Source organism: Vulpes lagopus, chromosome 5 (genome assembly GCF_018345385.1).
Source record: "Vulpes lagopus strain Blue_001 chromosome 5, ASM1834538v1, whole genome shotgun sequence".
In the NCBI taxonomy this organism is placed as follows: domain Eukaryota; kingdom Metazoa; phylum Chordata; class Mammalia; order Carnivora; family Canidae; genus Vulpes; species Vulpes lagopus.
In genome coordinates this window covers 76,808,279-76,880,367 of record NC_054828.1, presented here as the reverse complement: position 1 = coordinate 76,880,367, position 72,089 = coordinate 76,808,279, and the positions used below count along the sequence as shown (strand labels likewise).

At 39.6% G+C, this 72,089-nt stretch overlaps 1 protein-coding gene and 1 pseudogene across 1 annotated transcript; one reads left to right on the top strand and one right to left on the bottom strand.

Moving 5' to 3' along the window:
• The first annotated feature begins 24,161 nt into the window (after window positions 1–24,161).
• SEC22B (SEC22 homolog B, vesicle trafficking protein) lies at window positions 24,162–45,821 on the top strand. The gene is made up of 5 exons (XM_041756658.1): window positions 24,162–24,379; window positions 33,099–33,208; window positions 36,132–36,292; window positions 38,209–38,355; window positions 43,870–45,821. The coding sequence occupies exons 1-5, from the start codon at window positions 24,305–24,307 to the stop codon at window positions 44,022–44,024; spliced, it is 648 nt and encodes a 215-aa protein (XP_041612592.1). The 5' UTR covers window positions 24,162–24,304; the 3' UTR covers window positions 44,025–45,821.
• Window positions 45,822–50,921: 5,100 nt separating this feature from the next.
• On the bottom strand, window positions 50,922–52,087 carry LOC121490489 (annotated as a pseudogene).
• Window positions 52,088–72,089: the final 20,002 nt, after the last annotated feature.

Genomic DNA, 72,089 nt, shown 5'->3' with positions numbered 1-72,089 from the left:
CTGCAAGTACTATAGATAAGACAGGTATGTTTTTGAAAGTAAAGGGGTGCGCCTATGGCTCAGTGGGTAGAACATGAAACTCTTGATCTCAAGCCCCACTCTCAGTTGGTGTGGAGCCTATTTAAAAATAAATACATAAATAAATAAATGAGTGCTACACATTCCTAGAGAACTGATTTTTTTTTTTTTAAAATAGAGAATGCATGTGTGCATGAGCATGCAAGCAGGGAGGGGCAGACGTAGAAAGAGAGAATCCCAAGCAGGTTCGACACTCATTGCAGAGCCAACATGTGAGGCTCAAACTCACAACCCTGGGATGATGACCTGAGCTGAAATCATAAGTTGGAGGCTTAACCGACTGAGCCACTCAGGCACTCAAGAACTGATTTTTAAATGAGGGGCAGAGTAGCAGCGACCTCAGTGAAGTTCCTGACACTGCTTCATTTGGGAATTCCTGAAATGTTTAAAAACGTTTCAAGGCTCATCCTTACATCAACTAAGATGTAGAGATTTGCCAGATGAATAACCATTAGGGAAATAATGAAAGTGTGCTATCTATTTTAACAATTAAAACACAACTAGAGAACCCTATAAACTTTTTGTTACCAAAGACAGTATGAAAAGTCACATTTTTATAAAAGGAGTCTTGATCTATTTTAAATTTTGCAATAGCAATGCTCCTTTTGATGAAAATAATTCACTCCAGTATGTATAAAACAGTTAAGAAGACTTTAAATTATAAATACATATTCAGATGATTTTTTAAAATTTCAACCTTTAAAAAAATCCAAAGTAGTCTGTGAAAAATACTCAACACCACAGAGATAGATTTAAGAAAAAGTAATTGTTTAGACTAAAATTCCACATTCTAAAAAATCAAATAATGAGTGCTTCTTGCCTCTTTCCTTCTTTTTTAAAGTTATACTTTAAGGATTTTATTTATTTGAGAGAGAGAGAGAGAGAGAGAATGAGTATGGGGGAATGGAAGAGGGAGAGGAAGAAGAAGATTCAGCCCTATGTGGGGCTCCATCCCAGGACCCCGGGATCATGACCTGACCCTCCTAGGTGCTCCCTCTTTTTTAAGTTTTTATTTTAATTCCAGTTAATTAATAGTGTTATATTAGTTTTAGGTGCTGCCTCATTCCTTCTTAAAAGCAGTCATTTTTTAATGGGTTTCTTAATAGAAATGTGATTCCTTTAAGCACTGTTAACTAAATGTCTTTGACTCCTTTTTCTCACAGTGGACAGTATGATGAATAAATACAATTAAGTGTGAATAAACTAGTTTCTCAGTTCACAAATAAAGCCTAGTCCTAAACACAGAAAGTAGTTTCCATTAATATCTAGTTCTGCAGTTAATCCTCAAAAGATCTAAACTGTGATTTTTTAAGCATAGGAAACGAGGCCTAGGGAAATCAAGCTCCTTTTTTTCACATCCTAGTTAGTTAACGGTAGCTTAGAGACTGAAGACACTCTTGCCTTGTAGTATGATTTATGAGTACTGGGTTCCCATAAAAGAGTAAGCTAAAAATGCCAAGACAAAGAAACGCTTATTTCAAAAATGGCCAATAGCACAATCTGTCTCTCCTCCAAAAAATCATATGCATGGCAGATTCTTGTGCTGCTGATGCTACATGAAGAAAATGTAGGCCTAATCTGTCCAGTGTTCCATCTCAGTGCAAAGGAAGGGGCTGAATTTAAGTGGAGCTTGTCCTGTACGGCCTCATCCGGCCAACAGGCAGAGCTCCAGCTCCCTCGGGCTCCGCAGGGGAAGGGAGCCCAGAAAGAAAGAACCATCACCAAACCCCACCCTGCTATATCTTAGATATCTTAGGTAAATAAAAACTACGTAAATTAAATGGGTGCTCCTTCAACGGCACACCCGTGCACATTTCCTGATCCTCTATCTCCTTTCGCTGGGTGTCCCTAATGCTTCCACCCTGGCATGGCTTCTGCATCATGCGTTGATCTCTCCTTTGACTCGACCCAATAGGTATGGCCTTCAACTTCATCTGCACCGACAGAGCGGGTGTCAAGACCTGGGAGAGAGATGCGTTTCCCAAGCCTTAGTCCAGGACAATCCAGCACCACATCTTTATTTCTAGGCAACTTCCCCACTGCTCTTCCCCTCTCTCCCCCGCCACCAGCCGCATCGGCCCCCCAAGACCTTGTCCTGGGTGTCCTCCGACCCCGTCCAAGCTAATGTGAGCCGGCGCCCATCCCTCCCGGGCGCGGGGGCAGCCGCCCCTGGGCCCCCTGCCCCGCGCCCCGCGCCCCGCGCCCCGCGCCCCGCGCCCCGCGCCCCGCGCGCCGCCACTCCCCGGCTCCCGCAGCGCTCTCACCTCATCCAGGGTGCGGCGGCCGCCGCTGCCTCTTCCTCCTCGGCCGCCGCCGCCCAGCTGCCGGCCGCCTCGGGATGCCGTCGCTCCCGGCCCGGAGACTGCCGAGAGGGCTGCGGGGCTCGCGCCGCGTCCCCGGACCGGTAAGGCGCGAGGTGCGCCGGGCGGTGGCGGCGACAGCAGGACCCACTGTCGGCCCTCTTCATGGATTTCCTGGGCCCGACCGCGGTTTTCCTGGCCTCGGTTTTCCTACGGTCTTCCCGCGCCGCCGGGGAGCATCCTCCAGACGTGGATGGTGGCGGAAACCTGCAAGGACCAGGCCTCTGCCGCGGCTGCCTCTGCCACCTGCTCCGCCCAGACTGCTTCGGTGCCTCGCGCACAGACACCGCCGCAGCCTCTTCGCCCTCTCTCATCAACCCATTCTCTCTCCACCCACTACCTCAATCTGCAAACCTTTTCATCCCCGATAGCACTCCTTTTTGTCTTCCTATCTCCTCCATGGTCACTGTCCTCAATTTCCAACCTTAAACGTTTCTCTTTTTCTCACGCCCTCTCCCTGTGTTTTCCTGGGTTTTGCCTTCCTTCTCCCTCCAACTCAGTCATCTCTCTTTGCTCAGAATCACTATTTTTCCAGGCCCTTGGCTAACCCCATTTCTCCTGCTTTCCCTCTTTTTCCCTCTTAAAATCATTTTTTCCTCTCAATTTTCCCTTTTGTTGTTGTAAAAACAAACAAACAAAAAACCTTTCCCCCAGAAAAAACAGTTTTTCTTTCTTTCCCTTGAGACTCTGATTTCCATTTTTCATAAAGAACTCAAAGTATAGATCACTTGATCTCCAATATCAAGTCAAGGGGATGCATTCATGCTTTTAAAAAAGTTCGTAGGTCAAATAAATCCTCCACTTAATGTTCTTTCTGAAAAGGCTTTTCTTAGATCCCAGTGTCCTCTGAGAACAGAAGCTATTCAGAATCTAGCAGAGCAGAATGCTTCTGCTACACTATATACTCAAGGCTTGCAACAGAGGTTCATCTTGGTAGTGGGCACTATGGATCTCAAAGTTTACAGGCAAAAGTCAATATGGACTGTTGATGGATTCAGTGTAAACAAAGAAACTCATTCTTAACATGTTTTCCTCCCAAACCTGCTGTTCAGTCCTCTCCCCCCGCCTTTTTTTTTTAACCCAATACTATCATTCACCTGGGCATGGTCAGAGACCTATCTCTCTCACTCATTCACCTCATCCAGTCTTTAATTCTACTTCTTTACTATTTCTTTGAGTGTTCCCTTCAATCAGGATTCCAAATGCCTCCAGAAAATGGCACTATCAGGTATCTCACCATTCTTTCTTTCAAACCTCCCAGCTTAATCTGTCTTTACCTCTGTTTTCCCTTCAACCTATCTTACCTGGGCAATTTACCCTACCATTCCCATCTCTACTAGAGACTCTTAATTATCTTCTGTTGTCTTTATATCTTTGGCATCACTTTCTCCATTAAGTCCACCCCTCTGCTATAAACATCCTCAAGTCTCCTCATGCCTAAAATAGAGTCCTCCCACCTCAACCTCTAACCACCATTATCTCTGGCTTCCCTTCATAACCAACTTGCTTAAATACACTGTATTCATTTGATAACTATACTTCCTGATTTCTTTTTTTTCCCCTCCCCCTACTTCCTGATTTCCATTCATTCTTTACCACATCATTCTTTGCAACCCAGCTTCTTATTACTTAGACAAAGCTGTTCTCCTAGCCAACTGACTTTGGCTTTGCCCACAGAAAGGCAGTAGGTTTGATATAATATACAAAATAAAAGGAATGAGTTTCCTTAATTTTTTGAGATTCTTTTATTTATTTATTCATGAGAGACACAAAGAGAGAGGCAGAGACATAGGCAGAGGGAGAAGCAGGCTCCTCAAGGGGATCCCAATGTGGACTCAATCCTGGGACTCCAGGATAATGCTCTGAGATGAAGGCTGGGGCTCAACCACTGAGCCACCCAGGTGTCCCTTGAGATTTCTTGATTTAAAGAGAATATGCTGTCTTAGTTTGTTCAGGCAGATAAGTAGTTGAGTGGAATAACTGTAAACTTAAAAGGTAAGAATTGCTAAAGCTCCCAGTTCCAGCCAGGATGGAGCAACATGCATTAGACTAACTCTTCCCCCTTGAGAGGGGAGTGGGATAGAATAGAAAATATAAATGTTTATAAATACAGAAATATAGAAAAACATAAAAATAACTCTTTGAAGAAACTGAAGGATAATCAAAGCAGGCAGGGCTTGAAAATCTATGATTCTTTTTTTTTTTTGTATATTTTTTTTATTGGAGTTCAATTTGCCAACATATGGCATAACACCCAGTGCTCACCCGTCAAGTGCCCCCCTCAGTGCCCATCACCCAGTCACCCCCACCCCCTGCCCACCTAACCTTTCCATCACCCCTTGTTCGTTTCCCAGAGTTGGGAGGCTCTCATGTTCTGCCACTGTCTCTGATATTTCCTACTCATTTTCTCTCCTTTCCCCTTTATTCCCTTTCACTATTTTTTTATATTCCCCAAATGAATGACACCATATAATGTTTGTCCTTCTCCGATTGACTTACTTCACTCAGCATAATAGTTCCATCCACATTGAAGCAAATGGTGGGTATTTGTCATTTCTAATCGCTGTGTAATATTCCATTGTATACATAGACCACATCTTCTTTATCCATTCTTCTTTCGATGGGCACCGAGGCTCCTTCCACAGTTTGGCTATTGTGGACATTGCTGCTATAAACATTGGGGTGCAGGTGTCCTGCCATTTCACTTCATCTGTATCTTTGGGGTAAGTCCCCAGCAGTGCAGTTGTTGGGTCAGAGGGTAGTTCTATTTTTAACTCTTTGAAGAACCTCCACACAATTTTCCAGAGTGGCTGTACCAGTTGAATCTATATGATTCTGAGAGAGAAGAACATGAAGTGAGACATCTGGGTGGCTCAGCGGTTAAGCATCTGCCTTCTGCTCAGGGAGTGATCCTGGAGTCATGGGATTGAGTCCCACATCAGGCTCCCTGTATGGAACCTGCTTCTCCCTCTGCCTGTGTGTCTGCCTCCCCCCTCTCTCTGTGTCTTTCATGGATAAATAAATGAATTTTTTTTTTTTTAAAGGGATGCCTGTGTGGCTCAGTGTGGTTGAGTGTCTGCATTTGGCTCAAGGTGTGATCCTGGAGTTCTGGGATAAAGTCACACATCACGCTCCCTGCGAGGAGCCTGCTTCTCCCTCTGCTTGTGTCTCTGCCTCTCTATGTGTCTCTCATGAATGAATAAATAAATAAAATCTGAGAGAGAGAGAGAGAGAGAGAGAAAAACATGAAGTGAGCTCCATATTCACCCTAAAATTTTTCTCCTGAGCGGATTTTCCAAACTAGATACTAGAAAACAAAAGCCAAGTAAAAGCTGGTAGTACTACTGGGCTGAATAGTCAAAGGCCAAAGTTTGGGCTGTTAAAGTGGCTGGGACTTGAGGGAGAACTCCCAGAGAAAGAAGAATGGCAGAGAAGTAGTTCAATTGTCCAGTGCAATTCCCCTCAGGTAGTGGCCAGTTGTAAAGCCCAACATGCACAAAACATATGCCAGAACCAAACCAAACAGAACAAAACCTACACCAGAAAACAGCAGTTTATTTATTTTTTAAAAAAATGTTATTTATTTATTAGAGAGAGAGAGAGAGAGAGAAAGGCAGAGACACAGGCAGAGGGAGAAGCAGGCTCCATGCAAGGAGCCCGACGTGGGACTCGATCCCAGGTCTCCAGGATCACACCCTGGGCTGCAAGTGGCACTAAACCGCTGTGCCACCAGGGTTGCCCAGAAAATAACAGTTTAGAGGCTAATGAGCAAACTAGAGATTTCAGCACCCAGTGATGAAGGATAGTTGGAAGGCAGACAGGGAGGGACAAGGGACCCCATGCCCTAAGAGGAAACCACTCTTTTATTTGACAGACAGAACAAGCAAGGGGGAGGAGAGAGAAAGAGGGAGAAGCCAACTCCCCATTGAACAGAGGGTCCAACTCGAGGCTCTATCCCAAGATCCTGGGATCATGACCTAAGCCAAAGGCAGATGCTTAACCACTGAGCCACCCAGGCACCCCTAGAAGGAATCACTCTTAAAAGGATTTTACACTGCTAGAAGAAGCTCTTCCCCTCCCCACCTGATAGATAGATGACAAAAACCTGATTGGATGACAGGCATTGCCTGGAGGGCTAATCAGATTAAAATGGCCCACCAATAAACCCACAAAACCCCCTATACTTAGAAATTCTGGTGGCAACCCTCTCAGGTCCCCTCCCTCCTCAGGATCTTTGTACTATCATTTTGCTACAGTACTGAGATAGAATAGATCTAACAAAGCTGAAAGCCAAGTATTTACAAGAGCAAAGTGATCCACTGGTATTCCTTATGCCTATCAGAACATAACTCTATGGAGGTAGATAACATTATCCACAACCTCTGAAATTTTTTCCTCCACAATGTCAAAGATACAATATAAAATTATGAGGCATGTGAAAAAACAAATCCGAATGGCTAAATATGAGGAGAAAAGTTAACAGAAGCAGACCCAGACATTAGAATTGACATGAGCTTAAATAACTATGACTAAATAGGTTTTTTTTTTTACTAAATAGGTTTAATAAAAAAGAGGAAAATATGTGCAAAGATTAAAAGATAAATAATTTATTTCAATATAGAATTGGAACTTATTAAAAAACAGATGGAATTCTAAATGTAAAAATACAATAACTGGAAATAACCCATTGGTGTGTTCAACAGCAGTCTGAATGCAGCAGAAATCAGCATTTGTGAAGTGGAAGATAGGACAACAGAAAATTTCAAAATGAGGGACAGAAAAAGGGGAGGAAAAAGCAGAGCATAACAGGCACTTGGTGTACAGTCAAAAGGTATATGTGTAATTGTAGTCCCTGGATTAGAGGAGAGAGAGAATGGGCTAGAAGCAATACTTGAAGCAGTAAAGACCAAGAATTTTCTAAAACTGATGAAAGACATTGACTTCTCAGGTTCCAGAAGTTTAACAAACCCCAAGTAGAATAAATCACCAACATATCTCAGAAATATTAGAAGCAGTTGCAATTTAGAAATTTGATGAAGGCAAATCTGCCATTGAAACAAAGAGGAGGGATCCCTGGGTGGCTCAGTGATTGAGCACCTCCCTTCAGTCCAGGGCACGATCCTAGAGTCCCAGGATCAAGTCCCACATTGGGCTCCTTGCATGGAGCCTGCTTCTCTCTCTGCCTGTATCTCTGCCCCTCTCTCTGTGTGTCTCTCATGGATAAATAAGTAAAATCTTTTTAAAAAGAAAGAAAGAAAGAAAGAAAGAAAGAAAGAAAGAAAGAAAGAAAGAAAGAAAGAAAGAAAGAAAGAAAGAAAGAAAGAAAGAAAGAAAGAAAAAGAAAGAAAAAGAAAGAAAGAGGAAAATCCTGACCAGGAGGCAGGTCTCATAGACCAAATCAATTCCTTAGCTTTTATGCAGTGGCAGGAGTCATTGCGCAAGGGTTGAAAAGGAATACACACAAGAAAGGATGGAAATTATGTCACTAAACAGAGCCTACCCTCAAATCAGCCCTTGGGTGTCAGAAAAAGAGGGAGTCCGAAGGGAGAAATGAGAATGAATAGGTTGGATTTGCTGGTGGAAAATAAAAATCAATAAGCTCATTAAGCCATAGTTAGTAACTAAACTGAGACTACCAACCTGTAAATTTCAAAGTTTTGTATAACAAGGCAGGAAGATCTCAAGTGTCCTACCCAGAAAGAGGAAATTATCTCTATAGGGGATTTCCACCTCCACCTGTCACATATTAAACATAGTACCATAAACCACTGAAACTATATTTACAAATCACAGGTTCAGATAACTGGCTTAACATGATTGGTAAGCCAGAGAGGCTAAAGCTGAAAAGGTTTTCTCTTCTTTCTCAACATTGAATTTCTGCTATGATGTTTGGAAACAGCTATGTGGTTCTGAGTTGTCCCAAGAATTAAATTGGGTTCTGGTAACATAATTTTGTTTGGGTAGCCCTATGGCCTTGGAATTGACTTAAAATTTTTTTTGGTTTGTTAATATTAAGTGTCCTATTACATTTTGGATTGTTTTAAAGTTAGAGACACCAGAAATTTTGATTGAATCAATTCAATCTAACGGTATTATAGAAAATATGCGGTAAAACAGCTAAAGCTATAGCTGGTGAAAGAATCCTGATTCTACACAGGCACCTGATTGAAAATTCTGCAGGCTGACAAAATGTGGAAGCAACCCAAGTGTCCATTGATAGATGAATGAATAAAGAAGATGTGGTGAATGTATACAATGGAACATTACTCAGCCATAAAAAAGAATGAAATCTTGCCATTTACAATAACATAGATGGATCTAGAGCATATAATGTAAGTGGTATAAGTCAGTCAAAGAAAGATAAATACCATATAATTTCACTCATTTATAAAATTTAAGAAACAAAACAAACACAGGGTACCTGGGTGGCTCAGTCAGTTAAGCATCCGTCTCTTGGTTTTGGCTCAGTGCATGATCTCATAGGACATATCATGGAGCCCATGTCAGGCTTGTGTTCAGTAGGGAGTCAGCTTGAGATTCTCGCCTTCTGCCCCTTCCCCACTCATGAGCACGTACGCTCTCTCTCTCTCAAATAAATCTTAAAAAAAAAAGAAGAAGAAGAAAAAAGAGAGAAACAAAAAACAAGAGTCTTAAATATAGAGAAAAAACTGGTGGTTACCAGAGGGAAACTGGGTGGAGGATGTGGTTGAAATAGGTGAAGGGAATTAAGAGTACACTTACCCTGATGAGCACTGGGTTATGTAAAGAATTGTTGAATCACTATTTTGCACACCTGAAACTAATATAACATTGTATGTTGAGTATACTGGAATTGAATAAATTAAAAAATAATAAAACAAATTAAAATAAATAAAAATTTAAAAAGAGAATTCTGAGGGTACCTGACTGACTAAGTCAAAAAGTATGCAACTCTTGATTTCAGGGTCATGAGTTCAAGCCCCGTAGCATTTATAAATAAATGCACTTAAAAAAATAAAAAATATTCTTCTGAGACCGAGTAGAATAAGTAATTGCAAAATAACATTTTTATTTATTTTTATTTTTATTTTATTTTTTCAGAATAACATTTTTATATTTTAATTTCTGTGAGCTTTAAGGATTCTGGATTTTCTATGGGGTCTAATTTATAAATGGGAGGAGATTTAATCTCTTAATTTTTCTTCTGGAAACCTGATAATGAAAAAAAGTTAATATTCAAATTTGAAATATCTTTTGATATTGTATAATTTTAGTGTGTCTCTCTTGACATTTATTTCATTACATGATTTGTAGTATACTATGTTAGATAACAACAGGTTAATAGTTTAACTTGGTAAAAAGAATTTCTTATTTTCATTATTCATATTTCATTGAATATGAACATTTCATATTTCATTATATTTGGTAATTATCTAATGACATATTATGTTGAATACATGCTTGTTTAGTATCTGTAGTTCTTCTTTAATTAGATGTTTGCTCAGATCTTCTGCTCACTTAAGTGGGTTGTTTTATTCTTTTATTGTTGAGTTCTTTTTTTTCTTTTTTTTAAATTTTTATTTATTTATGATAGTCACACAGAGAGAGAGAGAGAGGCAGAGACACAGGCAGAGGGAGAAGCAGGCTCCATGCAGGGAGCCCGACGTGGGACTCGATCCCGGGTCTCCAGGATCGCGCCCTGGGCCAAAGGCAGGCGCCAAACCGCTGCACCACCCAGGGATCCCGTTATTGTTGAGTTCTAAGTGTTCTTTATTTTAGAAAAGAATTATTTGTTAGCAAATGTACTTAGCAAATATTTTCTCCCAGTCAGTAGTTTGTCTTTTCATTCTCTTGGCAGGGTCTTTCACAGAGCAGAAGTATTTAATTAAAATTAAATGTAGTTCAATTTATCAATTCTTTCGTTCATGGCTCATATCTGTGTTGTAACTAAGAAACTGTCACCACAGCTAACGTCACCTAGATTTTCTCCTATGTTATATTTTAGGCATTTTCTAGTTTTGCTTTTATATTTAGATCTATGATATATTTTAACTTAATTTTTGTGAAAGGTATAAGTTCTGTATTTAGATAATTTTGCATGTGATGTCCAGTTTTTCCTGCACACAATTTGTTGAAATGCTTATCTTCTCATCATGATTTGCCATGCTCCTTTGTAAAAAGTCAGTTGTCCAGGTTTGGTTGGTCTACTTTTCTGTTCTATTCTGTTCCACTGATCTATTTGTCTATTGTTTTGTCCATGTCACACTGTCTTGATACTCAGGTAGTGTTAGTTCTCCGACTTTGTTCTTCTCTTTCAATATTGTCTTGGTCTTTTGCCTCTCTCTATAAACTTTAGAATCAGTTTGTGGATATCCACAAAATAACCCATGGCATTTTGATTGGGATTGCATTGAATCTTTAAATCAAGTTGGGAAGAAATGGCATCCTGACAATATTGAGTTTTCCTATCCATGAATATGGAATATCTTTCCATTTATTTGGTTCTTCTTTTAATCCTTTCATCAGTTTTTTAGTGGATTCCCAGAATCATGCAACCATCACTGCTATCTTATTTTAGAACATTTTGATCATCCCAGAAAGAAATCTTGTAGCTTGGTTGCCTGGGTGGTTCAGTCAGTTAAGTGTCTGCCTTCAGCTCGGGTCCAGGGTCCTGGGATCGAGCCCTATGTTGGCTCCTTGCTCAGCAGGGCTTTCCCTCTCCCTGTGCTGTGCTTCCCCCTCTCCCTCTGCCTGCCACTCCCCCTGCTTGTTCTCTCTCTCTCTCTCTCTCTCTCTCTCTCTCACCATTTCCTTTTTTTTTTTAAATTAATTTTTATTGGTGTTCAATTTACCAACATACAGAAAAACACCCAGCGCTCATCCCGTCAAGTATCCGCCTCAGTGCCCGTCACCCATTCCCCTCCAACACCCGCTCTCCTCCCCTTCCACCACCCCTAGTTCGTTTCCCAGAGTTAGGAGTCTTTATGTTCTGTCTCCCTTCCTGATATTTCCCAACATTTCTTTTCCCTTCCTTTATATTCCCTTTCACTATTATTTATATTCCCCAAATGAATGAGAACATACACTGTTTGTCCTTCTCCGATTGACTTATTTCACTCAGCATAATACCCTCCAGTTCCATCCACGTTGAAGCAAATGGTGGGTATTTGTCGTTTCTAATTGCTGAGTAATATTCCATTGTATACATAAACCACATCTTCTTTATCCATTCATCTTTCGATGGACACCGAAGCTCGTTCCACAGTTTGGCTATTGTGGCCATTGCTGCTAGAAACATTGGGGTGCAGGTGTCCCGACGTTTCATTGCATCTGAATCTTTGGGGTAAATCCCCAACAGTGCAATTGCTGGGTCGTAGGGCAGGTCTATTTTTAACTCTTTGAGGAACCTCCACACAGTTTTCCAGAGTGGCTGCACCAGTTCACATTCCCACCAACAGTGTAAGAGGTTTCCCCTTTCTCCGCATCCTCTCCAACATTTGTTGTTTCCTGCCTTGTTAATTTTCCCCATTCTCACTGGTGTGAGGTGGTATCTCATTGTGGTTTTGATTTGTATTTCCCTGATGGCAAGTGATGCAGAGCATTTTCTCATGTGCGTGTTGGCCATGTCCATGTCTTCCTCTGTGAGATTTCTGTTCATGTCTTTTGCCCATTTCATGATTGGATTGTTTGTTTCTTTGGTGTTGAGTTTAATAAGTTCTTTATAGATTTTGGAAACTAGCCCTTTATCTGATATGTCATTTGCAAATATCTTCTCCCATTCTGTAGGTTGTCTTTTAGTTTTGTTGACTGTATCCTTTGCTGTGCAAAAGCTTCTTATCTTGATGAAGTCCCAATAGTTCAGTTTTGCTTTTGTTTCTTTTGCCTTTGTGGATGTATCTTGCAAGAAGTTACTGTGGCCAAGTTCAAAAAGGGTGTTGCCTGTGTTCTCTTCTATGATTTTTTTTTCTTCTTCTATGATTTTGATGGACTCTTGTCTCACATTTAGATCTCTCATCCATTTTGAGTTTATCTTTGTGTATGGTGAAAGAGAGTGGTCCAGTTTCATTCTTCTGCATGTGGATGTCCAATTTTCCCAACACCATTTATTGAAGAGACTGACTGTCTTTCTTCCAATGGATAGTCTTTCCTCCTTTATCGAATATTAGATGACCATACATTTCAGGGTCCACTTCTGGGTTCTCTATTCTGTTCCATTGATCTATGTGTCTGTTTTTGTGCCAGTACCACACTGTCTTGATGACCACAGCTTTGTAGTACAACCTGAAATCTGGCATTGTGATGCCCCCAGCTATGGTTTTCTTTTGTAAAATTCCCCTGGCTATTCGGGGTCTTTTCTGATTCCACACAAATCTTAAAATAATTTGTTCTAACTCTCTGAAGAAAGTCCATGGTATTTTGATAGGGATTGCATTAAACGTGTAAATTGCTCTGGGTAACATTGACATTTTTACAATATTAATTCTGCCAATCCATGAGCATGGAATATTTTTCCATCTCTTTGTGTCTTCCTCAATTTCTTTCAGAAGTGTTCTATAGTTTTTAGGGTATAGATCTTTTACCTCTTTGGTTAGGTTTATTCCTAGGTATCTTATGCTTTTGGGTGCAATTGTAAATGGGATTGACTCCTTAATTTCTCTTCCTTCAGGCTCATTCTTAGTGTATAGAAATGCCATTGATTTCTGGGCATTGATTTTTGTATCCTGCCACGCTACCAAATTGCTGTATGAGTTCTAGCAATCTTGGGGTGGAGGCTTTTGGGTTTTCTATGTAGAGTATCATGTCATCGGCGAAGAGGGAGAGTTTGACTTCTTCTTTGCCAATTTGAATGCCTTTAATGTCTTTTTGCTGTCTGATTGCTGAGGCGAGGACTTCCAGAACTATGTTGAACAGCAGTGGTGAGAGTGGACATCCCTGTCTTGTTCCTGATCTTAGGGGAAAGGCTCCCAGTGCTTCCCCATTGAGAATGATATTTGCTGTGGGCTTTTCGTAGATGGCTTTTAAGATGTCGAGGAAAGTTCCCTCTATCCCAACACTCTGAAGGGTTTTGATCAGGAATGGATGCTGTATTTTGTCAAATGCTTTCTCTGCATCTAATGAGAGTATCATATGGTTCTTGGTTTTTCTCTTGCTGATATGATGAATCCCATTGATGGTTTTACGAGTGTTGAACCAGCCTTGTGTCCCAGGGATAAATCCTACTTGGTCATGGTGAATAATTTTCTTAATGTGTTGTTGGATCCTATTGGCTAGTATCTTGTTGAGAATTTTTGCATCCATGTTCATCAGGGATATTGGTCTGCAATTTTCCTTTTTGGTGGGATCTTTGTCTGGTTTTGGAATTAAGGTGATGCTGGCCTCATAGAACGAATTTGAAAGTACTCCATCTCTTTCTATCTTTCCAAACAGCTTTAGTAGAATAGGTATGATTTCTTCTTTAAACGTTTGATAGAATTCCCCTGGGAAGCCATCTGGCCCTGGACTCTTGTGTCTTGGGAGGTTTTTGATGACTCCTTCAATTTCCTCCCTGGTTATTGGCCTGTTCAGGTTTTCTATTTCTTCCTGCTCCAGTTTTGGTAGTTTGTGGCTTTCCAGGAATGCGTCCATTTCTTCTAGATTTCCTAATTTATTGGCGTACAGCTGTTCATAATATGTTTTTAAAATCGTTTGTATTTCCTTGGTGTTGGTAGTGATCTCTCCTTTCTCATTTATGATTTTATTAATTTGAGTCTTCTCTCTCTTCTTTTTAATAAGGTTGGCTAATGGTTTATCTATCTTATTAATTCTTTCAAAGAACCAACCCCTGGTTCTGTTGATCTGTTCCACAGTTCTTTTGGTCTCGATTTCATTTAGTTCTGCTCGAATTTTAATTAACTGTCTTCTTCTGCTGGGGGTGGGGTCCATTTGTTGCTTTTTCTCTAGTTCCTTTCTGTCTCTCACCATTTCCATACTCATCACCTGCTCTCCCTCCTTTCAGTCCTTGGCAAGCACTAATCTACTTTTTGTATTTATATATTTGTTCATTCTGGGGATTTTACATAAATGGAAGCATGTAATATGTAGTCTTGTTTTAATGATTTAATCATTTGGAGAGAAAGAGAGCACAAGTGTGAGGAGCAAGGGGAGAAGAGAGAATCTTAAGCAGACTCCATGCTGAGCATGGAGCCTGACAGGGGGTTCAATTCCATGACCATTACATCACAACCTGACCTGAAACCAATAGTCAGATGCTTAACCAACTGTGCCACCCACACACCCCAATATGTAATCTTGCATATTTGTTTTTTCTCACTTAGTGTAATTTTTTCAAGGTTTTATTTTTTTCATTTTGTAGCATGTGCCAGTATTTCCTTCATTTTTACTGCCAAAAATATGTCACATTGTATGGAAATGCCATATTTTGCTTATTCATCAGTTGATGGACATTTGGGTTATTTCCACTTGTTGGCTATTTTGAATAATGCTGCTATGAACATTCACTTACACACTTTTGAGTGGACATGTTTTCAATTATTTTGGGTAGATATTTAAGAGTGGAATTGCTGGGTTGTATGGTAACCCTATGCCTAACTTTTTGAGAAAATGTCAAACTATCTTCAAAAGTGATTGCATGATTTTACATTCCCACCAGCAGTGCATGAGAGTTCCAGTCCCTGTATATTCTCACCAACATTTGTTATTACATGTCTTTTTGATTATAGCCATCCTGGTGGACATGAAGTGGTATCTCATGATGGTTTTGATTTGCATTTCCCTAATGGCTAGTGATGTGCTTATTAGATATTTGTATATCTTCTTTAAAAAAAAACAATTTTATTGATTTATTTTAGAGGGAGAGAGAGAGAGAGAGCACAACTGGAAGGAGGGACAGAAGGAGAGGGAGAGAGAGTCTCAAGCAGACTCCATTCTCAGTGTAGAGTCCAACATAGAGCTCAATCCCAGGACTCTGAGATTATGACCTGAGAGAAAATCCAGTTTGACACTTAACTGCACTCCCAGGCACTCCTATATGTCCTCTTCGAAGAAATGTGTATTCAAATCCAGTACCTGAGGTACCTGACTGGCTTAGCTGGTAAAGCATGTGACTCTTGATCTTGGGATTGTGAATTCTACACGTTAGGTATAGAACTTGCTAAAAAAAAAATCCACTACCCATTCTTTAGTTGGATTTTTTGTCCTTTTGTTGTTGAGTTGTTAATAAGATATAAATATAGGTATCTATATATCTATATAATATCTATTATAATATACACAATGGATACAATTCTTTGACCTTATATATGATTTGCATATATTTTGTGGTTTGTCTTTTCACTTTCTTGATTATGTCCTTTGAAGCAAAAAAAGCTCTTACCTTTTGGTAAAATCCAACTTACCTATTTTGTCCCCCACCATGCTTTTGGTGTCACACTTAAAAACTAATGCTGAGGGGGCAATTGGGTGGTCCAGTAGTTGAGCCTCTGCCTTTGGCTCAGGTCGTGGTCCTGAGGTCTTGGGATTGAGACCCGCATCAGGCTCCCTGCAGGGATTCCCTTGCCTATGTCTCTGCCCCTCTCTCTGTGTCTCCTATGGGTAAATAAAATCTTAAAAAACAAACAAACTACTGTTGAGTCCAAGGTCACAGAGATTCATTCCTATATTTTATTCTAAGAGATATATACTTTGAGGTCATATGTTTAGGTTGATGATCATTTTGAGGCAATTTTTATATATGGTGTGAGTTGGGGGGTCCATCTTCAATCTTTTACATGTGGCTATCTAGTTGTACCAACATCATTTGTTGAGAAGACTATCCTTTCCCTCATAGAACTACCTAAGCACCCTTGTTAAAAATCAGTTGATAATAGATATACGGGTTTATTTTGTATTGTCAATTCTATTCCATTGATCTATATATCTATCCTTATTCCAGTACCACACTGTTTGATTACTGTTACTTGTAGTAAGTTTTGAGGTTGGAAAGTGTGAGTTCTTCAACTTTGTTATTTTTTTCAAGATTGTTTGACTCTTCTGGGTCCTGTGCATTTCTAGATGAATTCTAGGATGAGCTCCCAATTTTTGAAGAAAACAAAACAAAACAAAACTGGGGCACCTGGGTGGTTCAGTTAATTAACTGTCCAACTCTTGACTTCAGCTCAGGTCCTGATCCCACGGTAATGAGATCAAGCCCCATGTCAGACTTTGCACTGAGCATGGAGCCTGATTAAGATTCTCTCTGTCCCTCTGCCCTAACCCTTCTCTCTTTCCCCTTCTCTTTAAAAAAAAAAAAACCCAGCTGGGATCATGATATGGATTGTAATGAACATGTAATTATTGTTATTTTAACAGTTACTTGGCAATTATTGTTATTTTAACCCCATTAAATCTTTCAATTCATGAACATGGGATGTCTTTCCACTTACTTAGATTTTCTTTAATTTCTTTCAACAATATTTTATAGTTCTAGGTCTATAAATCTTATACCTCTCTTATTAGAATTACCTAAATATTTCATTTATTTTATGTTGCTTTAAATGGAATCATAGTCCTAATTTTATTTTTGGATTGCTCATTTCTAGTGCAATGAAATATAATTGATTTTTGCATATTGATCTTGTAGCCTACAACTTTGATGAATTCACTTATTCTATTTTTTTGTTGATTCTTTAGAATTTTTTTAAATTTTTATTATTTCTTAATGGGAGACACACACACAGAGAGGCAGGGACATAGGCAGAGGGAGAAGAAGGCTCCCTGAAAGGAGCCTGATGTGGGACTCAAACCTAGGACCCCGGGATCATGACCTGAACCAAAGGCAGATGCTCAATCACTGAGCCAACCAGGTGCCTCTAAAATGTTCTTTTTTTTTTTTCAAAAGATTTATTAATTTTTTTAGAGAGAGAGAAAGCACGAGTGTTGGGGGTGGAGAGGAGCAAAGAGAGAGAGAAGCAGACTCTTCACTGAGCAGGGAGCTTGACTATGGGCTCGATACCAGTACCCTGGGATCATAACTGAGCGGAGGGCAGATGCTTAACCAGCTGCATCACCCAGGCACCCCAGCATTAGTGTTCTTTAAACATTTTCTGGAGTTCACAAGTTAAGGTGTCTGGATGTGGACTTTTCCTTGTGGGAGATATTACTATTACTATTACCATTATAATTAATTCAATCTTTGTACTTGTTATAGGTTTAGTTAGGTTTTCTATTTCTTCTTGAATCAATTCAGGTAGCTTGTATCTTTCTCAGAATTTGTCCATTTCATCTAGTTTATCTAATTGGTTGGCATACAATTATTCGTTGTATTCCCTTATAGTCCTTTTCATTTCTATAATTTACTCGTGATATCCCCTCTCTTATTTGTAATTTGACCCATGTTAAATAAAAGTTTGTCTCCCCATCAGCATCCCCAAGCCCCAAAACCTATATAAATTTCCATTTGAGACAAATTTCAATTACAAAGTTATAACAGTTACAAAGATCAACTTAAACAAACAAACAAATCATAAAATGCCTCTGTTGCAATTTGTGGTAAATAGTATTTGTATCCAGTTTAACCTGGATATAAACTATCTTCTTGACCCTTTTCCTTTATTCTTCCAAAAAGTGGTTTAAAGGTATACAAATTTTACTAGAGCTTCTGATAGCACCTACTACATAATATCTGTTTATCAGAGTCTTGAAGCATTTTAGAGGTTCAGTTAGGGCTTTTTATCTTATTGGTATTTTCAGATTTTCTCAGCAGCATTTTCCACCTTTTTTCATTAAGTATATTGAAGAAAAATAAGTAGTAATGTAAAACTTGCTCAAAATCAAATATATTCAGTAATGTGAGCTGAGGTTTTGCTACTTGTGGTGACAGAAATGATGGATGCCAACATAAATATCCATCCTATCTCCAGAGTAATATAAAAATCTAAAAAGTTTACTTTTGCAGCGATATTTTGCCATAAACTGAAGTACAACACAATCACAATGATGAGACTAAGAAGAAAGGCATTATATCATACAAAATTCTCAAAAGTCACATCTTGAACAAAATGCATATTGCAACACAACTTCTTCCCAGCTAAAGGCTGGCAGAAAGCCAACAGTTGGCAGTCTATGAGATCATCACAGCCACTTAACTAGGAGGAAGCAAAGGTGCTAAGATCATTGTAGGGTCTTGCACGGCCTAGTTCTCTCTTGGTGTAGGGCTGTACCCAGAGATAAGTGAATATTTTTGAGAGAATTCTGGTCTCAGTACAGGTACACCCCGGTTTGTTCTCTGCATGTGATAAGGAGCCTGCTGCCTCTTTGGGGGAAGGTCTGCTGTTTCCTAGCTAGTTGGGTAAGTCTGCCTAATTCTGGGGTAGAATGTTAGCAAGATATTTGGGTCATTACAGATCTCATGTTCCCCAACTAGTTTGATCAGTAATAAAAAATAGTAGTATTATTTCTCTACTTCCCAGTTTGATCTCAATTTAGAAGAGGAAGAAAGAATTGTTGTCTAAAGCCCCAATTCAAAGCCATCATTGTAATATTCTCAAGAAGCAACAGGCTGCATAAATAGTGAATAAAAAAGGACATTGCTTCTGGGATTTTGGTTCTTATTCACCTAAGGGCTTTGAGGTAGGCCTCCTTAGAGAAATGGCACATTGAACTCTGAGTTTGACTATCAGAGTTCCAGAACCGGAGGATCATACTCCCTAACAAAGTGGAGAGGAAAAGGTCCCACATCAGATAGTAATGGAGTGAAAGAGTGAGCTAGAGAGCAGAGAAAGGACAATCACATGGGACTAATTAACAAAAAATTTCATCTTTGTAAGATGTAGAATTCATCACAAAAAAGAATCAACAGCAAGTTTTTGTGCCCCATTTCATCACATTTAATGTCACATTGGATTCAGTTTTCAGGCAGATAGGGCTGAATGAGTCAGGCTGATAATTTCTTTTTCTTTTTTAATATTTTATTTATTCATGAGAGACACACAGAGAGAGGCAGAGTGTCAGGCAGAGGCAGAAGCAGGCTCCCTCAAGGAGCCCGATGTGGGACTTGATCCCAGACCCCAGGATCATGCCCTGAGCTGAAGGCAGATGCTCAACCACTGAGCAACCCAGGCATCCCAGGCTAATAATTTCTTAAAAAAAAAAAATAAGGAAGGATAACAGACACTAACAATAACTGAAATATCTGACCTTTATGATTGAAAAGAAAAATCACTTGGTGAGATAGTTGTTCACTAATTTCTGGAACACCGGTATGAATAGACAACAGAGGGTCCAATAAAGAAAAAGGAGCTGGAGGAGTATGAGGGGGAAGCCAAGCCACAGTGGCAGTTGTTGAGACAACAAGTAGCTAAGATTGCAATGGCTGCTAGAAAGACTCAACCCACTTGGACTCCATAGAAATGGAGTAGGGCTGCAGTTCTGAGAGGAAATCTAAGTGGACACATGGGATTTTAGAAAACAATCATCATCCAAGGCTTTTATCATTCTAGACTGAGGAGTGAGAAGCAATGGGGGTAGAGCTGAGTTGGGAGTAATGGGAGAGAGACCGAGCCAAGTAGAATATAACCTCTACCAACAAACTTCATGTTTCTCTTGTTTACCTTTGTATAAACCAGTACCTGCTATTCCTAGCCCATAGTGATTGAACAATAAATAATTTTGAAACTGATTGGATAAATGAAGGGAATGGTTGACAGATATGCCTTCACTTAGTAGAGCACAAACCATGAATTGTACTGTGTATAACCAAGGTTTCCTTGCCCCAATCTATGAACATGTCATCCATTTGGTCATTTATTCAATAAATATTAATTGAGCATTTGCTAGGTTCCAGGTACAGGATACTAGACCCTGGGGAATAACATATGACTATTTTTTCTGCCCTGAAAGGATATGATTTAGAGGCTAGTAGGGGAAGAAATCTGTTAAAAACTTTTTTTTTTTTTTTTAAATTGGGACCACCTGGATGGCTCACTGATTGAGCATCTGCCTTTGGCTCACGTTGTGATCCCAGGGTTCTGGGATCAAGTCCTGCATCAGGCTCCCCGCAGGAGGCCTACTTCTCCCTCTGCCTATGTCTCCACCTCTCTCTGTGTGTTTCTCATGAATAAATAAATAAAATTCAAAAAAAATTTTAATTGAATAAAATGTTTTAGATGCTGTGGAAACTACTCTAACTATCCTTCTCATCCTCCCTCCTCCCTTCATCCCAACCTCATCAATCCCAAATTCCAACGGATGGACCACCTGGGTCTGCTCTCTGCCTGGCTTTCCTGACCAAGTGGGGAAACCAGACAGATGACGATGAGAAAAGTCATTTCATGAGGTAGCTTCCAGAAGGCAGGGCAAATTTTGCTAAGGCTTCATATGCGAAACAGGCTATCTAAAGCAGTCATTATTTTAAATAGGGGACTTCACAGGACTTATGATGCATACTTTGTTCTTTTCTCCACCTCCCCCAAATCTTTGCTTTCACTTTCAGTGTCTGGACCATCTGTGAGGATGACACCGATAAGGTCTGTGAACACTCTCAAGATTAAGAAGACAAATTCCTGCTTCCACGGAGCTCACACTGCAAGGTTTAGTCAGGGGTGATAACTGTAAATAACCACCAGCACAGACTGTAGGCACGGGAGGCTCCTAGCCGGAGGTAGAGCTCCTAGCTGGAGGGAGAGCTGTAAATTCTGGTGCTGCGGCATAGGAGTTGCGGATGAGAGAGGGGGTTGCCTCAGGGCAGGAGTTATTTACTAATCTGTAGGAAAGCATTTCAATTTTTTAAATCACCAGTTCATCTATACTAGTGCATATGATTGGATATCAGTCCAGATATAGTGGCTTTTTATTCTTCTGTCTGCCAAGAGCATCACCTCCTGAGAAATGCTTTTTTTCACGTATGCAATCATTCAATTCAAACAAGAGCTGGTATTTACTTGCAGACCTTTTCTAAGCAGCATAGTTTGGTTTCTGGGTAAATGTGGACACAGGTTGTGAAGACTGTTTTAACTCACCTTCCTTACCTAACTCGTATTTGGCGTCTAATTAGGCACTCAGTAATAAGAATAAATGGACACAAGCCCCTGTTATTGCTTCCTCTGATCTCACTTGTAAAACCTCTGCAAACTTCAGACCCAATGGTGGAAAATCTCATCCTTTTTTTAGCAGCGTTATTTAAGTTTAGATATGTGGCTTACTTGGTTTCCTCAATAAGTTTTAAGAACTTGCTGGCAACTCTGGCTATAATATTCAAACTTCTGTTTATTTTCCTTTTACTATAACGTTTACAGGCTTCAAGATTCTTGTACTTTTACCATTTCATAGGTTCACAAAGAACAAGCTTTATAAATTCTAAAGTTCTAAACAAATGTTTCTTGATACCCTTTTTCCATTCATTGTGAAAGAGTCGACTACCTTCCATGTACTGATCACAGTGTTCACCATTATTACACAGTCTAGTATTGCTCAAAGGGCCAAAGGGCAGGAGCTCACAGGCAACACCTGTGTGTGAATGACATGATGCTGATCAAATTAGAAGCAAAAGTCACTCAGATTCCAGAGTTCCTGAGGCCTAAGTGTTGGGTAGTTTCATAAAGAGACAAACTCTGCCCTTCTCCTAATAGCTCATCAGTGACCTAAGAAGACCACTGTCCTCTCCCTGGAATTATAATTTTAGTGCATCTAAGAAGAAAAAAATAAAAGGTGTGAGTATGAATGTTGTTTCAAGAACAGGTTGCCCCAGGATGATCTGTATTAGTTAATCGGTTTGTTGTTTTTGGTTATAAGTGACAGAAACTAAGCAAAAAAAAAAAAAAAAAAAAAAAAAGGATGGGGGATTTATTATAAAGAAATAATGGTGACTTATAGAATCCATAAGCAGGAATGGTTATCAGCTTTGGCAAGAGCTAGACGTTTACTCCAAATCTGCTTCCCTCTGCATGCGTGCTATATTCTTTACTTTCTGCTTCTCTCATGCACATAGTACCTTTGGTTAAGATATTTGCACTATTAATTATTCATTGCTAGAATTGTTCCAGCAGAGGCTGAATAACCTTTTGAGATTATGGCAGAAAGTATGTCCTTGTTGAGTGGAAGTTGTTAGATTAAGTTATATATGTATGGGCTATTCTAAATGTAAGATACTATGGTTTCACCAGTTTAGGCTCCCATATACACAAAGGATTGCCTTTCACTTTCTGTCACTGTTAATAGTAACTATATCCCAGTCCTTCATCTTTCATGTGGAGTCAATTAGTAGGTCTTATTGGGTCTACCTCTCAAAAGCCTCTCAAGAAATAATACTAGTTTTCAGGCATCTGGGTGGCTCAGTTGGTTAAGCATCTACTTTTAACTCAGGTCATGATCCTAGAGTCCTAGGATGGAGTCCTGAATCAGGCTCCTTGCTTAGAGAGGAGCCTGCTTCTCCCTCTCCCCCTCCCCCCTGCTTGGTATCTCTCTCTCAAATAGATAAATAAAATCTCTTTAAAAAAAAAAGAAAGAAAAAAATACTATCTTTTCCCTAATAGTTGTAGAGCTGTAGAAAAGGTAATGAAAGCATGAGCTCTTTAACCTATGGATAAATATTAAGATAGAGTTGCATCACAATTAAAAGTAGAGGCTTTGGAGTTCAACCTCAGCTAAAATCTTGTTCCCAATTTTACTAGCTGTGTCACCTTGGAAAAATTGCTCTCTGAGGCTTTTTCTCCAACTATAAAGTGGAACCAAATATTAAAAAACCTTACTGGCTTGTTTGGTTAAATAACTGGTATCCATAAAGCACTTTCTGTTAATTCAAATGCCAATTATAAATGCTTAATAAACAGTAGTTACTAATATAAGTAATAATAAATACATTTGTATAACTTACTTTTTAAAAAGATTTTATTTATTTATTCATGAGAGACACAGAGAGAGGCAGAGACACAGGCAGAGGGAGAAGCAGGCTCCCTGTGGGGAATCCCACGCAGAACTGGATCCCAGGACCCCGGGATCACAACGTAAGCGAAGGCAGACGCTCAACCACTGAGCTACTCAGGTGCCAAACCGGTGCACCTCACATTTCTCACATGTTCACAAAAATCCAGAGAGGTGGATAATATCCCCAATTTAGAGACAGGGACACCAAGATAAGAGAGATGATAACGCTTCCTCAGGTAGGATTGCGTAGAGGTCTTCCCAGTAGGGAGTTAATGCCCAGTTACTGGAAGTTCTAGCAAGGCTACCCTGCTACCTATGATAACAGATGTAGCAGAGATCCCAGCTTTTGGAAAGGTGCTTGATTTGGTGATTTCTGAGGTCCCTACTTGGTAAATTTTTTTTTTTTTTTTTACACAAAGAAGAGATATTTTCTACCGGAAACTGTTCAAGGATCTGGGGATACAGCCTACACAACAAAGCAAAAACCAATCATACACATAAAAAAAAAAAAAAAACAAGCCGACAAAAATTCCTGCCTAGAAATATATGAACATAGAAAGTATTTTGTATAAAATATATAATATATATAGTAGAAAACTATATGCAAATATGTGCCACCCTTCCTAGTCCTCCCCCTACAGTTAAAGCATCGGGATCTAGAACATTCTGCTTCAGTCACACCCCCTTCAAGGGCAAGGTTTATTTCGAAGCTCCTGATCCAGAAAAGTGGGCGGGGCCTTGGAAGCTTCCGAAGGTAGATAGAGAGACCACGGAACCAGTGTTCCGGTAGTTGTGGTTGTCGGGCGGAAGCCCATTCAGAGGACCGGTAGTCGGAAGCTCCGAAACTGGTTTCCGGCCACCTCAGCGGGAAGCGCAGACGCAAGCAGCTGGGTCTTGGGAACTAAGGTAGACATCTAACTGTTGTCGCGGCGGAGGAAGTCAGGACGTCTGGGGCCACCCGGGCCAGCGTTGGACCCCTGTAGCCCGTGAAGATGGTGTTGCTTACGATGATCGCCCGTGTGGCGGACGGGCTCCCGCTGGCCGCCTCGATGCAGGAGGACGAACAGGTGAGCCCGAGACCCCCGCGACCCCAGGTCCCTGTTGGGCTCCGCTCTCCCTACCGGATTTCTCCTTAGAACGCAGGCGACCCTGGCGACCTCGTGTGCACTCTCGAGCCCTCTGAGTTGATCTTGTACCCCTTCTGGCAGCGGAGAGACGACTTGTTAGGAGACTTTCCTGGCAGAGATCTGTTTCTGTCTTACCTGTTTGTCTCCAGAAGGGCGCTCCGTTTCAGGGATGGTTTCGGCTGATGGGGCCGCCCTGTGTCGGGAGATTCTTAGAGACTTTGTTAACATTCGGGATTTCTCCTTTTCTGCTGCTATCAAGGCTGACTAACAGGTCCTGGGGAATCAGTTTCTAAATTCTTCACGCTCTCTTGCGGTGGCACTTGGTCCTTGACCTATCATGATGACATCTCCTTAAAGTGGGTGAGATAACATTGCCACAGGGAGACACCTGTTTGAAGTTCAGTATAGTACTTTCTTTCAGGGTTATGCCCAAATGCCACCTCCTCCAGTAAGCCTTCCTGCATTCCTACTGTTGGAATTACAACTCCTGTGTTGTATTCCTGTAATGCCTTGTACTTTTATCTGTTTTCCTTTATTTTTCAAGACTTTGAATTTCCTAGGAGGCAGTCGGCAGATCTTAATCATTGTTGTGTTTCTCTTAGCTTTAACAACAGCAGTTTTATGCGGGTAAGTGCTGAAAAGTGTGTTGAATTGATTAAAACAACAACAGCTCCAGATATTTTGGATAGAATCTGTTTGGTACCTTAGAATCACAAGGGAAATTTGTGTTGTGAGGACAGGTTTCTGGAGCAAGGTTGGACAGCCTCTGAAGAAGGGAGGCTGAGAAGGAAAATTTTGTAGGTAATTTAAAGTGATCCATTTTATTTTACTTTCTCATACATCCTAAGTAGTTAAAAAAAAAAAAAAAACTGAATGCCCCAAAAAAGATGAGTTGTAGAAAAAATTATTTTGCACATATCTCTTCTTAGACTTTTCATTCATATATTCCTTAAAAAAAAAGACTTTTTAAATTTATTCATGAGAGGAGCAGAGACACAGGCAGAGGGAGAAGGAGGCTCCTCTAAGGGAGCCTGATGTGGGACTCGATCCCAAGACTGGGCCAAAGGCAGACACTTAACTACTGAGCCACTCAGACGTCCCCTCATATATTCTTGAAGAAAAAAAAAATGCCCTTATTAAATACATCCGTTGTGTCAAGCATGGTGCTAATACAGGAGGTTACAGGACACACAGTCCCTATTTTCATGGAGCTATGGTTTAGTGGAAAAGCCAGAAAACTAACAAGTAATTATAATATAGCAAAACTGCTATGGAAAGGAAGAAGGCTCAATGGCTGTTTTATTACCTTATGGAAAGGTAAAGGTAAAAGACTCTTTTTCCTCACTCTTACCTTACAGAAAAGGTATTTACGTTGGTTTTGGGAGACCAGGAAAAGTCTTCCCAGGAGAAATGACATCTAACCTGACAGTATTGTCTAGTCATTAGGAAAGCTTCTATTTGGTTATATGCCTTTTTTAGGTCTGATTTGGAAATATGTTTATTTTCACATTTAGGAGAAAAGTGGTACAGATCATGAAGTGGCAAGTCATGCTAAGTGAAATGTTTTCTATTCATTGCATAAAACAAAGTCTAATCATTGATATATGTGAAAAATAGTGTGTCCTTAATTTTCAGTTGCGAAATACTTTTCTTGCTATTTGTTAAGAGTTTTCTAGGACCTCTCTCTAGAAGCAGAGAAATGTTAAATGCAGGAACATGACTTAAACAAGGGAATAGTGTGGGAACATTTCCTTGAAGGGTATGTATATAGTTTGGGAAATGATTTTCCCCAGGGAGAAGTCTGGTCAGTTAATTGCATTGGATTTCAATGTGGGCAAAGAATACAAAGTGAATTTGAAAGTCTACTTGGTATTAGTAGTTCCTTACTCTCTGCCTTATACTTTACTGAAAAAAGAATTTGTATATTATTGTATGGTTTTTTTTTTTTTTAAGATTTTATTTATTTGAGAGAGAGTGTGCACATGCACAAGTTGGGGGAGAGACAGAAGGAGAGAATCTCAAGCCGACTCCTTACAGGCTGGATCCCCCACAGCCGAAATCAAGAGTCACTGCCCAACTGACTGAATTACCCAGGCACCCCTATTGTGTGTTCTTAATTTAATTCCAAATTAGAATTTGGTCTACCAAGATGGGTTGGTCTACCAAATGGGTTACTATGTTTAACTGACATGAAGAGAAATTTTCCACAAAAATATTTGTGGAAATTCCATAGTTATGATGACAATTCCATAGTTATTTCCTTTAGGAATTTGGACTTTGAATAATAAAGTCTTTCCTAAACTTTTAATATCTGCAAAAATATGAAAACTAGATTCATTTTTATTATGATGATAGTGTACAGAACATTTATAGAATACCTGCTACATGCCAGGCACTGTGCTGAAGCCTGTCAAGCATATGATTTCATTCAATCTTCATACCAATCATATTAGGATAGTTATTATTCCTAATTATATTATAATATTCCTAATAATTTATAGATGAGGAATCTCCCAGTCTAGAGGTGATAGGGTTTTTTTGTATGAGTCATATAGCTAATAAGTAGCATTATGGAATTTTTCATCAATTTCTTTTTTTTTTTTTTTTAAGATTTATTTATTTATTATAGACAGAGAGAGAGAGGCAGACACACAGGAGGAGGGAGAAGCAGGCTCCATGCCAGGAGCCCAACGTGGGACTTGATCCCGGGTCTCCAGGATCGCGCCCTGGCCAAAGGCAGGCGCCAAACCGCTGAGCCACCCAGGGATCCCCTTCATCAATTTCTTAATGTCAGCACTGTTGAAACTTTAGGTCAGATAATTTTTTGTTGTGAGAAACAGTCTTGTGCATTGTAGGATGTCTACTAATATCTATAGTTCTACATCTAATTATTTTTTAAGGTTTATTTATTTATTTATTTGATAGAGAGAGTGCACAAGCAGGGGGAGTGGCAGGCAGAGGGAGAGGAAGAAGCAGGACCTCCGCTGAGCAGGGAGCCAATGTGGGACTCCATCCCAGGACCTCCGGATCATGACTTGAGCCAAAGGCAGACACTTAACGGACTGAGCCACCCAGGTGTCCTGGCCTCTCCATCTTAGGTGGCAGTAGCACTACCATCACCACCACCCCTCCAGTTGTGTGATATTCCCAGACATTGCCAGATGTGATCAGCAGAATCACCTCTGGTTAAGAACCATTGGTTTTTATTTTTATTTTTATTTTTTATTTTTTTTTGGTTTTTATTTTTAAATATTTTCTTTATTTATTTGAGAGAGAGAGCATAAGCAGGGGGAGTGGCACAGGGAGATGGAGAAGCAGACTCCCCCGCAGAGCAGGGAACTTGACATGGGACTCTATCCCAGACCTGAAACCATGATCTGAGTCGAAGGTAGACACTTAACTGACTGAGCCACCTAGGCACCCCAAGAACCATTGGTTTTGTTTTGTTTTTGCTTTTCAAAGATTTTATTTATTCATAAGACACAGAGAGGCAGAGAGATAGGCAGAGGGAGAAGCAGGCTCGTTGCGGGGAGCCCAATGTGGCATTCAATCCCAGGACTCTGGGATCACGGCCTGAGCCAAAGGCAGATGCTCAACCACTGAGCCACCTGGGCGTCCCAAGAACCATTTATTTTTTATCTTTCTGAGTCTAGACCAGAGCCTTAGTGCCTAACTGGTACACTTCACTGCCTTGTTCTAAATCTTTTTTGTTGTTGTAAAACTTTTTAATAATGTATTTCTTAGGAATCCAGAATAGCTTTTTAAGAAATGGATATTTCAGCCTAATAGTTTTATAGTTAAGTACTTTAATTGTTCAATGCAAATAATTCAATGTACTTTTTCAATTATTTACATCGATAATAGATATCAGATGTTAGGTGGTTACTAGGTGCTAGTCCTGTACAAACTGCCTTATTATTGGAGATGAACAGTTACTCGGATAATACAATAGAGATTAAAATTCAAAAAATCATTTAGGCAGTGGATCTCATGCACTTTTTCCTCTTTGCTCAACTAGAAATACCAATGTAGGGTGGTAGAGAGATGAACTTTTCTCTTCAAACCTAGATTCTGATATTCTCTTTCCTTTCTTCTATCTTTTTGGTGTGTTTCTCCTTTTTTGATGTTTGCTATTTCTTCATCTACTTTTCTATTCTACCTCAAAATGAAGGGTATTCTCTTTTCTTTCATCTTGCCTCAGCTCTGTGGACTTGAAGGTGTTTGATCTAACCAAGTATTCATCAGAGAACACCAAAAGAGCAGAGAGTCTGTTGTACATTTAAACTGCCACCCTCCCCCAACTATTGAGAGTTCATTAGTCACCTTTCTGTAATTGCTTTTAGAGGAAAATGGTTGGTTCTTGGTGCTTCTGGCCTTTGACCAGCTGAGTTCAGCAGGAATTTAAAAATGATAAGAGCTGCTTAACCAACTGAGCTACCCAGGCACCTCTTCCTCCTCAAGTTTCTTTACTTTGAGATCTCAAAGAATCTTTCTTGGCATTTTGTAATTTATCATAACCAAAACGTTCATAAGACTCATGAGTTTAAAGGCCTCAAGGATTTATTATATATGAACATAATAAATAAAGTATTATGTATTTAAAAAAGGTAAGAGCTTAGGTAAACATTCCTATAAAGATAAAAGGTGGCATTTGATATAATTAACTGTTCTGGAGTCCTAGGTAATAGCAATAAAAAGTATTGTAGTTGTGTGGTAAATTTCAACCCTGTACCTTTTATATTATACATAGAGCCAAATCCTAAATATGCTGTTGGATGACCTCAAATTAGTTTCAGAATTTGTCCAGACATTCACAGCCAATTCGTTATTGGATTGCTAATACGTATTTCCATTATACTGTATACAAGATTCATCAAGTTTGTTCTAGATGAAGTGGAAAGCAGAATGAAGACATCTAACTGTTTTTAGGTAGTCTGGTGACTTTGGGTCCTTTGTGACTTTAATCCTAAAAGCAAAACTGCCACACAGTTTCTTGAGCATTTCCTGTGAATTAGATTTCATATCAAATAGTAAGATCACCTGGAAGGTGGATCACCAAAGCAGTTTTAACTGTAGAGTGGTATAGCATGCTTAGGAACAGGGACTTCAGAACTAGAATACCTAGGTTTAAGTTCTGGCACCTCCCCATTGGCCCCTAGTCCTTCAGGTTTGACTTCTTGTGCAGAAAATGGGCATTATGATTCTAATCACCTCATAGGATAGTTGTAAGCATGATTTAAGTTAAATTATGTAAAGCGTTTAGAACAGTGGCTGGGATGGCAGAAAGTGAGTTTTTATTTAATTTCATTAGTTTGCCTATTTCTGAAAAATCTTTTCTAGATCCATTTTTCCTTAAAGCTCATATTAGAACTGTACATATTTGTGGGCACAAATATGCAATAAAGAGGAGTGGGTAAATGAATAATTTTCCCTGTTACAAAACTAGTCTGTGTTTAATGTAAAAAAATTCAGTAAATATGTATAAACAAAAGGATCAAAATGTTAATGGTGATTATTACCAAAATCCCCACTTAAATTATGTCCATTTTAATGTATAACCTTAATTTTTATATGTGTGTATAAAATTAAATAATGAATAGTACTGTAAGACTGTTCCCCCTGATTTTTTTCACTTAGACTGTGAATATCTTTTCCTGTAATTAAATATTATACATTTTTTAAAAGATTTTATTTATTTATTCATGATAGACACAGAGAGAGAGAGAGAGGCAGAGACATAGGCAGAAGGAGAAGCAGGCTCCATGCAGGAAGCTCGATGTGGGACTCAATCTTGGAACTTGGGGATCACGCCCTAAGCCAAAAGCAGATGCTCAACCACCGAGCCACCCAGGCATCCCATTATACAACATTTTAATGGCTGTATGGTATTCCACTATATAAATACACTACATTATTTAACCAATTTTATATTCTATTACCAATGTTTGTTTTTTATTTTTATATGCGTTTTTATTTTTTTAGCATATGATGTGTATGTATATTTTCAAAGGTACAGAATTGTTGGATAAAACAATATGCAAAATTTTATGATTTCTAATACATATTGCAGAAATAACTATCAGAAAGATTGTGCCAGCATTGCGTTCTCAGGGATGGTGATGCTATTGGAATCAGCACTGTAAAATGTTGGTTGGCATGCCATAATATATGCAATCTCAGTGTTGTACCTTGGAGATTACTACTTTGTTCATCATAAATCCCTGAAACTATAGCATACTTTTGGCCATAGTTTCTTGTAGTTTATACAATTATTAGTCTCTTTCTCTTAGGTTGAAGTAATGTTTACAATGCTTCTTATAAAGTCAAAGGATTTGTACTAGTCTTTTTTGACAACTTTTTGCCATTTATTTCTTCAACTAGTTTCTTTAAGGTGCTTACTGCCTTTAACTGTCAAAAACACTTTTGCTTAATATCTGTGGTTTGTGGTTATTTTTAAAATACCAATTTCTGAGTTCCACCTCTTAGATACTGATTTAATTGGTTTGGGGGTGGAGGAGATAGTGCTTGATTATTTTTTTGTACAACACCCAAGTGACTCTAGTGTAAAGTCAAGGTTGAAAAAATCATTGATCAATGTTGATATTATTTCTTGGCACTTTAGTAACATTTCCAACTTTATTTGCATCCCTTTATATCTAATGTTGTGGGGTCAGATCTCTTCTGAATGCCTTGTCTAATGGCATTAGTGAAGCAAACAAATTGACAAGCACCATTCAAATTTAGGAACAGAGGATATTGTGCACAGGTTCAAAAGCATTTGATAGTATTCACTTTCCTTTACTAGCTGACTAGTCATGAAAAAATATGTACTGGTTAATAGAATAATGTTAATATATATTATAATATTAATTACTGTAAAGTATTGTTAGTATGTAAATATACACATAAATATACATATGTGTTAGTATAGAAATTTTCTCAAGAGTATTATAACCAATCATTGCTATAGGACAGTACTAAGCAAGATAAATCTACAAATTGATACTTCTAGAGGCATCTGTCTAACTCTCCTGGTTCATTTTATACTTATTTATTTTCTTATTCTGAAATTTCCAGTTCATCATTTTTAAATATAGCTTAGAATCCTATATTTGTATGTTTGCTTGTCTCCCACTTTCACAATTTTATCATTGCTTCCTTGTTTTTACCCTTGCTCAGTGGTTCACTATCTAGAATTTATAGGTTTCACTTTGTATTTTCTAAAAGTTAGACCTCAGATCCAGTCCTCAATGCCTTTTGAGGAAGAACCTAAAAAAACCATGCTTTTTTATTGTAAATATTTACTTATTAAACACCTACCAAGGAGAGACTGTGTTTTATTGTTCAATCCAAATAAATAATTCAAAACAAAGTAATTCCTTTCTATCATATGACAGAAGGGCCTCCCCCCTGCCCAGTGTATGGATAAATAAATAATTATTTGCTTTCCATTTCATTCTTTCCCGTTTGGATCTAAGAGATTAGTGGATATGATGTTCTCCTTTTGCGATGACACTGCTGTTTTCCTCAGTAGACTATTTTCCTTCATTTTTTAAATTATTAAACTATTTAGAAATTGTTCAAGAAAATATTACCTGTAATTCTTTCATCTGAATATTGTTATTTTCATTTTGTATGTATATGTCCCTTGCTATCCAAACTCAGAAACCAAATAGATTTATTCAGTAAAGAATATTTGACTTTCCAATCTCAGTCCTTACTCTTGTTCATTTTTACCTAGTTGCATGATAGTGTTCCTAGTAATTTTGCAGGTATGGGTGCATACATTTAGTTTTGCTGAAATGGCTCAATTCTGTAACATTTTGTGGAAGATTTTGTTTGATATTCCAGGATAAAAGTGAAATTCACAGTCTATTGTTCCCAGGATTTTCCCGAGTATAGAATATGTTGTGCAATTATGTGCCAATAAGTGTGCAAGTGAAATGAGTTAGGAGGAGGCCACTGACCTAATAGTGGAAAGAACATTGGATTGAAAGTTGAGTGCCTTAAAGACAGTTAAGAAGTACAATTTGCGGGGATCCCTGGGTGGTGCAGTGGTTTGGCGCCTGCCTTTGGCCCAGGGCGCGATCCTGGAGACGCGGGATCGAATCCCACATCGGGCTCCTGGTGCATGGAGCCTGCTTATGTCTCTGCCTCTCTCTCTCTCTCTCTCTCTCTGTGTGACTATCATAAATAAATAAAAATTAAAAAAAAATCTAAAAAAAAGAAGTACAATTTGCTTCTTAGCAAATAATGTGATTTTCTTTTCTTTTTTTTTTAAGATTTTATTTATTTATTCATGAGAGACACACACACACATACACAGAGGCAGAGACACAGGCAGAGGGAGAAGCAGGCTCCATGCAGGGAGCCTGACTTGGGACTCGATCCCAGGTCTCCGGGATCAGGCCCTGGGCTGAAGGCGGTGCTAAACCGCTGAGCCACCCGGACTGCCCTAATGTGATTTTCTTGAACAGCCAGGGGTTTGGTCTTCTTTTTGCTCTAAAAGTAGGCCATTTTTCTTTTGCTAAAATGAATCTTCTTAATCTTTAATGAAGGACCTTATTTATATAGTGTCCTTGTAGTATGATGCTGCTCATTACTTGTTATGTCTTTTTGTATGTGTGCAAAGTTCTTAAATGAAGATATCTTCTTTCAGTCTGGCCGGGATCTTCAACAGTACCAGAGTCAGGCCAAGCAACTCTTCCGCAAGTTGAATGAGCAGTCCCCTACCAGATGTACCTTGGAAGCTGGAGCCATGACTTTCCAGTGAGTGTAATCCTATTTCTTTGTGATCATTTAGTATGAGATAGAGTAGATATAAGTAGCACCTGATAAGAATGGTAACAATTTTTTAAAAGTAAAGAAAATTTTAAAAATACAGCCTCTTAAAAAAAAAAAAAAAAAATACAGCCTCTTCATGGAAACAGCTTCCCCGGCTCCAATTCTGCAAAACAGAAATCTTGGTTTGTTTATTCAGTTTGCATACAATAAGTTAATCTGTTATCCTATGTCTAATGGATGTTGTATCCATTATGCAGTAATAGATAATTGTTTGCTTTAGGAACCTCTTAGCACCAGTGTATGTAGATTAGTACTCTTGCTCAAACATTTACTAACACAACCTTAAACAACTCATATATACTTCTCTAGGCCTCTATTTCCTTTTTAAAATAGAGAAAATGGTCATGGTTTTATGAGGATAATGAAGGAATCTCTCTCTTGACATCTTGCCTTGCACATAGAGAATATCAGTAAATGTTAGTTACTAAAAAAAAGAAAAATTTTAAAAAGGTAATTTAAGAGCATCTCAATCATCGGTTACAGACAATGCATATAGCCAAGAGAGGGATCAAAAGGACTTAATTGAATTTCAAATTATCTACAAATAATTGATATTAAATGTTTAGTACGTCAAGTGTGAGGGTGATAAAACAGGAAGGATTAGAAAAAGAGAACAAGAAGGTCAAAGGAAAATAAAATAGGATTAGCTGAATAATCCTTATTACTATTTTAGGAACTGAGGCTAAGATAATAGACCTGGGAGGGACCTGCTGTGTTTAACTTGAAAGGCAAAAAAAACAAACAAACAACAACAACAAAAAAACCTCCTCCACCCATCAGAAACAAACAAGTATACAAAACCAAAATCAAAACAAAACCCTGGTTTATTGGTTAAGAAAGTAGTGGATATTAAGTTTTATAAGGTATTAATTTGTGTAGTATATGTAACATTTTTCTATAAATCTAATTTTTAACATCCAAAAATGATCTAGGCAGCCAATTATATAGGTATGGTATCTTTATCTCTACCATGGGTTAGGAACAAAAAAACCTAGGGAAGTTCTAGTGGAATTGAAAAGAAATTTTTTTCTTCTGTGTGGTTTGCTTTAGGAACTTTATAATCTCATCTCATCTGTTATTTCCATCAAAGGACTATTTATTAAAGATCTGTTTTTTGCCAGACCGTATGTTAAGTTCTGCCTTTAACATCCATAGCTCTTATGAGCTTATCTTAGTAGCAGAGAGAAACACATATTCAGACAACTAAACTATGATACTGTAGGGCAAGAAGTGCTGTAATTCAGTTAAATTAAACTGAGTAGAAGGAAGGAAGCATTAAATTTCCATTTGTAGGGAATACATTTGAGACAAGGGGATAGAGCGAGGGGCAATACAGAGAAATTTCATGGAAAAAATTATAGTAGAATCAAGCATATGAAAATGAACAAAAGTTTCTCCAGGTACATCAAAGAATATTACAGTTAGAAATATATATGTAGTGCTTGCTTTGGTAGCACATATACTAAAAATTAGAAATATATATGTATATATAAGCAGAAGTCCATGAGGATATAAAAGAACGTAAGTTTGGAGAACAGTATGATATAATGTGACCTACACCTGTTTTGGAGGCCACAAGTATTATATCAAGGACTATGATTTTATTTTATAAGAATTAGGGAACCCTCAGAATTTTTAAGCAGGATAATACGGTCATATTTACTCTTTAGGAATAACACTGGTAATTTAGAAGATGGTCTGGGAGCAGTTGATTCAGATGCCCAAGCAAGAGATAGGACAGCAGTCTCACCATCATCATCATCATCATTTTAAGGGGCCCAAGAGATTATATAATACACTCTATACTGCTCTGTGGAGTCCTAAGATGTGTTAGGAGCCTCATAGTAAGAGTAGGGATTGGGGTATATATAGTACTTTGGGCCCTTACACTCCACTTCAACTGATGACCTTCTGATTTTATTTGATGTACATACTGGGTCTTCTGAATATAATTATTGCTGAAATAAAAAGAATACTAAAGCAAAAAACACATTTGAAAATCACTGAGTAACCTAACTTCTTTCCAATACCTCTCAGACATGTAGTTATATAATTCCTTCCAGAATGCCAGAGAGCTCACTCTCATAAGAGGAAGTCAGTTCTGTTATTGGATAGTTTCTGATACTGGATAGTTGATATAGAGTTCTATCCTGGAAGTTAGGGAATATTATTTGTCCTAAGGTCATTATCTGTACTCAGTAAACATTGTAGCATTAACTTCCAAATTCTAAGTATCCACAACAACTTCCAGTTCCCCTGTTTTTCTTGTAACTGGGAGGAGTTTAAATACATGTATACGAGGGGCTGCTGGGTGGCTTAATCAGTTAAGCATCTGCCTTTGTCTCAGGTCATGAACCTGGGATTGAGCCCCACATTGGGCTCCCAGCTCTGTGGGGAGTCACTTCTCCCTCTCCCTTTGCCACTCTCCCTGCTTATGTTCTCTGTCTCTCTCAAATAAATATGTAAAATCTTAAAAAAAAAAAAAAAACCATACATATGCACACACACACGCACAGTAGTTTTCATACATAATCAAAAGGTAGATGGAGTCACAACTCTGTTTTCAAGAAAAAGTCGTAGGTATTAAGATATTTTACTGAATTATAAACAATTATAATAAACATGTTTAGATACTCCTTTTGGAATATAATTCTAATAATGGGACATTGTTTGCTTTCTGATTCTAAGCATTTGTGGTTTGAAGTTGATTTTTTGACTTAGCTAGCCTCAAAGGGCTTAGGCTAGAATATTTTCAAAAGTTTGTAAAGCACTGAAAGTCTGCTTCAAGTGGTTGGGGGTATTGTTATTTTACAGACAACTTTTTCTTGTTTTTTTTTTGTCTCTTCAGCTACATTATTGAGCAGGGAGTTTGTTATTTGGTTTTGTGTGAAGCTGCCTTCCCTAAGAAATTGGCTTTTGCCTACCTGGAAGATTTGCACTCAGAGTTTGATGAACAGCATGGGAAGAAAGTGCCCACTGTGTCTAGGCCCTATTCCTTTATTGAGTTCGGTAAGTTTTTGCTCTTTATATCAAGAGAGCAAACGGTAAGAAGAAGCTGTTTGTTACATTGATAATAATTTTGTCACTTTTTTTCCCTGATGTTTTCTTACTGAAGTTTTGGATTCTGTCTCTTCCATTTCATCTCTTTTTGTCTTTTGAATGAATGAGACTTTTTCTCCTAAGTAATTTTCTCTGGTCTTTTGATCTTTTTCTTAGAACTTGTTGCCATTTGATCTTTTTTATGATTGATTTGATTAGTCATCAGAACTATTCCCAAAGATCTGCTTGACTGGTGTATAGTAGCTGAGCCCACCCCCTGCCCTTCCCAGTAAGGTTCATTTTCTGGAGATCAGAATTTGGAAATCAGAAAGAAGCTATTTTGTTTCTTGTAGATCCTCTAATTAAAAAAAAAAAAAAAACAACAAAAAAACTGGAAGAGGTATGGTATTAGGGGTGGATAACATTTATTACATGCAGAAATAGTGAGCGTCGATGTCCATCCATGTATGTACAATAATTATGGAAAGATTCATCATCAGTAAAGCATCTGATGTCAAGAAATCAAAGGAAATGTCTTGGGTACCCTAAGTAGAGAAGTGAGAGTATGTATGATTAGACTACATTACTGATATTTTTAGTTAAAAAAGAAATGCGTTTTACTGTATCCGAATTTCTGAAGTGTTTCCAGTTTGCTTGATAAATGGTCATCTTACTTTTAGAAATAAAATTTAGCAAAACACTCCAGTGTTTCATAACTATAAACTCTTCAAGTGCCAATTTTTATAATGTCTGCTTTTTCAGGTTTTATTTTTGAAGATAATAAGGGTCCAGTAAACCCAAGAAAAAAAATAAAATAAGACTACTATATCAAGGTCACACAGGGAATAGTTGGTACACTCAAATTAGCTTAATGAATGGGGTATAGGTGAACTACAAGGTACTGTAATCTGAGATCAGTAACAGTGTAATTGTTTTCATCCCTAGGCCTGAGGGAATAAGAGAAAGAACTGCAAAGGAGAAAATTTATAGAGAAGGCCAACTTGAGAGGAGTAGTAACCTCTGGTTGGAGAGTTACTGCCAGGCCAGGGTGACTTATCAGGGATAGGGTGGGGAATAAAAATCCTAATGTCACTATCCGCTCTCATGTCTTACCCTTGGAGTTCCCCCATTGGCAGAACCTAAGTGGAAGCTCCAAGGCAAGGAGCCGACCGTGTAGTCCATGCAGGTCAGCTTCCCAAAGTAGAAAGTGTGGTGCAGAAGGGTGGAGAGGAGGTCTAAAGAGGCAAATGAAAGGTATCTAACTCATATAACTCATAAAAAGGATTTTTGCCAAAAACTGAAAATATAGTCTTTTAATAATAAGTCATTCTTTTTACAGTTTTGAGAAATACAGACATGGGCTAATCATGAATAAAACTACAGTTTTATAGTGGGATTTTGCTTTACCTGAAGCTTAAGAACAGAGTGTAATTAGGAATGTATATTAAAGAAAATACTTGAAGACAATGTTTTTCCTGCTTTTGATGATAGAATAATGCTGCCATGTTAACCTGTAGTGATGCGAGATTGTTGCCAGTATCCTTTTCAGGGAATGTAAAGCATTAAGTAGTAAAACCCTAAGGATCCTCGGAACATGGTTTGAAAATCTTTGCTTTCACGAAAGGCTTACTACAATGGGGCCTAATTTCTCTAAGGACCTTGAGAGCAGACTTCTCATTTGAAGGTATGCAGAGGACATTTCTCCTGAATGGTCATCTATCTCCATTTTACAGATGAAGAAATCAAAACTCAAATTTTGATGCTCATTCAAGAGCTTGGTTAGCCATGGACCATTGGCAGATCCAGGACTAAGCTCAGAACTTCCTGATCCCTGCAATACTTTGATGGACACAGTTGTTCATGGTCACTTTTCTTAATTATCCCAGATACCTACATTCAGAAAACCAAGAAGCTCTACATTGACAGCCGTGCTCGGAGAAACCTAGGCTCCATCAACACTGAATTGCAAGATGTACAGAGGATCATGGTGGCCAATATTGAAGAAGTGTTACAACGGGGAGAAGCACTCTCAGGTGTGTAAAGCATTACGAGTCCTTCCTGTAGGCAAGGATAGCTTATTTGGGGATACTTTTTTTGCTGTTAGACTCTTATCCAGTACTGTTAAACATTTTATCTCTTAGAGATAGATTACATTACAAAACTTCCAGTGTGGTATTGTTTTTTTCCCTAGTGTGATTAGTTTCTGTTGAGTTGGAATGGTGAGAAGGTCTTATTCCATATTAGAAGCAATTACTGCTTCCAAGATATTCACAACATTAAGTAAATATTTACAGAAACACATAAGCTAAGGGAAATGAAGAATGAGAGGAAATTGTCAAAGATTTATTGCAGTGGTTTCCTGACTAGTCACTTTGGGAGACATTATTGCTGCCAGATCAAATGTCATAAAATGCCATTTTTTTTAATAAATTAATTTTTTATTGGTGTTCAATTTACCAACATACAGAATAACACCCAGTGCTCATCCCGTCAAGTGTCCCCCTCAGTGCCGGTCACCCATTCACCCCCACCCCCCGCCCTCCTCCCCTTCCACCACCCGTAGTTCGTTTCCCAGAGTTAGGAGTCTTTATGTTGTCTCCCTTTCTGATATTTCCCACACATTTCTTCTCCCTTCCCTTATATTCCCTTTCACTATTATTTGTATTCCCCAAATGAGAACATACACTGTTTGTCCTTCTCCGATTGACTTACTTCACTCAGCATAATACCCTCCAGTATTTTTATCAAGGCATTCCTCTTCTGAAAAACTTTTAAAATCTGTGACCACAAGATAAGATCTAGTTTGATTTCAACTTTTATTCTTATTGCATGTTTGTAATGTACAAGACATTGTATTCTCTCTGTCGTGGAAGATTTCAAACTTCTTTTTTTTTTTTTTTTTTTTTTTAAAGATTTTATTTATTTATTCATGATAGTCACACACAGAGAGAGAGAGAGAGAGAGGCAGAGACAGGCAGAGGGAGAAGCAGGCTCCATGCACCGGGAGCCCGATGTGGGATTCGATCTCGGGTCTCCAGGATCGCGCCCCGGGCCAAAGGCAGGCGCCAAACCGCTGCGCCACCCAGGGATCCCGATTTCAAACTTCTTTCATGCTCTGTGGCTCCCAAACATTCCGCCTCAGCTGGGTCAGCTTCCTCACCATCCTGGACCTGTTCTTTAAGATCCAGATAAGAATTGCCTCTTCAGAGATGCCTTCCCTGATTCTAGTAGCCCACATCACATTAATCTCTTTTGTCCTTTAAACTCTTTAAGACACTTAGCTAGGTAATGGTTTTTTATTTATTTATTTATTTTTTTAATTTTTAATTTTTATTTATTTATGATAGTCACAGAGAGAGAGAGAGGCAGAGACACAGGCGGAGGGAGAAGCAGGCTCCATGCACCGGGAGCCCGATATGGGATTCGATCCCGGGTCTCCAGGATCGCGCCCTGGGCCAAAGGCAGGCGCCAAACCGCTGCGCCACCCAGGGATCCCTGGTTTTTTATTTTTATTTTTATTTTTTATTTTTTATTTTTTTATTTTTTTAGGTAATGGTTTTTGAAGCATATCCTGGGTATTTGTGCGTGTATGTGTTTGTGTGTACTTTCCTAATTTGCCTTAAAATATATATATTTGCCTAATGTTTAAATATCACCTAAGTGTTTACTGTACTCTTTAAATGTAGTATTTATGTATTTTGTATCTGTTTCATATACTTCTTTTGTTGTTCTCACAGTAATGCTTTAATGAGTATTTCATGAACTCAACTTTGTGATGTCATTCATGAGTAAATGGGTTTTCCTTTATTACAAACTACAAATTGTAACCTCCATGTCACTAGTCAGCAGTTGTCCCAGCTTCATACTCTTTAAACATCAAATGTTAGATGAGTGAGTCTGTAAATTTTCATCATAACAGACTTAACAGTTTGTACCTGGGATAAAATAGACGAGAGCAGTTTTTCTTCGATCTCAAATTTATATAATCATTTTATCAAAAGTGTAAAAGGATTCTCATCTAGTGCTTTGCTGGTTACTTCAAAGCTGATGTACTGATGGGAAAAGAAGACCGTTGACCTTTGAACAGTATGGGGGTTAGGGGCTCCACATACAACATTTGACTTCCCCAAAACTTAATTACTAATAGCCAGCTGTTGACTAAAAGCTTTTCCCTTAGCAGTCAGTTAACATGTTATTTTGTACATAACATGTAAACAGTCAGTTAACATGTTATTTTGTATGTTACACATATTATATATTGTATTCTTACAATAAAGTAAGTTAGAGAAAAAAATGTTATTAAAATCGTAAGGAAGAGAAAACATCTATGGTATTCCCTCAAAAAAAAAATTTGTGTATAAGGGAATGCACACAGCTTAAACCCATGTTTAAGGGTCAGTTATACATTTCTTTAATCTTTAGTAGCTTCATCTAATTGGAAAAATAAGAAACATTGTCATTGTCACAGAGTAATTTATAGTATAAGGGTACAGACATCAACTGAACACTTACTTTGTGTTAGGCAATATGGTAATGGGACTTTATTTTTTTTAAGATTTTATTTATGTGAGAGAGAAAAAGAGTGAAAGCACAGGCTGGGAGAGGGGCAGAGGGAGAGAGAGAATCTTAGGCAGACTCCATGCTGAACGCAGTCTGACACGGGACATGATCCCAGGACCCTGAGATCATGACCTGAGCCAAAACAGAGAGTTAGATGCTTATCCCACCCAGGTGCTCCAGAGGGACTTTATACATACATCTTACTTATGCTTTAGGCTAATCCCTTGTAAATTAGGTGGTATCAAACCAGTTTTACAGATAAAGCAGAGACTTGGAAAAGTTAACTAGTTTACTTTTAGTCACACTGCTACTGCCTAGAACTCATGGCCTCTCCAAGTCTTTGTCCATCTTCAGTGTGTTACAGTTTTAAATAGATATATAAACAATAAGAGCTGTAAGATGTAGCGGGAAGTAGATAAGGTGAACTGGGAAGATTTCTTGAATTTGGATAGATCAGAAAAAAGTTAAGAGTGGGATTTTAAGAGGGAGTAAGAAAAAGCACAGAGCACGTTCTGAAGATAGTGAGATTAGCTTACCTCAAAAAATATTTTCTTCCTCTTTTTGACTTCTTCATAATAAGAATCCATCTTATATGCCTTCTTTCTCTTTCTAATTTTTTTTTAAGATTTATTTATGTGGCAGCAAGCGAGTACAGATGGGGAGGGGCAAAGGGAGAAGGAGAGAGAGAGCCCAGTGGACTCTATGCTGAGCGCAGAGCCTGCTATGGGGCTTAATCCAAGGACCCTGAGATCAGAACCTGAGCTGAAACCCAAGAGTCAGTTGCCCAACCAACTGCACCAGATGCCCTCCTAGTTTATTTTTAAGACTGATTTATGTATGTATGTATGTATGTATGTATGTATGAGAGAGAGAGTGTCTAAGTAGGGAGGAGTGCCAGAGGGAAAGGCAGAGTCTTAAGCAGACTCCCTGCTGAGCACGAAGCCCAACATGGGCCTCCATCTCACAACCCCGAGGCCATGACCTGAGCCAAAACAAGAGTTAGATGTGCAACCACCTGTGCCACCCAGGTGTCCCTTTTTCTCATTTCTAGTTTTATAGCTAGCCTGCCTTGCATTTACGACTCAAAAGTAGTCCCTGTGGATTCTTTCAGCAATATGAAATGATGCCTATTTTTATTGTGTAAAATACCTGTTTCTTTTAAGTTATGGGTTTTGTTTTTTCATTCAGAGGTGCACCCTACTGGACTGTGAGTTCCCCAAATACAGGGGTCGTGTGTGTTGTAATCATCATTGTATCTTCTGACACTTTGCATGGTACTATAACGTAAATATTTGCTAAATGACTATAACATAAATATTTGCTAAATGACTTCTCCCAGTAGTGGCTTTGTCTTTGTGATATCATGTGTTTCCAAATGTTCCTATGTAAAGGAATTATGTTTACCTGTTGCTTATTTCGTATAATATTCGCTAATACTTGTTCTGCTGCCCAGTTATTCTCAGATTTAAATTCATTTAGCAATTTTTTTTTTTTTTTTTTTTTTTGAGTACTATTGCCAGACTCTGTTCTGGGCCTTGGGGATATAGTTACATACATAGTAGTTAAAAACCTCTCTCCAGTGGAGTGTCCATTTTAGTAGGTTGGTTGGAAAGATTCCTCACAGCATTGTCATGGTTATTTCTCATCTCCTAACTTTTCTTGTGTGACTAAGTGTTTTTCTTACAGGTCAAATTGCTAATTTAGAAGTGGTTGTCATGTTTCTGTCATTAAGTAATACCACATTTCTCAATCAACTCAGTTTGTTAAGCAACTTCAAATATTCCAAAAGTATTCTCTAAGGAAGAACAAATTGATATTGCAAAATAGTTTTTTCAAAACTTTAAAGAAGTAAAATGATCAAAATTCACATGTCACACTGAGAATTTGTTTTTATTATTAAAATATGTCATGTATTTTACTCTAGTCTAGCTTGTTTCTCTCTGGTTGCTTCTCTTACGTGCTCGGTTGACAGTTATAGAAGGCAGCCACATTATAGATATCCTTTTAGAAAAAACTTTGCAAAAGGTCCTTAAAAGCTTAATTTAGTAGTTATTGGTGGTTGTCCAGCACCTGTGATTATATTTTAGTTACTTTCCAGTGTCTGTTGAAATATAATTTCTGGTAGCATCATAATAGTCTTTACCATGTGGAGAATTTTGGCAATTTGGTAGCAGTCACCATTGAGATATAACTCAATACTCAGTTTCTGATTCATTGAATTTTCTGGTTACCTGAGTCTTATCTTACATAGATTATCATTTTTTAAGATATGAGAGAATATGATTTAGAGCATTAAAAGATGATTATTATCAACTAACACTTATCAAAGACTTATATGGAAGGATTGTGTTCACTTTACAGGCATTCTCAGGTACCTAAAATCCTATAGTACATTTTGTGTTGTTACCTTCATATTACAGATGATGAAACAGGGTCTTAGTGGACACGAAGTGAATTGACAAATGTCACATGGCTGGTGCAGCTGAGATTTGAACCAAAGACCCGAGACCAGAGCCAGCACTCTTTTTTTTTTTTTTTTTTAAGATTTTATTTATTTATTCATGAGAGACACAGAGAAAGAGAGGCAGAGACACAGGTAGAGGGAGAAGCAGGCTCCATGCAGGGAGTCTGACATGGGACTCTATCCCAGGACTCCCAGGATCACACCCTGGGCCTCAGGTGGCACTAAACTGCTGAGCCACCGGGGCTGCCCAGAGAGCCAGCACTCTTAATTAACCACCTCATGGTACAGCCTCAAGAATTTGAACATAATTTAGTCTGGGAATTTTAAAATGCAATATAAATTTTACAGTGTATTAGAATCATGGGTTAATCAGTATATGCAACCTAACTCTTGAAATAAAAGTGATAATTTAAGCTTTGTGGTTTTTTTGGAATACCACTCATTTAAGTTATTTTTATGCTAAATACATGAGAGAGAATACTTCAGAGACTAATCACTGTTTTCCTTTTTTCTTCTTTCACAGCGTTGGATTCAAAGGCTAACAATCTGTCCAGTCTGTCCAAGAAATACCGCCAGGACGCAAAGTACTTGAACATGCGTTCCACTTACGCCAAACTTGCAGCAGTCGCTGTATTTTTCATCATGTTAATAGTGTATGTGCGATTTTGGTGGCTGTGAAGTAGTGTATCCAGTCACTGGCAAGGGTAAACCTAGAACCCGGCAGGTGTATGTTTTCAGGAAGCTGAGCTCACAGAGATGTGTATTAGAATTCCAAGTGGAACTTTTGCTTCTAAAGACCTTGCAAGGAAAGACATGTCCTGAAAATGAAGTGTTACACCTCATTTGATGAAGCTTACCCCTTTGTAGAAAGTCTCTTTTGGGGGCAGAGGCTTTCTCTGGGTGTTGAGCTATATATGTTAGGGAACAGTAGATTGTTTTATTTTGTTTTTTTTCCCTCCCAGTGTTTTTACATTTTTAAAATAGCACTGAGTGGGGGCATTTTCTTTCTCTAATAGAGCCATCAGTGAGATCTGGCTTAGCCCATGCAGGCAACAGTCTGAAATTCCTTCAGAGAAGGCAGCCCGTTGGAAAGGTTTTTGACTGTATCTAATCAACATTCCTTTTGTTGGTGACATTTGTGATTTTCAGTAATCTAAGTTTTTGATGGCCTTGTAAACAAGACTCCACTATGTGAAGGTTAATTGCTGTGCTGCAAAGATCTTGTCTATTGGCCCCTGTAGGAAGTTAACCTTTGTTGTTTTCCTTTTATGACATTTTGCTTATTGCACAACTGCTTTAGGGATAATTGAATTATATTAAGATGTCTTGAAATTATATTATAGCACTCCTTGATTAAGAAGCTAAAGTGTTTTCTGTCATTTACTCTGTAAAAGACTTAAATTTAGTTTGGGACGTTCTTACTTTTACTTTTCAGCATCCGGTTTGTAGTAATAGAAGAGTAAGTATAGCATACGGCTAGCCAGAGCCCCCCAACTTAATGGGAAGATAGGTCCCAGCCCATCACTACAGCTTTGTCTTGCCTCTTTTTACTTTCTCTACTCTCTAGTAGTTTTCCCCATTCTCTATTCCTCCTTCTGACATTTAAAAAATTCCTCTGTGCACAGTAGTTTCATGTCCCATAAGCATTCTCTCAGGATATTCTCAAATTTCAAAATGGAAAATGTTCAGCTATGTAGTTAGATTTAAATTTTTACAGAGCAGCTACTCAAACTACTAAATATATTTATCTGAGAAAGTCTCTGAGAACACCTCATACCTGCTTCAGTTTATGTAAATTCTCTGAGAATGTTCTAGAGATAGGTAACTCATTTCAGTGGCTTCTATTAACAAATAAAAGTACCTGCAATTTTTCCCTTTTTTGCTCAGGGATGATGGGGATTTCCTTTTACCTTCTGAGATAGGATTTTTTAATTGAGGAGAATAGACCTTTTAAATATTATCACAAGGGTCTACAGTATAACCTAGAACTTACACATACTGCAGATATTTCTTTAAAGTCATACAGGAAAATGAGCCAACTTCTTAACATCTTTGGAGAGAACTTTAACTAGTAAACAATTTTATAACTAAGGAATCATCAAAGCTACTGTCTTGATTCCTGATAGGGAAAAAAACAACCCTATTTCCTTAAAGCAAGAAGAAGTGGCTTATTTTGTTCCTGATAATTTACAGAACTAGAATAAATTTTTTTCTTTCCAATTTGGACTTAAATCTACCAATTGGAGTCTGTGCATGAAATACGAAGTTACTTTTTATAGAGATTAAGTGCTTTTAAGTCCCTAGAAGGCTTGTCCCTAGAGTAATGATGTTGGTAATAAAAGCCTCAAAATCTGAAAACCTTAGTGGTACCATAGCATTTGGTTCTTCTACCGAAGTGGAGTGGCAGCTCGTTGTTGAGAGTTGCATGCAGCAACCAAGTGGCCGGCAATGAAATAAATACTTCTAGAATGTTCACTTCGGTGTGAAGTTTTGTTATCTGGCTATTTATGTACACGTAACTTTCTGGGTACATTTCTACCTGAACTCATTGGGTCAATTAAAAAATGAGAAGACAGGCAGAATGAAGAAAGGAATGAGAAAGTGGTTTAATGTTATGATGTAGAAAAATGAGAGAATAAGACTGTCGTGATATGGCTCCTACTTCCTTCTTTCTTGGAGGTAGTGGGAAGATCTGACCAGATGACATGTATCCACAAGCAACCAGGCATCTCAGGTTGAACGTGATAAACAGTGTCTGGGGTTATTGGGGGCCTAGTAAGAATTAGGACACCTAATTTACTTTGGGAAGGAGTATGGTAAGAGAAGGAGAATGAGGAATTGTGGACAGAGTCATCAGTTTGTGCAATGTCATGAGTAAAAGAGTGAGACCCATGTTGGGGATAGTAATTAGCGTGGTTCAACTTAGCCAACATATTGGGTAAGTTTGGACAATTGAGGAAGAAGAACCGGACTGGTACACCGTAATAAAGAGACTTGTCTTCCATGCTAAGGAGTTTAGGCTACCCTAATATCAGTGGCAAGAGCTGGCATCAGATTCATGGTTTCAAATGATCATTATGGCCAAAGTATAGAAGATGTATTAGGGCTAAGCCTGAAAGTAGGGAGATGAAACTGGGGAACCATCAAAGGTAGAATGAGACATAGGAGGCAGGTTTCAAGCAATTTTTAAGAAAAGGTACCAGATAACTAATATTCACATAATGTACTTTGTTCGGAGCTTACATCTCACATTCACATGTTGAGGTTAGCACTGTTTACCCCATATGAATGAAGAAACTTTACAAAGGATTCTTCTGTTGGTGGCACAGAAAAGTTCAATGATTTTCCCAAAGTTGTGGCGCTAGAAAGTGATGGAGCTGAGATTTGAACCCAAGCAGTTTGATTCAAGTCTGTGCTTTTCTCCACTAGACCATTCCACTGAGAGAGCAAAATAAGTACCAAAAATGTATTTTGAATGTTATAGTTAAGGAACACCTTCATGCAGGCAGAGATTGCTCAAGGGGAGTGTGGGGCAGAAGGGTTGCAGTGGGTTGAGGATTGTGTGAACCTCTAGTAACTAAAGGCACCCAACTAATTTTACAGAGTAGTTTTGCTGGTTTTCATGACACTGAACTTCATAACATGCTTTTATTAAGAATTCTCACAAATGTTGAAGTGTAATAATATTTGGCATATTGTGGATACATCTGTTCTTAAATGTCTAGTGGTTATTAAGCTTTTTGGAAAACCTTGAAAATCTGATGGAATATATGTGCCTTTCCCTAGAAGAATGTTCAGTGTACATGCAGGCATGCATACATACTGTGGGTGTTCAAGAACTCCACAAAAGCCTGTTCATGGTGTAGTGGTCCATGATCCCCAGTTAAGAATTCCCCAGTACTTCAGATAAGTACCCTGAAGCCTTGAAAACTGTCCAGCTATAGCGACTTTCTACAGTTTGAAACTTACTTTGTGGATGAGATAGATATATTCTTGAGAAATTGTGTAAACTGTCCCTTCTCCCCCATTCTGTCAAATATTTTCCTGTAATATATTCAGGGATCTGATTCTATAGAAAAACTTTAAAAATTTGGTCCCAGCTCCTCAAGTTCAAGTTTAAGGAATGTAAATTTTTTATTTTCTACTTTTATCACTAGGAAGTCTTGCAAAAGCAAATGAAAACAAATCGTAATCACTCCTGCATACACAGCATTTACTAATATATATAAAAGAAAACATAATTTATCGTCCCATCTTCTTGGGAGTTTTCATTATTAAGGAGTTTAATGTTGATGACCACACAAGGCTCCTGGTTGGGAACCGACAGCCCTACTGGGTTGTCTTCAGACAGCTCAGCAAAAAGGCCAAGAGCAGTGGTTATACTCCTATAATTACACATTAAGTGATTGGACCAAATAGCTTATACTGTAAGGGTCCCCAAAGAAAAATTTGTAGCATGTGTGACATAGTTTGAATAGAATGGGCAAATTGAGTCTTACATCCTATTCTTGTGTGTATGTGTGTGTGTGTGTATTTTTTAGTGGGTTCCACACCCAATGTGGGGCTTGAACTCATGAACCTAGCATCGAGTCACATGCTCTATTGACAAAGCCAGCCAGGTGCCCCTATGTCCTACTACAGACATGGTTGACTCAACAGGATAAAATTCTCAAGCAATTTAATCACTTAGTTCTAGTTATTTCAAGTGCTGAACCTGAAACCATATTTTAGATTAGATTTTATTATTCTCTTAAAAATTTACTTCTCTGTCGTTTCTCCTTTTGTGCCTTTTTAATACTTTTGGCTCTTGAATTCTTGTCTCTTGTTTTTCATCCTTGTTTTTCATACATCTTATTTTATTTGGTCCTTTTTCACTCAGTCTCAATATTAATTTCAACATTTTTTATATCTGATTCACATAAAGTTTAGCAAAATGATTTTCAAGAAACAAACTCCCTTTTTTTTTTCTATGTCCTTTTGCCCTTCCTCTGCCTCGTCCTCATTTCCCCTTGCTTCTTTCTCCTTTTCCACTTTACTTCGTTTCCGTAGGTGCTGTTTTTGCTTAGGAGTTAATGTAATGCTACAACTTTGCTTCTGGAATCAAGTACTTTAGAATCAATTTATATCGACTATTTTTTAATTTATTTTTTTAAAAGATTTTATTTATTCCTGAAAGACACAGAGAGAGAGAGGGAGTGAGAGGCAGAGACATAGGTAGACAGTGAAGCAGGCTCCTCGCAGGGAGCCAGATGTGGGACCTGATCCTGGGACTCCGAGATCATGTCTTGGGTCGAAGGCAGGTGCTCAACTGCTGAGCCACCAGGCTTCCCTATATTGACTATTCTTAGATCACCTTTTGGTGATTTTATACCGTGACCAGTCAAAACAGCTATGCCTCTGCTTTAAGATACATACCCCTTTATAAAAAACTTCAAACAAAGAAATCAAGGACAAGCTCCACTAGTTTGTCTCCTGTATTTAGGGCTTCAGCTATCCTTATATTACTGATAACTCCAAAATATACATGTCTGTCCTCAAACTTGAGGTCCAGGCCCCAACTTTTTGCTGTTTATTGGATATCTGTGTTTGAATAACCCATAAATACTGCAGTGCATCTAAACCATTACATCTATTTCAGTACTCTCAAAGTGAGATCTAGACTCTGCGTCCACTCTCGTTCTAATTTTTAGACCTCACATGCCACCCCTACAAGTCATGGATTGCATTTAATTCTTCTGTTTTCTCCTTTCACCTCTCAAATGTTAGCAAAATCTGTTTTCTACAACTACCAAAATATTTTTCATACATCACTTCCTTTCCTTATGGCTTTAGATTCAAGCTGTCATTAAGTTGAACTTGGTCCCTTGTAGTAGAGTCCTTACTACTTTCTTATACATGTTCCTCTTTCAACTCAGTACAATCATGTTAATACCAGAAATATTCCTAAAGAGCTAATTGTACCCCTGTTTCCTTTGGAGTAAGATCATCAGTTTGGTTTCACAATCTCGCCCTATGGTATCACTCCAGACTCATCTGCTACCCCTTACCACCTCTTGTTTCTGTCACACTGAATTATCTAGCCTTCTCTAAACAGTCAAGCACTTTACCTTTGCCTTGGCTCATTCATACCTTCTCCCCAGACTTTTTAAAAATCCCTATCCTTTTCGCTTTCAACCTACTGAAGTTCTCATTTTTCAAAGACCCAGCACTATAGTCTCCTTTGTATATCCTTCCTAACATTCTCACAGCCTTCTCAGCAACCTGGGAGAAGCTATGGATTCATCCTCTCATAGCAACTGGTTCGTATTTCTAGCGTGGAATTTACAAACAAAATAGTTTTGTAATGTCTCTGCTGTATACTTTGTGAAGTCCCTGAGGTAGACTCCCATCCATTATTATTCATGTGTGTGCAAATCCTTGGCACTTGATATAATGGCTGACCTGGTGAAGATACTAGGCAAATATTTTCGTAGAATGGGTAAATTGACCATAAACATTTATGCACAAGTTTTCTGGAAATGGGCTGCTCTGTACGTCATGGGTAAACACATATTTTGAATTAAAGGAGGAGAAAGCCAAAGTGGGATAAAGTGGTATAGGCTTAATAAGGGATGGGAAGAGGGGCGCTTGGGCGCCTCAGTCGGTTAAGCACCTAACTCCTGATTTTGGCTCAGGCCATGATCTCAGGGTTGTGAGATCGATCCCCCAAGACAAGCCCCACATTGGGCTCCACACTGGGTGTGGAGTCTGCTTGAGATGCTCTCTCTCCCTCTCCATCTGGCCATCCCCGTCTTAAATAAGGGATGGGAAAGGGAAAAAGCACATGAAAACTAAGAACAAAAGAACAAAAGGAAGATTCTAGCAATGTATGGTGAACACATTGGAGAAAAAGAAAGAAATACAGCAAATTAAATTGATTCCTTAACATCTGGAAGGTAAGAAGGTGAAGAGGGAAAAGAAATTAAAATGTGGAGACAAATCTGGCTAGAAGAGAAAGTGCAAAAATCAAATAGACTGGCAGATGTCAGTCTGGAAATGTTTTCAGTTGGCCACAGAGGCATCATGCTGCTATGTTGTGTGGATAATATTAAGTGAGCTTTTCCTGTCACTTAACCCCTTGCCAATTAGTCATCTGAAAAAGTGACTCCAGTTCAATGAAAAATACCTTGACCACCATGCCATATGAAGTTAAGATATATTTTACCATGTTAAACAAACTGGTTTGGGGCACCTGGGTGGCTCAGTCAGTTAAGCGTCCAACTCTTGATTTCAGTTCAGGTATGATTTTGGTTGTGAGACTGAGCCTCTTGTGGGACTCCATGCTCAGCACAGAGTCGAAGATCCTCTCTCTTTCTCTCTCTCTCTGCCCCTCCCCCACTCGCAGTGCTCAGCAAATAAATAAATAAATAAATAAATAAATAAATAAATTCCTGAAAAAATATTATTTTTTTTTTAAAGAGGAAATTTATTTTATTTTTTTTTTTATTCATTTACGACAGTCACAGAGAGAGAGAGGCAGAGACACAGGCAGAGGGAAAAGCAGGCTCCATGCACCAGGAGCCCGACGTGGGACTCGATCCTGGGTCTCCAGGATCGCGCCCTGGGCCAAAGGCAGGCGCCAAACCGCTGCACCACCCAGGGATCCCTCTGAAAAAATATTAAAACATAAAAGAAACTGATTTAAGTCTTAGTTGTGACCAACTGATGGCAATTTGTACCTGCCAAACTTAACCCCAATTGTTCCCTTGCAATTTTTTTTTTTTTTTTTTGGCGGGGGGAGCAGCTCACTCTCTATTAATGGAAGGCTCTGGGTCACTTGATGCTGGTGTACTTGGTGACAGCCTTGGTGCCCTCAGATACAGCATGCTTGGCCAGCTCTCCAGGCAGCAGCAGACGCACCGCTGTCTGGACCTCCGGGATGTCAGTGTGGTCCGGCCCGAGTACTGGGCCAGCCGGGCAGCCTCGCCAGCCAGCCGTTCAAACACATCATTCACAAATGAGTTCATGATGCTCATGGCCTTGGAAGAGATGCCGATGTCCGGGTGCACCTGCTTTAGCACCTTGTAGATATACATCGAGTAGGTTTCCTTGCTCTGGCTGTGCTTTTTGGACTTCTTATCGCCAGAACCACGGCCCCTGCGGCCCCCGGACTGCAGCTGCTGCCCATGCTCAGCGCCCATCCTCCTGCTGCCTACTGTGTAGGCAGTGAGGATTGTTGGGCTGGGCATGCTGAGGCAGGTAGTAAGACCTATAAAAGTAAGGACTGAAGAGCATATCTATTTGTATGCCTTTTGTTCGGCCATTTACATCAACACGGAGAGCATTTATTTGCATACTTGAGAATTAAAGTACTTTGATTCTCAAGCTGGTTTTTCTTGATTGTTTTCACATATATTTTTTTTCATTTTGACACTACTTTTTCTTTCACCTTTCTCAAAACTCAGCTTTCCCCAATAGTAGAGTTGGGACTGAATATTACAAAAGTCTGCTTGCTAAAGATGCCTTTAAAAAAAAAAGAAAAGATGCTAAGGAACTTCCAAACAAAAGTTTAAGAAATTCTGCTGTAGCCAGTACGGTTGCTTGTGGGATTTATGTAGATATGTTTGTTTTTGTCATTTTGGCTACAATAACAATATAGCCTTGCTTGGATTATATACAGAGCAGTGTATTTATTTTCATCAGTTAGGTAAACAGTGTAGTGTAAAATGGACATTAACTGAAGAAGGATAGAGATTTGTATGAAACCGCAGCAGAGACAAACTACTGCTGTCACATGCAGCAATGGTCTGTCGGGTGAGGGGGGGCGGGTAGAAAACACTGTACAGAGAGACAGGAGATTTGGTTTCTAAACCCAGCTTGCCAGTCTGCAGCTGTAAGACTTCAGGTTACTTAGGCACCATGTGCTTCAGTTTCCTATGGTTGGAAAATAGGAATGATATCTGCCTCACCTACTTCATGTGGACTTTATCATGAAGATAAAGGAGGTAAAAATGCAATAATGGTCATGAAGTTTTTCTGAACCATAAAGTGACCTGTAAGTCCCACACTATATCGCTATTATCATTACTATTCTAACTGTTCAAGGGAATCACTGGTGTTCAGTGCAATTCTGTTTGTTTTTCTGGAAACTAACGACCTCGTTCTGTAATAATTTTAGGACTGATAGGGCGGTTTTCTGGTCTGGTTTTGTTGCAGAAGAATTTAGAAACCTTTAGCACAGTCCATTTCTCAGGCTATGATTTCATGTTCCCAGAAGAGGGCAGCAAAACTCCAATCTGAAGACCGCGACTTCCTCAAAGAGTCTAACAGTTTCCCTGAGGGGAAAACAGCTATACTGTACGAGAAGAGCCTTTAAAAAATGATGGTCTTTAAGTGACAGACAAGACAAATCTCATTGTTATAAATAAATACCATAACAGAAATTCACTCATTTAAAATAACTTTTTGCCTTTTCTCTTGCCTCTGAAAAAATAATTTGGGCAATTTCTTTAATCTCATTTTTTAATTTTTATTTATTTATTTATTTATTTATTCATGAGAGACACAGAAAGAGAGAGAGGCAGAGACAGGCAGAGGGAGAAGCAGGCTCCATGCAGGGAGCCCGATCCCGGATCTCCAGGATCACGCCCTGGGCTGAAGGCGGTGCTAAACCACTAAGCCACCCCGGCTGCCCTTTAATCTCGTTTTAATGATTTGACTTGCAAGACCAGAAACCTCTAGCTGTGTTTTTCCAGTTAACCCCAGATTTTTAGATCCCACATAGCACCAGTTTCTAAACAATTAAACAAGAGGAAAGTAAGTTGTTCTAGGCCCAATTCTTTCCATTTTAGAGGCCTGGCTAAGTCCAAAGAATGATTTCCAACAGTGTCTAAATATGTCTGTCATAACATGTGTCTGTGTCACTCAGAGCAAATGTCATCTGTATCTAATATTTCTTGTTCTTTCATTATTCAAATTTGTTTAAAAATATCTTTGTGCTTTTATACTTTGTGACAGCATCAGCAGTTAATATTTAAACTGTTCCTTTTAAAAACAAAAAAAATTTTTTTGAGAGAGAACAAACACAAGCGGGGGGAGGGACAGAGGGAGAGGGAGAGGATCTCAAGCAGGCTCCACGCTCAGCACAAAACCTGACATGGGACTGGATCCCAGAACCCTGAGACCATGACCTGAGCTGAAACCAAGAGTCAGATGCTTACCCAACTAAACCACCCAAGCACCCCTGAACTGTTCTCAAATAGCATGGTAAGGTGCCTTCCTACATGTTTTCATGTATGTTGATAGCCACTATGCCCATCTATTTTCTCATTTGTGATTAGAGTTGCTGTTCTCTTCTTGAAGAGAAAAGTGCAGACAGAGGCCCCTTGTGGCAAGAGAGTCCTGGGGTGCATATTTTCTCTCCCCTAATAAGTGGTGGTACAAAAGCCAACTCTGAATCTGATCCTTTTTCTTTTTCTTTTTTTTATTGGAGTTCAATTTGCCAACATATAGCATATCACCCAGTGCTCATCCCATTAAGTGCCCCCTCAGTGCCCGTCACCCAGTCTGATCCTTTTTCTATGTGCTTTTCTACAATTAGAGAGGAGTAGAAAGGCTTTCAGTGGTATGGTTTTTCAATCCCTTCTGCTTTTCTCAGCTCATTTCTGGCTCTGCTCTTTTGGGAAAAAAAAAAAAACAAAACTAATCTGTTTCTCACTCCACTCCCTCTACCACCACCCTCAAGTCAGAGTCCTCCTCCCATCCCAGCTAAACCTCTTCCTGTTCTTAAGAATTGCATCACATTCTTGGCTTAATGTAGACCAACACCCCCACACTGGCACCAGAGAGTGTACAGGCCTTCTTTATTGGTTGAAAGTCCTTGTCTGGTGAGCATGGAATAAGTTACCCACTTCCTGACTTCCAGCCCTGGCTGAATTTGCTTCTGGAAAAGAACATCTTCCTTGGATTTTTGTTTGCTTGTTTATAAATACCCTTTACTTCAGCCCTATCCTGGAATGAGCAAGATTTTACCACATAGATAAAGTGTCGAAGGGCATTTGAGGGAGAGGGAATAGTCTGCACACCTTGCTGTTTCTAATTCTTCGCTTGCTCCACTCTTGTAAACCCAGACTAATCTGGCATTGACTCTCACACTATGGAAGGGGCTTTCTTTAAGGACGGTAACGCCCCCCATGACTAAATTTTGTGGGTATATCAGTCTTCCTCTTACCTGACAATGAGCAGAAACTGACACCATTAACCTCCTTGATAGACCCACTACCTTCCTGTGGATTCCACACACTATTATTTTTTTCTTACCTTCCTCATGGATCTTAGGCATCCTTTGAAAGCTCTTCTTTCATAGAGAAAGAAGACTCCTTCGGTGTCGATGTTCCTCAGGATCCTGTCCTATGTCAGCCTGTCTTCCCCCTCTATACGTTTTCTGAGAAATCTCTCTTCTGCAGCTTTATGAATTTTTTTAAGCCAGTGACTTCCAAATATCTACCTCTCCTGAACTCCAGACTAATATAACAACTGTCTTCTAGAACTGCTCCGGTTGGATATTCCTGAAGCCATATTAATCAACTCACTTCTTTAGACTATTCCTCTTCTACTCTTCCTTTTCCTAACATATGCCACAACATCCACCCTATTGCTCTAGACAGAAACCCAGGATTCATCTTTGACTTCTGTGCACAGTCTCTCTTTTCGATTAATAACCAAGTCTAGTAAAATCTTTTTCTTTGAAAACACCCACTTACTCTTCTCCTCCCCTGGCCTAAGCAATGACCTCTGGGCGTTTGCAAGTCTTTACTAGTTTCCTGCCTCTAGTTTTTCTCCCCTAGGTCATTTTCCACCAGCTACCAGAAAGTTTTGTTTTGTTTTGTTTTGTTTTGTTTTGTTTTAATAAATGCAATTCTGATGAATTCACCTTCTGCATTTAAAATCATTTCATTGCTTCCCTGTATTCTTGGGCTAGAGTCCGAATGTCTTAGCATGGCTCATAAACACTCTGCAATCAGCAACCTGCCTACCATTGTCTGCACCTCACACATACTGGATTCCTGTGTTGCAAACACATCCTGCTTTCTCTTGTTTCTAGGGCTTCACAAATGCTGGTTCCTTCGCATGGAGCAAACACTCTATCGTAGGACCTCAAACATGTCTGGTCTAAAGTCTACCTCCAGATTGCCATTTGTCTTACTCCTGAATCAGAACTGAATTTGAATACTTAGTTTTTAATTAATTCTTGAATTAAAGCCACAGTGAACCTTAGCTCACCCTATTTCTTATTTCTTTGCAAAAGACTTCTGAAGGTATGTTCAAATGAAAATATATTTGAGCTAATTAATTTAGATCAGCATTGACTCTTAACATAGCCGAATATGAGCTGGAACATATTTTTTAAATTACTGGAATGTTTTCTGGACGATTATTCATCATGACATCCTATCTTTGGAATTTTGTCTTCATTTCCAGCTGGCTTATACCACTCTCCTTTCTCACCTCTCAGCCCTTCCTTCCCCTGGCTTGCCCTACACTTGCCCCTTGATGGACCCAGTTTGCATGCAGTGGTAGCTGCTGTGAGGCTGCGGTTAAATAGAAGTGCTCAGACTGCAACAGGAAAGCACTGAATCGAAAGCAAAGAAGAGGAAGCACAAACCGATACCCACCACAAAGCTGCTGAGTGCCCAGCATGACCCAAGCCACACCCTCTGATGAGGAGCCTTGTGGAGGAGAGAAGAAGCCACAGAGTTTAATAAATCATCAGCACAGCCCGTCCTCCACTTCCCCTAATCCAGCCTTCCTGGGTCACCCGTGAATGTCCCCAGGGCTGGCCTAAGAAGGTTGGTGATGACAGCAAAGCCACCAGAGAGGTAGAGGTTGAGGGAAAGTCCCTGAAATGAATGACTGTGTACCATTCATCTCGGACTCTCCACCTGGTCTAGCCCTATGAGTGGTTCTAAGGAGCTCTCTGCATGGGATGATCCCCAGATGAAGGCCCTCGTGTTCCCTACAAGTCCTTTGGCTACCTGCCCCAAAAGCTGTTTCTCCTGGGGGCCAAAACTTTTTTTTTTTTGTAAACAATAATAAAGTCCCTACGAGATACAGTTTGAGAACTTAAAGTTCACATTTATGTACAAATGGCTATTTTCAGATTCTTTCCTGGCTTCAGTAGAGAGAGCATGAAGGAGAAAGAGATGGCACGTCAAAGGTAGGTTACCTACTTTCTGATTTTGCCCTGTGGCCTACCCTGCCTTTTCATGCTTGTCTTCTTTGTTGTCAAAGGAGATACTAATTCTTCAGCAGTCTGAATGATAGGGAAAGGGATTGAAAGTGTGGGGAAATGTGTAGTAACTATGTTTAGATTCTAAACACTGGTGAGGTTGGGAGCTCCTTGGAATTACAGAGTCTGGCTGTGGTTCATTACCTCTGGATCTGGGGAGGTGGGAACTGGGCCCTGCTTTTGCAGCTGGAGAAGCAGAGCACTGAGAAGAGGGACAGCCATCTCGGTCTGGAGGAAAGGCTGCTTTGCTTAGCTCAAAGTGGGCACTGTGTCTTCATAGAGTGCCAGACTCAAACTTCACAGAACAGAACAGGAAGTATGGTTAGTGCAGCTGGGAGGGGAGAGAGAACTCACTGTGCATGGAGGCCAGGAGCTCACTCGTGGGCTTCTTTTATCACATTTTCCTATCCTGTAAGTGACCAGGACTGACTCTGGGGTGCGCTGGGGAGCAGGTGAAGCATGCCTTCAGGCAAACCCCCTTGCCTTCTGCAATCTCACCTCTCCAGGTATGTTCCACTTTTGAGTTCTCTTCATCCCAGAACATCTTCCAAGATCTAGATCATTAATGAAGTTTAAATGGAGGAATGATAGGCACTTTGATAGAAGGGGATGGAAACAGTTCTTCTCTTCCCAGGCCAGATCTACAAGTGGCAGAAATGTGACCTCTGTTTTAGCAACCCCAACAGCAGTGAGTTGGAATGGATTCTAATAGAGGAGAAAGGGAATGGAGTTTGTAGTCAGATGACTTTGTTTTGAAGCTATCCCGCCTTACCTACCTCCCACTTTCTTTCCTTTCTTCCTCCCTTCCTTTCTTGGGGAAATAGCCAGAGAATGGGAAGCTCCTTGAAGTTCAGAGGAATTCTACAAGTTTCCCAAGCCGGACTGCCTGCCTAGAGTTTACCCATGATCTTGAGTGGTCAAGGACATTCCTCTTGTTAACCCCTCAAGTTGTTTTTATTTTTTTATTTTTTATTTTCATATAAAAATCCCTCAAGTTGTTTTTAATAATCAAGGCATGATCCAAACATTAGGAGCCAAGTGACTCCCAGGTGCAAACTTTCAGCCTGTGACCTGCCTTGCTATATTACATTACTTAGACAAGGAAAATTAACAAGATGAGTGCAAAGAAGGGGAGACAGTAGTGTGAGTTACTTTTGAAGAAGCTTATGTAGAAATCGAAGAAAGATAAGTTGGCTGGAGGGCACTGTGAAGTAAAGAATGGATTTCTTTCTTTTTTTTTTCTTTTTCTTTTTTTTAGACTGAGAGAGGTTTAGGTATGTTGACACACTGGAGGAGAGATCTCCCCTCATTCCAAAGCTTTGATTCTCTCATCTGGGGGGAAAAGGGAGAGGTTTCTATGGAGATTAAAATTAAATGAAAATCAAATGCATGGTGGTGGCATTTATACCACAAAGCCCTTTACACATGCTAATTATTTTAACTATCATCATCTAGCGTTTGTACAGATGAGTAAGCCCTGGTCACAGCTATTCTGTCTCAGGTTTTTCTACCCTGTATGATGGACTATGAGGAGGAGATGGGCTCTTGAGTAGATAGAGCAAAGACCAGGGACAGGCTAATAGTGATGTGACTTGTATCTTTCATGCTTTGCACTTTTGGGAAGTGGTGTGTGCACGAGTATGTGTGTTTTACTAGATACAGTGAGTTGCCATTATATTATCTAACTTGCCCTGTATTCTTATTTTAAAATTCTTACTTAAAAAATGGACACATTTCAGATCCAACATCTCTCTAAAAAGTTTAAATGTAGGGAAAACATTTTTAGAAACTAAAAATACTCTCCTTGAGATGCAAGAGATGTACAAATAGGGTTATAAACATGAGGACGCCTGGGTGGCTCAGCGGTTGATTTTCTGCCTTCCAGCTCAGGGTGTGATGCTGGAGTCCTGGGGATTGAGTCCCACATCGGCCTCCCTGCATGAAGCCTGTTTCTCCCTCTGCCTATGCCTCTGTTTCTCTCTCTCTCTCTCTGGATGTTTCTCATGAATAAATAAAAATCTTAAAAAAAAGATTATAAACATGGATTTCTGCTTAGATAAAGAAGCAGTTTCCTAAAAGTTACCTCATGTCAATCCACAGCTTTGTAAAAAGGCTCAACACTTTATATCATTTCTGGCTATTTGCAGAATGGCATTATAATTGTGCTTTGATACACATTTAGCAACTGCAACCATGATTCCTGTTTTCTAATTGGCTACAGTGTGCACATACTTTTACAGAGTAATTTCCATCAGCTCTACACAGCATGATATACACAAGAGAATCAGTGAAGTCTTTATTCCTTAATTATTTGCTTTGCAGTTTTGCTTTGAACCATGCCACCTCTATTCCTGTAGAGTAAAGATACCCTGCAGATTCCGCTCCCACATTTCCTCTCCCTTTCCCACCTGGCTTTCCAACCTTAAGACGATTTATGTCTTCATTTCTGAGTGCATCTCTGCCTATCCCTTACCATCCCTCCCTCATCCCTTATTCTGTCCTCCTCCTCCCCTGGCCCCTTTCTGTCTCTACCTTTTATTACTGGCAACACTGTAGGCCATCCCATAGCATGTTCCTTCATGCATTACATGAACTGATTTTTTAAGGGCACTGAACAGAACGATGTGGTGTCATTTTCCAAGAACAAGCAGCCACTTTTTAAAAAGAGCTTTACTGAGATAAAATGTATATACTGTTAAGTTCACACATCTAAAGTATACAGTTCAATGAGTTTTAGTATATAGTGTTGTGCATCCATCACCTTAATCAATGTTAGAACATTTTCATTATCCCAAAAAGAAACTTGTACCAGTTAGCACTCACCATCTCCACTCTTCCACCCCACCCTTTTGCTCTCCCTAATTCTAGGCAGCCACTAATCTACTTTCTGTTTCTATGGATTTGCCTACACTAAACATGTTATATAAATGAGATCACAAAATAGATGGTCTTTTGTGACTGGTTTCTTTCACCTAACAAAATGTTTTTGAGGTTCAACCACATGGTAGCATGTTTCTGTACTTAATTTCTTTTTATTACCAAAGAGCATTCCACCATATGGCTATATCACATTTTTTTTTTTAAAACAACCAGATTTATTTTTTTTTAATTTTTTTTAATTTCTTATTTATTTATGATAGTCACAGAGAGAGAGAGAGAGAGAGGCAGAGACACAGGTGGAGGGAGAAGCAGGCTCCATGCACCAGGAGCCTGATGTGGGATTCGATCCCGGGTCTCCAGGATCGCGCCCTGGGCCAAAGGCAGGCGCCAAACCGCTGCGCCACCCAGGGATCCCACTATATCACATTTTGTTTATCCTTTCATCAGCTGGCATGCATTTGGGTTATTTCCTTTTTTTATTATGTGAATAAAGCCATGAACATTCACGTACAAGTTTTTGTGAGGACCTAAGTTTTCATTTCTCTTCGGTAGATAACTAGGATTGGAATTGTGGGGTCATATGGCAACTCTATTTTTAGCATTTAGAAGGACTGTCAAACCATTTTCCAAAGTGGCTACACCATTTTGCTTTCCCATCAGCAGTGTATGAGTTCAATTTCTCCACATCCTCACCAAAAACTGTTATTTTCTGCCTTTTTTTATTTAGCCATTCTAGTGGGTGAAATTGCATTTCTCTAATAATTTTCTGTGTGATTATTAGCCATTTGTATATTTTCTTTGGAAAAAATGTCTATTATAACTACCCATTTTAAATTGGATTGTCTTTTTATTATTAAATTTAAGAGTTTTAAATATTCTAGGTACAATTCCCTTATCAGATTTATGATTTGGAAATATTTTTTCTCATTCCCTGGGCTGTCCTCTCAGCTTTCTTCATTGTATGTGCCCTCTGAACACCATAGCTTTTAATTTCGATAAAGTTCAACATATCAATCTTTTATTTTATGTCTTGTGCTGTTGGTGTTTATCTAAGAAATCACTGCCCAACCCAAAGTTACAAAGACTTACTCTGAAGTTTTCCTCTAAAAGTCTTATAGACTTTTGGGTGCCTGACCATGGGTTAAGTGTCTGCCTTTGGCTCAGGTCATGATCTCAGGGTCCTGGGATGGAGCGCACGTAGGGCTCCTTGCTCAGGGGGAAGTCTGCTTCTCTCTCTCCGTCAGTCCCTCCCCCTGCTGGTGCTCTCTCTTGCACCCCCTCTGTCTCTCTCATTCTCTCACTCAAATAAATAAATAAATAAATAAATAAATAAATAAATAAATAATCTTTTTTTTTTTTTTTTTAAGTCTTATAGTTTTAGCCGCTACATCTAGGTCTATGATCCATTTTTAGTTAATTTTTGTGTATGTTGTTTATTAGAGGTCCAAATCAGTTTTTTTGCTTGTGGATATTCAGTTGTCCCAGCACCATTTGTTGAAAAGGCACCCCAAAACTATAAGACTTTGAGAGGAAAACTTCAGAGTAAGTCTTTTCCTTTGAATTTTCTTGGTCTCTTTGTCAAAAATCAACTGACTATAATTGCTAGGGCTCATTTTTAGATTCTTAAATCTGTTCTATCGATCCCAATGTTTATCTTTGTGCCAGTACCACACTGTCTTGATTGCTGTCGTCTTTCAACATGAATCTACTAACTTTGTTCATTTTCAAGATTGTCTGGCTATTCTGAGTTTCTTGCATTTCCATATGAAATTTAGGAGCAGCAGCAGTTGACAAACTGGTCCTGGAATCCATAAGAGTGCCTCTGCCCTTAATAAATCACGAAAACATTTTATTCCATACTTAGCATGAAATTGGATAAGGAGGACTGAGCAAGTACACTTTGGAGTTATAGGAAGCAAGGGGATCCTTTGACAGGGGACCCAAACGGATGGGGGAGGGGAGCAAATGAGTCAAAAAGTTTGTGAACTTCCCACCCTGGTGAGAGGAATGTTTGTTCAGGGGAGGCAGTTTGATCTAGCACCAGGGGACATTGTGAAAAGATAATTGAAATTGTGAAGTCCATTGATGTCCCCAGAAGAAAAAAAAAAGGGTCTCAGTCAGCAGTATTGTTAGTTTGTTGATTCTTACAGAAGAAGATTCTCATCCAACTAAAGGAAGCAGCTGGCCCTTTCTCAGGGCTGTAAGACCCTGAGGGGGAAAAAAATGAAGAAAAAAAAATGAAGAAATCCCTCCTTGTCTTTTCTTACCTCTGTGGCCAGCACTCAACTTTGTCTATCTTTGTTACCCTTCCCCTTTACTAGTTCCCCAAAAGGGGAGGGCGGAGAGGGAGAAAAAGAAGAAAATCATAGTGGGAGAGAGGGTGAGAGGTGCTAAGGATAGGAAAGGAATTCCAGAACATTTAAAATGAAGGAAGGATCTTTCAGGTCCTGCTGGTGGAGCCTAGGAAAGAAGATGACAATATGTAGCAAGAGGAATAAAGACGATCCCATTCTTTGGCTCAGTGATCTGGCTCTTGTAGTTTATTCTAAGGGAAGGAGATATGCAGAGTGCGAGTGGCAATGTTAATAAGAAGATCGTCTATTATTAGCCTCAACCTGCACTATAAATGCTGTCGGACACCACAGCACGCTCACAGTAGGCTATCATACTGGCCCCACTGTCAACATATACCCTGAACTGCCTCACTCCTCATTGTATCCTCTACTACCCCGGGTCCTGGTCACATCGTCTCCCACCTGAATTATTGCTGTGGCCTTTCAACTCGTCTTTCTGCTTTTGCCTTGCCTCCCATCCCCCGGTCTACTCTCAACACAGTAGTCATAGGGACCCTTTAGAAAGGGAGAACAGTTCAGGGCTCTACTCACAAGCTTCCACGGCTGCCTCCTCATTCAGGAGAAAAGCTGATGTTTTTGTTGGTCCCAGGCCCTACTTCATCTGGTCCCCATTACCCTCTGACTTCATCTTATACTACTTTCCCTCTTGCACCCTCCACTCTGGCTGTACAGTCTTCCTAACTCTTTTTGAACACACCAAGCCTTCTGCTGCGTCAGTGACTTTGAACTCGCCCTTCCCTCTTCTCCCAGGTATCCATTTGGCTTGTTTCCTCACTACCTTCAGATCTGCTCAAATGTCACGGATGAGTGCTTCTCGGACCATCACGTTTAAAATTGATGTCTTCCCCAACCCCTGGCTCCCAGCATTTCCTATTCCCTTTCCTTGTTTCATTCTCCACCTCTGCCCCTTGCACTTAACACCTTACCTGACTTATTGATTTGGTCAATTCTCCCTGTAGAATTTGTGCTCCATGAGAGCAGGGATTCATGCATGCTGCTCACTGCCACATTGCAATAGCCTCAGAGTCTTGATTGTACCTGTACATGGAGAAGCTGTTTAATAAATATTTGTTGAATGAACGAATATGTTCACAAAAGTAATACTTATGAAAATGAGGTTGTACTCTTGAAACTACAAAAATATAAACTGTGGCATGCACAGTGGCCATGCAACGTGGCATCATGCAGCCTAGAGGCTGCAAGATTGGAAGAGATTTGAATTCAAATCCTGACTACCACTTTTGAGTTGTGTGACCTTGGTCAAGTGTGTTTAACCTCTCAGTTTCATTCTATGTGAAACAGGTATAATAATGCCTCCTCATGGTATTGTTGTGAAAATCCAACAACAAAAAATGTAGTGACCGCCTCTCACATAGTAGGTGCTCTAGGAACATTAAATCCCTCTCTTCTAAAAAAAAAAAAATTCCCTCTCTTCTGAGGAAGAATGTATATCCAGTGGATGAGAACTGAGTAGGAGCATATAAAAGTGGAAATAGTTAAATAGGGTGCTTAAAAATGCTTATAAACATTTTCTTTCTGTTTTCTGTTCCTCCCTATGCATGGGTCTATGTAAAGAGTGGCAGATGGGAGGAAGGTTCTTCCAGTTATCTCCTGGGTTCTGACTTCACCTCTGATACTTACAAGGTATGTGACATTAAGCAAGTCCTAACCTCTCTGTGCCTGTTTCCTTATTTAAATGATGAAGAGGTTGAGTTTGGTAACTTTTAGTGCTTTCCAGACTTAAATTCCATAATTCAAATAGGCAGGCCATTCTTACCTGGCTTTGCCCTGCTTCAGCCCAGTCTTACTCAAATGTGAAGTCCAGATGTTTCTAATCTTAGGCATAAAAGACTCGATTCTTTGGTTTTCAGAGGCCAAAAGAAACTGGAAAGTTTAGGAAAAGCTTTAAGCAGATGAAATTTCCTTCTTTCTGACTCCTAAACAGCCGCATTCATACTGTTCAAACTTAAGAAAACAAGAAAAGCAAAGCAGAGCAAATATGCACCTTTGGGTTTGAATCAACTATGTGAAGCTTTAAGCCATGAAGGAAAGTGTACGTGTGGTTTTTGTTTTTTTGTTTTATTTATTTATTTTTTAAGCAACAAGCAAAAAGGAGACGTCAGCAGTTCTCAACTTGTAACTGTAACCTTGTACCCCTGTGGCTCTGAGCCCAGGGAGGAGGCAGTGGCTGGAGACTCCCTGCTCTGGAAAGCTAGCGGTTTTGTTTTCTTCTGGTTGCCACCCTGAGGCAGAGGAGAGGAGGATGTTTGGGTTTGCAAGCCGCCTGGCCACTGTCAGCAAGTTTGCAACCCTGGCCTCACTTCCCTGAAGCTGAGGGCTGGGGGAGATCAGCTGCCCTGGCCTCCCTCCAATAACGGAGCCGTAGAGGATTCAAATACCCCTTCCATTGCAAGGCTCTGACTTTACCCTGAAAACTGACGATCTCATCTGGGAAGGGTCAGTTTAAAAAAATGACCGAATGGCCCAAAATAAACAGAGGGAACAACCACAACAAAAACTTTCTCTGCAATGTTTCCTTATAATTACTGGCCCAGCCCACCAGAACTCTGGCGGGAGTCCCCGTCCACTGTCACTGTGGCCCCCACATGGCCTTGTCTGAGTGAGCCCCAGCTAACCCGAGCAGTACCCCGCCCTGTTCGCCAGCCCTGCTCCAGCACCTTCCCCGGACAGCAGGGAGAGTCCAGACTGCAGCATGTTTTGAGGATGGAGTTTGGGAACAGTCAATAGAAGTACAGCTCATTTACTAGGATCCCTAAGAGACGAGTAAACTCAGCTTAAATGATGTGTCCAAATTCAGAGAGTAAGTGTGGGGCAAAATGGGCCTCCTTATTCTTTACCTGGTGCTCTTTCCAGATTCATACACTGTTGTAGAGGGATCCAACATAGGGGGGTTAACTTTAAAGTTCTCTTTCTCCACCTTTTTTTTCCAACCAAATCCTACTTTGTTGACCAGGGCTGTTTCAAAAGGCATATTTTGAATTTTGACTTGAGGACAATGACTAAATCTTACACAATGTGTAATGGTACCTTGTGTGCACCTCAGGGTTTGTGTTACCTAGTTGCCCCCTAGAGCAGCACTGTGAGGTTAGCAGTAAGCAGAGTGGGTAAGGTATGGGCTTAGTTTCCATGCCTGCAAAATAGGAACAGTCATGGCATCTACTTCATTGTGTTGTCATGAGGATTTCATGGGACAATACATGTAACGCACAATGAAAAACCCAGCAAATGTTAGAAATTGTTAATATCCCAGGAGCCTTTTTTTAAAAAAAAGGTTTTATTTATTTATTTGAGAGAGAGCAAGAGATAGTACCAGTGGGGCAGGGCAGAGGGAGAGCGAGAAGCAGGCTCCCCCTGAGCAGGAATCCCAGGACCCTGGGATATGACCTGAGCCAAGGGCAGACACTTAACCAACTGAGCCAATATCCTAGAAAGCATTTATTATTCCTTTTTATAGATGAGAAAATTGAGGCTCAGAGAAGCTGAGGGACTGTAGTCATACAATTGGTTAGTTCAAGAGAGTCAGGATTCTGCTCAGTGTCCTGGCTCCATATCCAGGGCACTTGCTGCTCCTCTGTTGATAGTGTAGATAGTCAAAGGTGGTTCTGTGCCATGTGTCAGGCATGTCTGTCCCTGGCATCATGGGATGACATGTTTTTGTTAAGCTCTTACATGCCTGAGGTGCTGGGAAATGGATGCTTCAGAGGTGATGGAGGCTCTCATGTGCAGCCTTTTTATCAAGCAGTCACTGTACAAACACCAGTCAAGGAACCGAAGTGTGAACTAATCCCTGGCTCAAGTTGGACTCAGAAGCAAAGTCAGAAGCCTTTGAATATTCTCACCTTTCCTTTCTTTTTGCAAGGCTTCCATGAGGCTCTAAGAATATTCTGCTTACTCTGATATGAGAGGCCTCTTCACACTCTCCTGTGTTACAGTATTTTGGGGTATCCATCTGGTTCCCCTGTCGGAACTGTGCTCAAGGGGGCCAAAGATGAAACACTGAGGTGTGGGAAGAAAATATGTGAACACTTGTTTTTATTACTCTTTAAGATTCTAAGAAAATTAAGCTTTACCAATGCTTAAAATTCAGTACAGTAGAGCCTGTATAATTTTTAATAAATATACAGTTGTTGGGAATGTGAGTTTTTTTATGGAGTAGCATGATGAAGAGTTTGGAGCAATTGTTCTAGAAAGTAAGCTTCTAGAGGGCAAGAAATATATCTAGTTCTGATTTGTATCTGATCCTCATTATCTAGCATTAAATGACCATTCCCCAAATAAGTGAATTTAGCAACTATATGAACTTGTCTTTCTTTGTTTTTTCTGGTCATTTCATCATCCATCCATGTCTTGTTCAGTATTTTGCCAAGATATGAGCAAGTAATAAACCCATGTTTAAGAAATAAAGAATACAAATTGCCATGAGAAAATTAGAAAGTGTAAGACTGGTAGTCCCAAAAAAGAGTTAATGGGATATTACTCAGCCATCAAAAAGAATGAAATCTTGCCATTTGCAACAACGTGGATGGAGCTAGAGAGTATAATGCTAAATGAAATAATAAGTCAGTCTGAGAAAGACAAATACCATATGATTTCACTCATATATAGAATTTAAGAAACAAAACAAATGAACAAAGGGGGAAAAAAGAGACCAACCAAAAAACAGACTCTCTTGGGTGCCTGGGTGGCTCAGTCAGTTAAGCATCTGACTCTTGGTTTCGGCTCAGGTCATGATCTCAGTGTGGTGAGATTGAGCTCTGCATTGGGCTCTGCACTGGGCATGGAGTCCGCTTCAGATTCTCTCTCTCCCTCTGTCCCCTCTTTTTCTAAAACAAAACAAAACAAATGAATTAATGAATTTCATAATTCTAGAGAATAATTAGATGGTTACCAGAGGGGTGGTGGGGGTGGGTGGGTGAAATAGGTGAAGGGGATTCAGAGATCTCCTTAATAATCTCCTAGTGCCTATCTTGATGAGCACTAATATATGGAAGTGTTGAATCACTTAATCATACACCAGAAACTAATATAACACTGCAGTTAAAAAAAAAACAACACTGTAGGTTAACTACACTGGAATTTAAATTTAAAAAGAAAAAGAGTTAAAGGAGGTTAATAAGGCATTCATGAAGCAGGCAAAAGTAGGCAGACCTCATGGGCATAAAGTCAGGCATGGAGCACCAGCATTGCTGTCTGAGAAATCAAGTGTGCTCTGAACATCTGAGTGTTTTCAAAGTGAGCACTGCCCCCGACCTTCCTCTTAAAGTTGCAGAAAGGGACACAGTGCAATGAACAAGGGTCTTAGAGAAAGGTGTACCAGCTCAATTACTCTCATGGCTTGGTGACCTAGGGTGAAGCCTCTAACCACCTGTTTTCCCCAGCCCCACCCCAGAAAATAGTTCTTGACCTAAAAATGAGGTTGGACTAGATGATTTTGGAGGTCCCTTCAGGCTTTGAAATGGTCGTGAATATAGATGAAGTTGGTAGTGGTCAGTGCTGGAGGTTCTAGCAGCAGGGAGGGGCATCCAGACTCGGGGTGTCCACTGTCCCAGCAGCATTCACATGGTGTCTTCATGCACTGTTCTGCAGCATACCTCTAGAAGTCCTTTCTGGCCAGCCTCTAAACCTGGGTTTCCAGTCCTTCTGAAAGGCTTGTGAACCATTCAATACCCCTTAATAAATTCATCTTCTGCTTCAATTAATCAGAGTTTGTTTCTGTTGTTTGCAACCAGTGCATCCATTATTTTTCTAAAACATGCACTTGGTTGAAAAAGAAAAAGTGAAAAACAATATTTAGGACAGAAACAATAGCAACACCATCTCCTTCCCTTTCTTGCCTCTTCTTGAGCCACTTTGCTTCTCTAGAGGTAGCCATAGTTGCTAGTTTCTTACATATCCCTCCAGAGACATTCTCTGTCAATGTATCCAAGAAAAGATACTTTAAAGACCACCATGCAGACCAGTGGGGTCATTCTCTGCATGTAGTTCCTTATCCTGCTCTTAAGCCTAATATATGTTGGAGGCAATTCCATAAATATAAAGGTGCCTTATTCTTTCTAATGGCTGCTTAGTATTTCATTGAATGAAGATTCTGTAATTAATGTAGCCAGTCTTCTGCTGTAAACATTTGGATTGCTTATGGTTTTTATGGCTACCAAAAAAAAAAAAAAGGCTGTAATGAATATCCTTATAAATATGCCTTCAATATGTCTTAATGCCCAGAGCAAGCATAGTCATAGGACAGATTTTTGGTAGTGAAGTTGTTGAGTTAAAGGGTATAACTTTTATTTTTAAAATTTTAAAAAGATTTTATTTATTTATTTATTTGAGAGAAAGAGAATGATAGGGAAAGCACAAGCAGGAGCAGAGGCAGAGGCAGAGGGAGAAGCAGACTCTCTGCTGAGCAGGGAGACCCACTTGGCATTCGATCCCAGGGCCCTGGGACCATGACCTGAGCCAAAGTAGATGCTTAACCAATTGAGCCACCTAGGCTCCCCAAAGGGTATAACTTTTACGTTTTGGACAGATAGTACCAAATCATAATACAAAGAGACTTCACCAAATTTTAATCCTACTAAAAATGTCTTAGTTTCCCTGTGTTCCTTATCCTCAATTTGTATTATGAAATTTTGATAATTTTGTCATTCTGGGGGATCCCTGGGTGGCGCAGCGGTTTAGCGCCTGCCTTTGGCCCAGGGCGCGATCCTGGAGAACCGGGATCGAATCCCACGTCGGGCTCCCGGTGCATGGAGCCTGCTTCTCCCTCTGCCTGTGTCTCTGCCTCTCTCTCTCTCTCTCTGTGACTATCATAAATAAATAAATAAAATTAAAAAAAAAATTTTGTCATTCTGGTAGGTGAAAAATGGTTTCTCGTTTTAGTGTTAATTCATTAAACCATTCACTAATTGTTTTCAATTGGATTTTGATCTGTTTTTAATTCTTTTGTAAGAACTCCAGACTTTAAGAAAACTGTATCTTTTTCATATTTGTTGCAAATATTTTTTTTTGATTTGTATTTGGTCTTCTGACATTATTTTATTTGATTTTGTTTTGGTCCTTGCAGAAGTCTTTAATTTTCACAAAGTCACATTTGTCTATATTTTTCTTATTGCTTCTGAACTTGCTTAGAATGGCTTTTGGATGGGAAGCTTTGCACGGTCTCAACATTGAAGATGTTAATTTAGAGAAACAACACTTGAGACTTCTGGTTAAAGAGAACAGATTAAACACACACATTGTGATCCATTCCCTCCTAGAACTTAACCCAAAATTAAGTTTTGATGAAATAATATATTCACAAACCAAAAAGGTGTAAAAAGGCACAGAGCAAAAAAGGTTCCCTCATCCATGTCTCCCAATGGCCTGGGTCCCCTCGTCTTCCTGTCCATTAGTAAGCTTCGTCACTAGTTTGTTATGTGTGTATCCAGAATTTCTTTATGCATATGTAAGAAAACAAGAATTGAAGTAAGTGGATTTTTTAAAAGGCTAAACCTATAAGGACAAAGAGAATATGAAAAGGATAAGAGCAGGATAATTTTAAAAACCAGAGTGTAGATGAATGCTTGGCAACTGAACCAAGAGATCTAAGTGAGGTGAATTCTAAGCCAGCAGATGAGAAAGCTAATGTCACTTGCTTTACACTTCAGAATTCTCCACATGCTCAGCAATTTGTGGCACTAGATACTTTGGTATTTTGTGTATAAGGCTGTGGTTAAAAATACTACGACAAGTTGAAAGTCAGTTCAAGAGAAAAGGGGTCCCCAGACCCCCTCTTCCCTTTGCATCTGTCAAGTGGACTGCTCGTTTGCCAGTGACCAAAGAATGGAGCTAAGACAAAGGGAGGACCAAGCATAGTTGTGTGAAGGATAATATACTGAAGAAAAAAGGAGATTACTTACAGCCCCCCTGTATTCTTCCTTTACATAGGTTGTAACCCTGACATCCAGGCTGGAGATTTTCTGGGAACCCAACACATTGGGGAGAAATGCCCTAAAGATAATTTGGAAGTGGCAGCATCTTTCAGAGAAAAAGAAAAATGCAGGGCTCTATCGCAGGACCCCTGGGATCATGGCCTGAGCCAAAGGCAGATGCTTAACTGACTGAGCCACCCAGCAGTCCCAAGTCTATCACTTTCTAAGCACAGCAAAACAGCTGTGGGAATGAGGCCTCCTGAAAGCACACTTAGTCCCACCTTCTCTTCTCATCTTCCATGTCTACCCACTGGATCCCTCTCCATAGCCTAGGAAAATGCTCAAAAATACCCCCATCTAAAAGAAAAATAAACAAAGCAATTCTCCTTTTAACCAATTGCCCCCATTTTCTCTTCTCTTTCATCATAATGCTTCTGAAAAGAATATATGCTAACTTCCTCCTCTTCCTTTACTTCCTCCCCGCGCGCTACTTTTTGACCCTGTGCAATCTACCTTTCACTCTGACCAGCACGGCGCCTCAGACGACTTTTCTGCTATCAAATCCATTGTTCCTGTTTAGATCTCATCTTTCTCTCTGAATCCTCCTATCACCCACCAGCCGTGTCACTCTTCTTTCCTGGTGTTCATACCTCTCTCACCCTGTCTTTGCCTCTGCCGTGTGGCCCCTTGGCAGGATAGGCATCCACAGAGATTCCCTGACTCCCTTACAAGATCTGGTATCTGCCTGGGTCTCCAGCCTCAGGTGTGCCCTGTCCCGCTTGCTCACTACACTCCCATCACACTCAGGTTCCACTCAGTTCCTCTTAGACACTCAGCTCTAGTTGCCTTCAGGCTGATTCCCTCTACCTGGGACCCTCTTCCCTGACCCACACCCCAGCACTCTGGCTACTTCCAACTTGATTTTCAGATTTCAGCTCACTATCATTTCCTCAGAGAGCCCCCACCTCCCACAGCACCTCCCTTCCTATCCCCACCAAACTAAATCCGTTCCCCTACTCTTCTATCTCAGAAATCATTTTTTAAAAGTTTTAATCTATTTATTTGACACAAAGATAGAGAGAAAGAGCATGAGCAGGAGGAGGGACAGATGGAGGGGGAGAAGCAGACTCCCTGCTGAAGAGGGAGCCCAAAAACACAGGGCTTGACCAGGGGCTCTGGGATCATGACCTGAGCCAAAGGCAGATGCTTAACTGACTAAGCCACCCAGGCACTCCTCATATCACCTCATTTTTATTCTCATGGCAACTCTGTGAATAGGTACTATATTATTAGGTCCACTTTCGGCTGAGGAAACGGAAACTTAGAGAGACTGAGTAATAATGCCCAAGATCTTACAGAAACATGAGAGTCAGAGCTAGAATTTGAAAATACATTTCTCTGACTCTGTGGGACTTTTTATTTACCATATTGTAGGGCTTCCTAGTTGATAGATCTTCTACATTCACCTTCCCAAACTTTCCTCCCACTCATTCCCTCTCTTCTGTCTCTCTGCAGCTCTTCCAGGCAGGATGATGGTATGGGGCAGGCAGCTGAGGAGGTCCTGGCAGCTTTTCTTTTCTAACACCTGTTTCTGAGAAGTACTCAGAAAATCTGTGAGGTAGGCAAACTATGATGGTGGTCAATGTTCTCATAGTTCTCCTGCCCTTTCTATATGCTCTTTCTATTTCTTGCCTTCACCCATGGCTTTGATCGCTCCGCAGTGTGATGTCCTACTCAGGCCTTCCACCCTGCCCACATATGCCCTAGGCAACTTCCAGTCCCTTTCCCTGACAAAAATGTACCTGGCACAGAAAAATGATCACAACAGAAAAGGAACTGATAAAAAACAATAGAGATGAAATATTGTATAAATAGTTGTTAAGGTTTGAACTGTGTTCTTCCCACCCCACTTCATATGTTAGAGTCCTAACCCCCAGCACCCCGGAGTGAGACCTTATTTAGAAATAGGGCCCTGTAGGGGCACCTGGGTGGCTCAGTGGTTGAGCGTCTGCCTTTGGCTCAGGTTGTGACCCCGGGGTCCTGGGATTGAGTCCTTCATCAGGGTCCCCACAGGGAGTCTGCTTCTCCCTCTGCCTGTGTCTCTGCCTCTCTCTCTGTCTCTCTCTCTGTCTCTCATGAATAAATAAAAATCTTTAAAAAAAAGAAATTGGGTCTCTGTAAATATAATTATTGAAGTTAAGATGAGGTCATGATGGAGTAGGGTGGGTCCCTAATCCAATACAACTGTTGTCCTTATAAAAATAATGTCATGTGGAGAGAGAGGAATGCATGCAGACAGAACAGCAGCTGAAGA

Excerpts from the sequence above, each read along its gene's own strand:
- SEC22B (XM_041756658.1), top strand. The coding sequence starts at position 24,305 with ATGGTGTTGCTTACGATGATCGCCCGTGTGGCGGACGGGCTCCCGCTG. Across the intron at positions 36,293-38,208 it reads CTATTCCTTTATTGAGTTCG|ATACCTACATTCAGAAAACC; the intron begins GTAAGTTTTTGC and ends TAATTATCCCAG. Across the intron at positions 38,356-43,869 it reads ACGGGGAGAAGCACTCTCAG|CGTTGGATTCAAAGGCTAAC; the intron begins GTGTGTAAAGCA and ends CTTCTTTCACAG.